At 36.8% G+C, this 72,089-nt stretch overlaps 2 protein-coding genes and 1 non-coding gene across 3 annotated transcripts; 2 read left to right on the top strand and 1 right to left on the bottom strand.

Moving 5' to 3' along the window:
- The first annotated feature begins 21,045 nt into the window (after positions 1 to 21,045).
- On the top strand, positions 21,046 to 21,152 carry LOC143617141 (small nucleolar RNA R71). Its single transcript, XR_013150776.1, has one exon. It is a non-coding gene; the product is annotated as a small nucleolar RNA R71 (small nucleolar RNA).
- Positions 21,153 to 39,562: 18,410 nt separating this feature from the next.
- Positions 39,563 to 46,419, top strand: LOC143617137 (putative sugar phosphate/phosphate translocator At3g17430). The gene is made up of 11 exons (XM_077089790.1): positions 39,563 to 39,732; positions 40,985 to 41,232; positions 41,336 to 41,443; positions 41,548 to 41,579; positions 41,666 to 41,716; positions 41,814 to 41,875; positions 41,956 to 42,217; positions 42,290 to 42,555; positions 42,608 to 42,723; positions 42,802 to 43,041; positions 46,361 to 46,419. Exons 2-10 carry the CDS (start codon positions 41,143 to 41,145, stop codon positions 42,985 to 42,987), a joined length of 1,173 nt encoding a protein of 390 aa, XP_076945905.1. The 5' UTR covers positions 39,563 to 39,732; positions 40,985 to 41,142; the 3' UTR covers positions 42,988 to 43,041; positions 46,361 to 46,419.
- An 87-nt stretch (positions 46,420 to 46,506) lies between these two features.
- On the bottom strand, positions 46,507 to 49,927 carry LOC143617138 (putative plant SNARE 13). Its single transcript, XM_077089791.1, has 9 exons — positions 49,746 to 49,927; positions 48,125 to 48,217; positions 47,867 to 47,960; positions 47,760 to 47,797; positions 47,553 to 47,650; positions 47,287 to 47,364; positions 47,142 to 47,200; positions 46,891 to 47,058; positions 46,507 to 46,808 (listed from the first exon to the last, which is right to left on the bottom strand). Exons 1-9 carry the CDS (start codon positions 49,817 to 49,819, stop codon positions 46,704 to 46,706), a joined length of 807 nt encoding a protein of 268 aa, XP_076945906.1. The 5' UTR covers positions 49,820 to 49,927; the 3' UTR covers positions 46,507 to 46,703.
- Between the last annotated feature and the right edge of the window lie 22,162 nt (positions 49,928 to 72,089).

The following is a 72,089-nucleotide window of genomic DNA, read 5'->3' as shown; positions in this document are numbered from 1 at the left end:
ACTATCATTATCATTAATAATATTATTATAAGCTTTATTATCAATTCATTCTTCTAAAAACCGAATCCTTGTTTTAAAACCCGTATCATTTCTATTTAATATTGGTTTAGTTATTTAAAAGCCAAATAAAATAATATTATTTTTATTTTAATTATCAAGTAAGTACGAGTCCCTAATCGTTAACAAACTAACCGGTAACCCGATTAACAATCGAACCTTCTCGTTCAATGTTTCAAATGTAATTTCAACTAACGTTCAAGTTCATTAATATATTTTATTTATTCGTTTTCAATTAGCTCTCAAGTCGGATTCGTTCGCTTTGTTCGCAAGCTTTCTACATTTCGATCGCTTATTATTTCTCGATTCGTCAATCGAGGTGAGTACATTTCATCCCCCGTTTTCACTTTTATATTTTGGGGGTAACATGCATACTTATTCAAACCAAGAATGATTTACTATACACTTTTCTCAAACCACAAACTTTAGGGTGTATGATACTTAGAATACTTGTTTTTTGTGTGTTATATGCCTCATATGCTTTACGTGCACGAGTGTTTATTTTTATGTTGTTGTTGAGTCTCATTAAGTATGATCATACGCTCCCCTAACTACTTAGCCTTGTGCTAGTAGAATAGGGCCTCATTATCCGAGTATGTCGGTTGTTACCGATTAGAATGGATCCTCATTACATATGTTTTCTATACCACGATTGATGCTTTTATTTATAGTCTCATATACGTTTGTGGATTTCGCTCATATTATATATACTCAAACTATGAAATTGCTCACCAACATACGTGTTGACAAATATTATTTCATGCATTGTTACAGGTTTGACTTTTTTTGACTCAATGACTTGATAAAAAACGTTACCAAGACTATTAGGATATTAGCAAAACGAACAATATATATGTTTACTTATATCAAATTTGTTTGTATGAACAAGATGTGTTGTTTATTGATTTTATGAAATAAAATGAGTTGATTAAATATTGTCGCTTTAATAGTGTCTTGTGTTTTGGGCAATCGGTTGCACCCCGACATGTACGCCTTTGGAAGGGGTGTGACATAACTCGATATTTGGAGTCCCTAATAAGTTATGTATATGTATTTTGCCTCACATAATAAGTTATAACTCATAAGTGTGTTTCTTTCATTTTATAACACAATAAATTGTTACGTGGACCTTTAAACATGTAACTAGCATAAGTACTATATCTAATTAATTATTGTAGCAAATGTTTCTTCCCATATCTTAAAAATACAATATAATACAACCCAAAAGACCCCTAAACCGTTCACCCCCCCCCCCCCCCCCTCTTCCCCTTCTCCAAGCTTTACAAAAACAAACGTTCCTAAGTTAGCCTCCTCCAAATCTTGTTATTTATATGAGACTATCATCCATTCTTTTTATTTTGTACCATTATTATTCTTTTTTGAAATTCAATGATGAAATTATCTTCTCCTCTCTCCCTCTCTTATCTCCATCTTCTACATTTTTCTTATTGATACTATTTTGTCAAAAATTAACGTAATCAAATGTAACACCACGTAGATACCCGTTATAGAACTTAGCTAAGACTGCTAACTCATAAAGTCTAGAGACTTAGAATGAAAATTTTGAAAATTTTATCTCATCACGATACGCGACGGGATACACATAAACCCATCGCGTAACGCGATGGACTTGCACTCAAATCAAGATTTGGGCGGCTACGCGATACGCGATGGCCAAATCTATAGGACCATCGCGACACGCGATAACCTCGTTAAGCAACCGAGTTCACGTGTCCAACCACGTGTCAACACGTGGCACGTTTTGACAGAGCACGTGTCATTACATGGCATTCTCGCAGATATTGCGGCGTCGCGATACGCGACGGCTGGCAGCCAACTCCATCGTGTATCGCGATGGAGTACAAAACTTGCCTATAAATAGGAGGTTACGGGATTGAACCCATTTCATCCCAAAAACACTTCCAATCTCACACACTTAACCTAGGGAATCGTGCCTGATTGCTACGACGAGCCGACAATCCATTTTCTCAAAGTTCGTGCAAGTTTTGAAGTTATAAACAAGTTATCAATTGTATAAGTGAGTTTAGATGAAGATCCTACCCATCAAGTCGTCACTCTTTTCTTATTTATCATCCTGAGTGCTCACGTTAAGGTAGGGATTATGTTTAAGATATTTAAGTTTAACTTGAAAGTATTTTATAAACATTCACAACAAGGAGGATATCACTAGAAGTGAGTTTCTTGCCTAAGGAAAAGTAATTCGTATAAGTCCCAATCAACCGTGGGACCCGTTTACTTATTTGGAAAAACTCACCAACGTGTTAGAAGCTATTAAGCCAAAGCATGCTATATCATACGTCACATAAAACCAAGTGTTTTCATTCAAAAGTAAAGTTAAAAACTTTATCAAGGTTAAGCTTAAGGGCAATAGCTTAATCAAGAAACATCATTTGAAGTATTTATACGAACCTATTTATGTATAGGTTAATATCATTCTCATTGATGTAAGGATGAAATAACGTGCTTTAAGTGTTTTATATTATGTGTTTTACTTGTTTATATGTATCAAACACAAGTACTTTGATTGGTTTTATGTTTACAGGTGATCGGAGCTGAAATGTGCTTAAATGAGCAAATTTGGAACATTCATGATGGAGTGGAAATGAAAGTAATGATATATATGATATGATAGAGAATTGAAATACGAAGACGTGGCCGCAAACGGGGAGGAAAACGGAGTTGAAATGAAGATTTTATGAAGAAAATGGTGTTTTGGTGTTGTAGCCGCCGTAAGGCAGTGACCAGAGGCCGTAGGCTACGCCCAGGCCGTAAGCTACGGTGGCCAGGCCGTAGGCTACGACCGGGTCTGATGGAATATATTAATATTTTACAAATTTACTCTACCGACTCTAATTATATCAATTTTGTTTTTAATTTTTTTATAAATGGGTTAAATGCGTCCTTTTTGGGTCGACTCGAATTTATGTGTGTGCGGGTTAGGGATGAAATCCTTGGCACTAGTTATAATATGGTGGGGGTTCGGGTTGCACATTTCAACCCACTAACCCGACATGATTGACACCCCCTAGGTTAAACCCTTTTATTCTTCTATATACAAAACAAGAGTTATGTCCAAATAGGAAGTTTGGTTTTTGTATAAAGGGTAGGAAGGATTCTAATCCATTCATCTTTGATTTGGAGTTTTGAGATTATTTGAGTGAAAAAATGAGGGGAATGACATAAAAGTAATCAGGCCATCTCTAGGGATAGTAAAATGAAGCTAGGACTTTAAGCCCCCACTTTCTAAGGCCTCCAATTTTCAAAACAAAATTACTTATACATTTGTAATTTGGGATTTAGATTCATGTGTGTGATTTGAGCGACTGTGATTTGAGCGACGTTTGAACTGAATTAGGTTTAGGAAGGTGTCAGAAGTTGCATTACTTATGTATTTGCAAAAAATGATGACTACATTTTGATTTATTTGGAGTGAAAGAAAGATAATTATTTTTACAACAATGGCTCGTTTTTAAACATCTTTTTAGGCCACTAAAGTGGTTGAGCCGGACTTGAAAGTAATAATATACATGGTGCCGTTGCTAAGAATGTGCGAGCCTTCATGGATGCCGTGTGAGAAAAAAATGGGCCCTTATAATAATAGTGACATTTTTAACCTAAAAATTCATATAATCTAGCATTTATTAGCAAATAATCCTAATTTCCTATATACCTAATCAAATAATTTCAACTTTAAGTTTTTCATGGCATAAATTCATAATATAAACTATAAACTGAAATTTTTATATGGGCAATGAAGTCGTGAGTTGATTATTTGAAATAAACCCCTATAACATGAAAGTGTTACATGAGCAACTTCACGTTTAAAATATGAGTTTTGAACTACAGTTTACTCCTTTTAATTGCAACAAGTTTGATGCCTCGCGTGTTGCAGGGGCTCAACTATGATTTTCAAATGAACCTTAACGCCTCTACTTTATCACCGGAAAACCAAAATAATCAAAACGCTCTCCTTGTAGTTGATTTAAGCCAACACGTTGCACTGGAAACTCGATTGTGATCGGTTTGGTTCGTTACGGTACCATCATAATAATATTTGGTGACAAAATTTGAAAAAAGAATAGTGTTGCAATAAAAAATGTAAAAGAATGCAAGAAAAGAAATTGCAAAACCATAAACTATGGTCACATTTAAAAAAAGGCTAAAAGTTTGAGAAATGACTTTTAAAAATAAAAAGTGTAACAACTCACATGCTTTAAGAGCTTGCACGTCAAGCCAAAAAAATTGTATATCTGCTTAACAGTGAATATGTGAGTAGGGAATCTTTTAGTTTTTAATATATATAAAATGATCTTTTAAATTAGTCTAAAACGCATATGATTTACAATTTTATGCCCCTCGATTTTAATGGCCCTTGTGCATGTGTACACTCTGTAAGCAATCGAATCCGGCATTGATCCTATATTTGTTGGTTTTCTTTCTAGATGTAAAGCACATGTGAATTTCATTACCATTTTAAAATTTTCATTACGTTTTTATACGACATTTTTATATAAAAAGAAAGATTTACCATAATAACAAATAGTTTTTTTTATCTTTAACATGAGTATAGTAAGTATTACTATGTAAAACAAAAAAAAATTGTTTGTTCTTTTATACATAAGCTTGGTTATTGTGTTTTCCAATTGAGTTTTCTACATATTATATTATAGGTTTTGGTCATTTTTTTTTCAATTGGGATTTCAGTGCATTATCTTATAGGTTCTGGTTACTGTTTTTATAGTCTCTTGTCCATTGCGTTTTTTCATAGTGTGATTTAGTGTGTTGTGTTGTCTATTGTGTTTTACAAATATGGTTTTCGAAAAATTTTCTTTCCAAAAGTATAACAACAGTACACTCATTAAAGTTTTTAAAAAATGTACGATTTTATAGTGTAATTTAAAAAAATGACGAATAAAAAGTTATAAACGTTTAAAACTAATTGAGAATTAACATGTTTCTTCTCTCATTGTCCTCATTTTGGTCATCCCTTGAACATACGGCATTGACTTTTTAGAGAGGAGGGTATGATGCATGGCTTCCTAACCACATGACAACACTACCGTCATCCCATGTGGGTAGGGTGTATGGCTTAATTTCATGACAAATGTTTGTCACATAAAACTTATTCATTTTTGGCATTTAATGTACTTAGATAACTAAAAAACAAACAAAAAGTTCTAGGGTATTTGTGGGGATGTGTTGCCAATAATTTTATGGTTTGTGAGTAAATGAGGGTAGAAGTAAGGTGACATGACAGAATTGGACGATGTATGTGTAGTACCCATAAATGCCCCTCCCTTTAAACTTTCTGGAAAAATAACTTCCTATTGAATATTGTTATAAAAATAAGAAAGAGATTAGTGTAATTTTAAAATTTCACAACCCCACTTATGATAATTGTAAATAACACAAGGAACAATATAGTTATTTGGTTTTGTATATATATATATATGATATGGTTTGGATCAAATATAAATGAAATTAACGTGCTAAATGTGATGATTAAGTAGAGTAGTTATATATACAAGTAGAATAATTATGTAATTACATCTCACGTTTAGCACGTTAATTTCATTTGTACGTTATCTTATATATTTTTTTAACTTTTCGTTTAATAATTTTATTTTAGGTTCAGGTTTTACTATTATTCCTACCATGGTTGCGGTTCTTGGTTTAAACCTATATAAAGTTATATTAAAATTAAATGAACAGTTCGAGCAGATTTGAATCCAATTCAATTTTGACTAACCAAACCATTTGGTCCTGACCCCTGCATTAGTTATTTACATTCAAGGACTGATAATAAAAGAATAGAGATACTGTTTTAGTGAATGCATGTATAGTCGGCTTACTGAGCTTGATAATTGTAGTAGGTCAGGATATGCTAGAAAACGTGCCTCGAACGGTCTCTTTTTTTTAACTCACATGGTGGTTTAGTTTTCGATAAAGGCTTCAGAATAAAATACAAATACTTTTTAAAATAAAAACAGTAATAACCAATTTACTGTTATTATTTTGTTAGTTTTTTTTCGTATTTGATGATTTCTGATTATATGACTTGATAAGTATTTGTTGATTTATATTTTGTTGCTATTAGTAGTTTTTTTCCTTTAATTGTTATACGTATTTGCTGTTTTTATTTTGTTGTTATTATGATTCTTTTGTTGTTATTATTAGGTTTTTTCCTTTATTATTATTATAAAATATTGTTTATGTAGATTGGTATTGTAATTGATACTTTTTTCATGCGTTCTCATTTTTTGATAGATTTAAATTATTTCCTACATTCTTATATTAATATTATTTTCTACATGAACACTCCCCTTACACATTTAGTTATCAATGTTCACTCAAACATGACTGTGTTTGTTCCTTGAGTGGACGATAATATTAGTATTAAAATGTAATAAAATGACTAAAACACCTTTACTGTTCAGAAAATAAGCAAACTTGAAATTGTTGAATATCCCCTTCCTTTACCGCTCATATCATCGTATCACTCGGTTAACATATCTCTAACTGAGCCGACATAAACTGAGTCGGAAACAAACGTAACTTGCCACTCTATGATGCACAAAGGGGGGCCTATTAAAGGTGGGTACTGTGTTCTTAATGGTTGTGTGGGGAGAAAAGAGCATAGATTATGAATGTAGTTTTTTTAAGCTAGACAGTATATATCTCCAAAAATTTAGTGGAGCTACTGTAATAGTTTCAGCTACGGCAAAATCAGAATTTTACTGTATCACCATGGCGGCTATAGTTTGCTGAATGACGGATCCCATTACCAGACTCGACCCACACTTTAATAATAATGCACACTTTAAGATAAATATCTAATAACGGTAATCACATGAATTCTAGAAGCATTATCTCTATCATCATGGATACTTGTAAGGTCTGCCTACATCACACCTTCCTCAAATCCAACCAATAGTTTTTTCTATTTGTGGGATTTTGATGCTAGACTGTCGCTATCTAGTAAAAAACAATTAAATCAAATTCCTAATCACCTAATCAAGCTAGGTTAAGCAGAATGTTGAACACAAGGAGTATGTGGTCAATGTAATCATGTAACTAATTTCTAATATTATGAAGTAATGGATTGGTAGTGCTGATCACACAAGCAAATGAGATTAAGTTTCAATATGATTATCACTTTAACAAATTCAAGCAATTAATAAAAGCAAATCACACCCGGGGTTCAACAATGCACACAAATAGTAATCTCATGCAACCTAACAGATTAACAATCACTGATTAACACAGACTGACTAATGAGCTAAACCTTAGGCACCAGCAATCGCTAACACACGACACTGGTTATCAAACAATCCCTACCAGTGTGACTCAATTAAGGGAAATTGCATGCTTCATAGAATTCAACTAGTCAAAACAGTCATATGAACAATTATTATAGCAACCGACAAACTAATCGTTTTGATCAACGTAAACCTAAACCTAAACCGATTGAATGCACAACAATACTAAATATCAATACTCATAGATTAAGCAAATGATAATTACAAAGTATTTGTTCTTTAATACATGAGAAAACTAAAAATGATACAAACTCTACATCCCGGGCATGACTCGAAGGATTTAGCCGAGCATCGACATCATGGAATATTCAATTATGATGATATGGAACATGGATATGATCTCGGTATGATTCGGATTGATGGAATCGTCCTCTCTTCGCTCTGGAAACTGCCTGGTATCGGTTATTGAATGATAAGGCTGTCATAAGTAAATAACATTAAAACCCTAACTTTCCCGTCTTCGTAACCCATCGCTATACGCGATGGGTTCTTCTGGGGTCCATCGCGATCGACCATAGTCAACAATTAAAATTTAATCCCATCGCGATACGCGATGGGTCTTCAGGCCTGCCCATCGCGTATCGCTATGGGCCTTCATCATCAGCAAATAATTAATATTTTCTTCTTTTCGCGTGTTGGACGTCCCGGGTCTTCATCCCGTGCCTCAACAGGTCCAAATTAAGTTCTTTAACGTCTATGACCTGAAATACATAAACACGTATGAAGTATTGAATTTCCCACAATAAACAGTTAAAACTAATAAATAAATAAACTTAACTATATGCAAATTAACCAACCATCATATCCCCACACTTATCTTTTGATTGCCCTCAAGCAAAATCTAAAAGTAAACATTAACCTCCATCATAGGTGTGCAAATTATCGCCATTAATACTAGTAAGGTTTAAGGTCATACCCAGTTTCCCAGATTGACACTTTCTAGATTGACATCCCACAAATAAGGTTAAATGATACTATAAAAACAATAGAGCCGCCCAGACGAGTGTACTTTGTTTCGGGTTATGGCATACATGTTCATACCCCTGACACTATCAACACTCCTCTCGGTTTAATATCTGGACTAGGAAAAGATGTGCTAGTATATGTTTATGCCCTCAAATACCAAGTATGAGTCACAACTTAATAAGCTTGCAGGCCAGTCTTATCTCCACCCATTACCCACCGGTTGCATAAAGACTCGGACTAAGGTTTTGCGGAGGCTTAGGTTTGGGTGCGGATTGGGAATATTTAGTGACTAAGGTGGATGAAACCCAGTTTTACAAATACACAAACAACTAATCAAAAATAAACAAACTGCTAATTACATAACTGAATATAACCAGACTTCTTTTTGGCTTTTTTGCTGAATTTTCCATTTTTATTACTAAACTAATAAACAATACACTAAAACAAATATCAGCTCTGACATTCACATATTTACAAATCTTTTAACTATATACAACTCGATAATGAACTGGATTTCATCACATGGGGTTAAAATAAAATAAAGGCTAAGGCTGAGATGGTGTGTAATGTTCGGTTTAGCAAATGAAAAGGAATAAGGTCCAAACGGACTCCTAGGGGGATAATGTTGGGCAAAGAATTTTATTTAGTGGGGGAAAAATGTATGTACGGGTTTTCTAAAGTCCTAATCTCCATACAGGTGGTGCTATTAAGATCTCAATAAGCATATGACAAGCAAGTTCTAATTCTCTAAAACATAATGGTTTCCCTCAATAAATGATAAGACATGTTTTATATTTATTATATAATATGTGTATTAAGTATAGGAGGCTATCTCACAATATGTCTGGAATTATGGGTTGTCGATATGAAACATGTATACTCGTCCCCTTGACTCGTTATCCCCGCCTAAAGGACCCCATTTTCAACATCTGTTTTTTGAAAACATTTGTGAGTAAAACTATCGAGAAGCTGAAAAACCAAACATGACCAGAAACCTATAACTTGGCATTAATGACAATAATTAACAGTTAATAACTTTGGTGTCCGAACACTCTTTGAGGTACTATCGGGCTAAAATTTTCAAATTTCCCCCATCCCCACACTTGAGATTTACATTGTCCTCAATGTTAAAATATTTAAACAATTAATGAACATTTGAGGGACAGAGTTGAAATTGACAGTTTAACAATTTAAAAACCCGGGGCTCTAATGTCATTGTTCTACTATCAATTATACAATTACACTTCTAACACTCAAAATTAGAATAACATAATAGATTATGAGACTGAAATCACCTGATATGAATGACAATGCAATGCAAAAATGCGGCTTGTAAACTCTTGTAAGCATTTGTCTCATCCAAATACCAACCGAACAACCGAATCTGCAAAATCTTGAGAGGTGTAGAAGCAAGCTTCTCACAAGTGTAAGACATAGGTCTTTTAATAGTTATGTTAAAATGATTTTTCTGTTAATTTTATCAACACAATTAACGAGCCGAATTAACAAATATCATAATAAATTTTGTTAAACTAATTAAAAATGTTAAAAGACCTAACTCACTTTCGTAGGAATCACGATTGCATTTAGCGCATGCAACAAGCCCTTTTAACTCCCGGCAGCCCGGGTGGACGAGTGAGGTCTTGTGAGGGTTTGTAGTGAACTACACCCACAAAGTTCCAAATACAGCACAATATACAATAAATCAAATACAACAGACATCAAACCAAATATATATAAACAAATTACCCATCCGGTTACCCATATAATTTTTCCCAATATAATATTAATATATACAGACCATGATAATCAAAACAAAATAAAGGGAAAATAAAACCAAAAAATGTAACCAGTAGTCTGCTAAAATCCGACTAATCGTCCATCTGAGAATCGCCACTGACATCGGGCTGCTCCACATGCTCTGCAGGCTCTATGAGTGTAGGAGGAAGTGATACCTACAAGTGAGTAAATAATAACCTGAAATAATCATCTTGACGAGCCAGATGGACCCGTGTCTCCTCTTGCAACGCCAGTTGCTGCTGATATATCATCTCCAATATGACTGGATGCTGCGGCTGCGGTGGTGGCTGTCGAAGTGGATCCTGATGTTGTGGCCGCATCATACGCGGGATCAGCACATGCCGCCAATGTGTCGGGTCTTCCCTCTGTAATGCTATGGAAGCAGCTGATCCTGGAGGTGGTGGCACCTGTGGTCACTGCCTAACCAGGACTAGCATGGGTGGATCATGTAGCTCGTAAATCCCGGCCCTCCGGGCATCCTCTAACCCAAAAACCTCAGTAACTGGTCCAGGAGTAAAGAACTCGACTAGATATCTCTCGAAGGCCCCAACACTCTCTACAATGCTAGTAATATACGACCCCAATGATAACTACGCTGATGCACCCTGTAAACTCCAGCCTCTGGCAAACGACATGTGCAGCAGCATCGCAATGTTGGCCTCCCTGCCAGTAATGATCAATAGGAGGCACAACAGATCTAAGTTGCTACACTTATCGTGGCCTGAATGACGACCGATGTTAGCGTAAGCAACGATCCTGTGTATATAGCGATGGACGGGGTCCCTAATGGATGACGCCACCACTGAGCTCAAGTGGACCCCGTCTGTAATCTGCTCCCAAAACTGAGCAAACTGAGCCTCAGTCAACCAAAACTCTCTGTCTCGTTAGGCCCGCAGAGTATAACCTCAAAAGCTCTATAAAAACTCGGGACTCTAAACCTCCTCCCGAGTATAATACCCCGTGGCCACAACAAAATTGGGGACCGACATCTCATACACGTGTCGTCCAAGTGAGAACGACACGACATGTGGCTCGGTGAAGTTAGTGGCCGTGTATCGGAAAGTCGAATAGAACTCACGTGTGAGCTCGACGTATGGAATCGAGTCACACGCGAGCACCTGGACCCACCGAGCAGAATTCAGATCCTGCAATCTACCCTCTACTCCTAAGGTACCCAACAATGCCCAATCGAAAGTCATATGCCTAATAAGCTGCATACCTCTAATCCTGGTCAGCCTAGTGTACTCATCAGTCAAAATACTGAACCCGAGCACCATATGATTCGGGCGTCGTCCGTCTCCGACAATCTCCTCTCGCTAAATGTCCAGAGTAATCGAAAACTCTGGACCATCATAATGTATCTCTCGCAGAGGTCTTTGGGGCTACTCTATGAAGCGATGTGGCTCCGGATCACCCTAAGGAGCAGCAACGAGGCCACGGCGGCCCGCCCCCTTTGGTCGGGGCCTCGATCTCTTGCGCCTGAGGGCGCCCAATGATCCTGGAATCTCAGACATATCTGTAAAAGTCAAACATTCAGTTTAGATATGTCAACAATAAACCGTGGTGACGACTGTATAGCATTTCTATCGCGATCGTCCCACATTATAAAATAATATTAAATAATACTAAAATAATAAAATAAATAAAGACGAAAAATTCGGGGACACCCTGTACACTATTTATAGAACCAGATTGCCCCGCCCGAATGGAGATTGAGTACGGGCGGTCCATCAATAATCGTTTCAATCTCAAACTAACAACGCATCCCCACGACTCGATTAACGAAAACAACAATGGAATCGATATATACAAACAATTGATTGAATGTCTCGAACTACGTGAAAACAAACAATTCCAATGTCGTCAAAACAAATAATTAGGTGACGTGTCGGGTTAGTAGCATAAACTATTAAGAAAATATTATTATTTAAAGTTCAAAAATATCGTTTAATTTTGAAACGTCACTATGATTAAAATAGTAATAAAATAATGATTTGTAAAATTTTGAACTTAAAACCCGATTCGTTACCCCTCTGTTTAGCATAACCGACAACATCGTATTTAACAAACTAATCACCCAAACTACCCAAATAAACCGGAAATCTAGTGCAACGAACTAATAATCTAACCCATAACCCGGACACAATAAAACAATTCTAATCCCCCAAAACAAAACCGGACATACAATATATACAATAGCTCACAGTAACATAATCTCGATCGCCCAAACCCGCATACCGTTAAGAATTCAGCCCGTCATAATAAAATAATTGTAGATACGTACCTCGATGTTGGGTAAATGAAAAAAATAATACGAAAATGTAATGGTGTTGACTTGATGAACGACGATGTGACTGGTGGTGATGGCAGTGGGCGAGATTGTGGTGACTAATGGTGATGTGAGATGGTCAATGGTGATTGAAGATGGTGTTCGAAGATGTTTGTTGTGATGATTGACGGTGATGGAGTGGTGGATTGGTGGTGCGGCGGCAGTGGATGGTGGTGATGGTGAGTGGTGACTGTCTGGTGCTGGTGATGTTGGACGTGGACAACAATGGTGACTGGCAATGATGGTGGTGTTTGGTGATGATGGTGGTGGTATGGTGACTGGGTCGGCGAAGGTGGTTATGGTAGTGGACGCCGGTGGTCGGACTTGGGGTAGTGATGTAATGAAGAAGAAGAAGAAAAAGAACAGTCAATGTTATATATATTTTTTCGGAGTATCCATGGCCCATCGCGATACGCGATGGGTTAAAAACACATGGGTTGCGTATCGCGACCCAATTTGATTACAATTAGAGTTTAAACCAATCGCGATACGCGATGGGTATGAAAGGACATCATCGCGTATCACGATGATGTCATAATGACAGGGATGCCAAACTCCATAGCGATACGCGATGGAGCTGTGGAAAAGGTCATCGCGTATCGAGATAGGCTTTTTCACATAAAGTTTCGCCCGAAATTGGGTCCGGACATTTTCCGACCCGAACACTTTTTGGCATCCCGACATCACCCTGAACACGTTTCCAAACTCAAAACCCGGAAAGACGGGTAATTGACCAAACTCTTACCGAACTTCATGAAATTGCAAGTCCACCAACAATCTTCCTCACACTTGATGTTTGCTGCACAAAACTCAAGACAACACTCAATAAATGACTCAATAAACTGAAAACAAATTTGAAAGACACTTAAAAACCCTGGGTTGCCTCCCGTAAGCGCTAAATTTTGTGTCTGCAGCTTGGCAATGCCTTGACCACTCAATTGTCTTCATAAGCCGGTGAGGTCACTATGAAACTCACCGATTCCCTGTCCATGTTGTGAATGTCCTTAACTTCCATATATGGCTTCAATCTATAGCCATTCACCACTTGTCTCAAATGGTCATCAAAATCTTCAATCTCAATTGACCATGATTTCCAACTCCAACTACCAAGTATGGGCGTCTACTTATTTTTTCAACTTACCCGGAAAAAGCTTCATTCTTGTGTTGTATAACCAAACCTTTTGTCCAACTTCAAAGTTCTTCAACCGAATATTAGCACCGTGGACCTTCTTCATCTTTGGCTTGTAAGCGGATGCACAATCATACGCCTCATCCCTTAACTCTTCAAATTCACACAAAGCCAACTTTCTTGGCTTACATGCAACATCATAATTCATATTAACCTGTTTAGTATCCTAATATGCTCTTTGTGCAATCTCTACCGGTAAATAACAATCCTTTCCATACACAAGTCTATAAGGAGTGGTTCCAATCAGCGTTTTGTAAGCGGTCCGGTATCTAAGGATGACACAACTAAGGTTCGCTCAAGAAAGCTAGATCACCTCTCGGTCTCACCAACAAACTCTAACTTACAGTTAATTGATTTTAAGAACAAACTGGGAAACGAATTGCTAAGGTGTTCTAATGTCGACTCTCCTCTCGGTCTCACCGACACACGACCCAAATGGAAACGAATACTACGCAACCAAGGATAGAGGAACAATTTGGTTTAACTTAAACTAGATCAACTAATTGCTCACAAACCCAAACCCGACAAGAACCAAACCCGATCTCGCGCGATCATAATATTAACAAGTAAAAGCTATGAGACGAACTTACTTCCTATCACCTCTCGGTCTCTAAGAAGGTGCCTACCCGCTGAATCTAACCAACTAACACACCCATTTAAACCCTACGGTTGTACTTCCCGCAAACAATCTATATACACAAAGTAAAGAGTCAAACAAGCAGTAATCAATATAAACTAATTCAATTAATCAAAGAAAACGGTATATGACTATAATTAATCAAATCACAACAACTAAACACAACCTAATTCAATATTAAACCAAACTTTCATTAAGAAATCAAGTCATGATAATCAAACAATCCATATTACTTACTAAAACCTAACAATATTCATCAAACCTAGGTAGAACTAATGAGTTTAGCCTAACATGATTTTTGGACAGAAGGTATACATTAGTTTAAACACCATACTAATCATCATAAACATCATATTAATCATTCAACAACCTATCAAGATCAATAACAACTCAATCTTCAATTCAATTGCAAAAGAAATCAAGTTTAAAGATCAAATCAACAAGTATTGAACATTGAACAAGAACATAAAGTTTTTAGATTGTTTACTACCAATTGTGGCTGAAATAAACGATAAGGAATGATGCTAGCTACTGTCTCGATTCACCTTTTGCTTCTTTCTTCCTTCCTTAGCTCCAAAAACCTTCAAAAAATAATTTTCTTCTTGTTGTTTGTTGTCCGATCGGGATTAGAGGGGGTGTTAGGTTTATTACTTTTTTTGTTGTTTCACCCTTGCTTGCTGCTCACGTGAGGTTTAACACCAGCCACACAATCCTAATTTAAAGCTTTGTCTCCTAAAACCAAACACCAACAATGCCGACCACACAATCAAACAACAACTTGTTATTTTCTTTTGAGTGCTCTTGGCCGATCGGAGGTAAGGGTTAAAGTCCTTAGGGTTTTTTTATATTTTATTTATCTTAATATAATAACATGTAAGGCTTGGATCTTGTGGGCTTGGGTCGGGCCTTGAGTTTTAGTCTTCAAACATGATCATAAAGGCCTCCAATGTCTTGAAAAACAAGAACCTTTTCTCCTTTAAAACTCATAACCTACAACAATTATTAAGCTTTGTAAGATCATGTAAAAACAAGCCATAACTATTATTTATTAAACGATTAAGCACTTAAAATATGATAAAAAGGTGCGGAAAATAAGTGTGTTTTACAACACATCAAACATCCCCACACTTAAGACTTTTTCGTCCCTGAAAAAGAAATCTACACAGGATCATAACCAAGTGAAAAAAAATAAACTCCCAGATTATTTATCATTATTAAAGCACAAGAAACAACTCGACATATTGACCGTGATTGCCGGTATTTTTGTCCACTTAAACCAGCCACTAACCTATCAAGCCCCCAATTGCATTAAGCTTTTAAGTCAAAAAAAAAATCAAGGCTACACGTACCCCATCTCAGACAAAGAGAGTTAGAAAAACTAGAGTCGAAGCAAACTGGTTCGACAAATCACCATAAGCCAAGGACTCGTTTATGGTACTAATTAGATGCACTCGGTGAAATTTGATGGATGAATGGTCCTGTAGAGGTCGTACGAGCTATTCCTAAATATTATTGGACTTTGTCCTATAAATTCCTAATTTGATGTTTATTGACTAAGAACCTTCGATCCCCAATAGTGTATCCTCAGAGTCACTATCCCCTTGGTAACACGTTAACTCTAAGTCACATCAAGTATGTGCATCTTGGCCTCTTTTACTAACTTTGCGAATGCTTCTTTGGCATTTTACAATACATAAATTTCTCACAATCATTTGCTTTTCAGAACAACTTTTCAGAGTACACATAACTTTCATAACGTACTTCTCTTTTTTTCTTTTTTTCTCTTTTTCCTTCTTTTTTTTTTCTTTTTTTTTCTTTTTTTATATCACCTAAAGTATATAACTATTTCTAAGCTCGTAAAAAGATGGACATGTGGTGGTGTGCTGGTTTGAGCGCATCTAAGTCTTACCATCTCAAAGTTTTTAGATTATGGTCAACCTCCCTAAGCATCGAAATTCGGCTTCACCATTTTCAAATTATTATATATAAAAAATCTGTTAAAAGGAACTATCAAAGCTAGTTGGGCCTACCGACACATCCCAAATCAGATATGCAAACCATTTCTTCTTTTATTATTGTACTATATATTTCAAAAGTTCCGAGAGTTCGTTAACACAACGGTAATAATATCATTTCCTACTTAACGTAGAAGAAAATCAATTTCAAGGGACATTTTTTTTCTTTAAAACTTTTTTTTTCAAATTTTTTTTCTACAACGAAGTAAAATAAATTCCCATCCCCACACTTAAAACGAAATCGTCCTCTATGAGAACAAGGAAAATAAATAAAATAAAATAAAAATAAAACTTAAAATATTCAAAATTCAAACAGAGAACGGGTTACTCCCTTGGTTTATATGCAGAACCTTCACCAGCTGTGTATGAATCGAACGACCGTATAGCATTTCATTCGCGACCGCAACCTCGGGAGAACCAGTTCCAAAACACCATCAGAGCTACTATGCGCATAATAATACCTGCAATAGATCAAACTCGCTCGCATGTAGCGGCGTACAAAACAGAAAATAAGAAATAAACAAATTTTTGTGTTTTTGTATTTTAAAATTTTTTTATTTTCTGTAATTGTTTTTATTTATTTATAATAATAAAATAAATAAAACATATAATAATTAAAATCATAATACACACACTAAAACTCGGGCCATCTCCCGAGTGTTGCATCCAACATGTCTACGCCTCGGTGAATGAGTTAAGGTAAAACACCTCGACTGTCTGATCATCTACCGGCTCGCCTATGTAATGCTTCAACATGTGACCGTTTACCTTAAACTTCCCACTTTCGTCTTCAATCTCAATTGTGCCATACGAGAATACCTCAGTAATGGTGAACACGCCTGACCATCAGGATTTCAGCTTCCCCGGAAATAAATGTAATCGAGAATTATATAGAAAAACCCGATCCCCACACTTGAATTGTTTATCACCTCTCAACTTCCTATCATGCAGCTCTTTGGTCTTCAGCTTATAATTGTACGAGTGTGCATAGGCATGATCGCGAAGTTCCTCTAACTCATGTATCTGATGGAAACGGTGAACCCCAGCAGTCGAAAGATTAAGGTTAACTGTTTGAAGTGCCCAAGAAGCACGATGCTCTAACTCAACATGCAGATGACAAGCTTTCCCATAAATCATCCGAAACGGTGTGGAACCGGTCGGAGTTTTGTACTTGTATGGAAAGCCCACAAATCATCATCTAATTTGTCGGACTAATCCTGTCAGTTTAGCCCAAGCGTCTTCTCAAGAATGCGTTTAATGCCCCGGTTACTCACCTCCACTTGTCCACTAGTCTGTGGGTGGTAGGCAGTCGCAAGCCGATGGGTGACCCATAGCGTTGCAATGCCTTCTCCATCTGCGTGTCGCAGAAGTGAGTACCTCGATCACTGATCAAGGCTTTCGGTATACCAAAACAAGAGAAAAGATTTTTCAGAAATCTCACTACAACTCGGGCGTCGTTAGTGGGCAAGGCTCTGGCCTTGACCCACTTGGAGACGTAATCAACTGCCACAAGTATGTACTTGTTGCCTCTAGACGACGGGAACGGGCCCATAAAATCAATACCCCAAATGTCAAAAACCTCGCAAACCTGAATAGCGTTTTGGGGCATCTCATTTCGGGATGAGATGTTACCGACACGCTGACATCGGTCACAAATTTTTACGAACGCATGAGCATCTTTGAAAAGCGAAGGCCAATAAAATCCTGAATCAAAGACCTTCTTAGCAGTAAGAACAGCACCATGGTGACCTCCTGTCGGTCCCTCATGACAGTGGCTCAAAATCCACCACCTTTCTTCAACATCCACACATCTCCTCACAAGTTGATCATCACCTATACGAAAAAGAACGGGTCGTCCCAGATGTAGAACTTTACGTCAGCAAAGAATTTTTTCTTTTGCTGGTGAGACATCCTCCTAGGGAGGGACCCATCGACGAGGTAGTTTGGGATATCGGAAAACCACGGGTAGCCGTCATCCTGGGCTCTAAGAAACATAAGATTCTCTATCGGGAAATGGTCATTGATGATGACCCCAGTATCTCCAACCTCGACTCTCTCAAGACGTGACAAGTGATCGGCCGCTACATTCTCGGCCCCCTTTTTATCACGGATTTTGATATCAAACTCCTGAAGCAGCAAGATCCATCAGATGAGACGAGGCTTAGCATCTTGCTTGCTAAAAAGATTACGAATGGCAACATGATCCGTGTAGACGAATGTTTTGGACAAAACAAGATAGGATCTAAACTTATCAAATGCAAACACCACAGCTAACAACTCTTTCTCGGTGGTGGTGTAATTATCCTGAGCACTGTTTAGGGTCCGACTTACATAGTAGATCGGGTGGAAGTGCTTCTCCTTTCGCTGTCCAAGCACTGCTCCAACGGCATAGTCGCTCGCGTCGTACATCAATTCGAATGGCATAGACCAGTCGGGAGCAATCATGATCGGGGCGTTAACGAGTTTGTCTTTTAGAAGATCAAACGCCTCGATACACTGTTCAGAGAAGACAAATGGATCGTCTTTCTCTAGTAGCTTGGTCATCGGTCTCGCAATTTTCGAGAAATCTTTAATGAATCTGCGATAGAAACCTGCATGACCTAAGAAGCTACAAAAGGATCTCACAGAAGTGGGCGGGGGGATTAGAAATGGTTTCAATTTTAGCTCGATCGACCTTGATCCCCGCACTCGAGATCCTATGTCATAAAACAATGCCCTCGCGTACCATGAAGTAACATTTCTCCCAGTTGAGGACTAGGTTGGTATCGACGCAACAAGCCATCATCCTATCAAGGTTGGAGAGACAATGATCGAAAGAATTCCCGAAGACAGAAAAATCGTCCATGAAGACCTCCATGGAATCCTCGATCATGTCATGAAAGATCGCCACCATACATTGCTGGAAGGTAGCTGGAGCGTTACAGAGTCCAAAAGGCATGCGTTTATAAGGGGTGGTGACACGGTGTCATCCATCAATGGTTGAGTGATCAGGGCAACCATCTCGACCTATGAAATCTCCCTATCGAGGATCTGTGGGTCCAAGGTAGGTCCTCCACAGATGTCAGTGAAAAACTCCCGCACAAGCGATACGATGGTGTCAACGAAATACAGGGAGTCGTCCGCCGACTTGGGGTGCTTAAGTGACTGTCTTATGTCAAAGGTGACGTTATCATCCCCAACTTTCAGAATCAATTTGCCCTCATGGACGTCGATCAACGCCTGTGCGGTGGCAAGGAATGGTCGGCCTAAAATGAGTCCACCGGGAAGATGAAATTGTCGATACGAACAAGCATGTTCTCGACCACCCCTCGCGGATATTTCATGGAATGATCAGCAAGTTGGATACTCATTTGGGTTGGCCACAGTTCGCCAAGACCCAACTTACTGAACACAGAATACGGCATGAGATTGATGGTGGCCCCAAGATCGGCCAAAGCATGTCGAACCGTATTGTCGCCTAAGATGTAGGGAATTGTAAAACTCCCAGGATCGGCCATATTTTCAGGCAACTTGCTCTGCAACACTGCAGAGCACCCAACACTCAACGGAATAGAAGAGACCTCAGCAAGCTTCTCCTTATTGGAAAGAATGTCCTTGAGGAATTTGGCATATTTTGGCATCTGAGTAAGCGCCTCAAGGAAAGGAATATTCAGGTGAAGCTGTTTGAGAAGTTCAAGGAACTTGGAGTTTTGCTCCTCATCTCCATCCGATCGGAGTCTCCTAGGATAAGGCAATTTGGGTTTGTAGACTCTTAGAGGTGGGTTAGATGATGACGAAGGTTTATCGGTTGGCTTCGTGCTCGCTGGAATAGTATACTGGTGTGCCTCGGGTGGAGGAGGCTCCATCTGGATCTCGTCCACCTGCTCCTCTTCATAGACCGCAGGGGTGACAACTCTCGAAGGATCAGCATCTCTTTCTCTTCTTGCACCGCTCCTAATAGTCACTGCTTTGGAGAACCCTCTCAAATTTTTCTCAGTATTACTTGGTAGTCAACCTGGTGCTCTTTCGGATAACTGGCTGGTAATCTCTCCGACGTGACGCTCAATATTAGCTAGAGACGTGGCTTGGTTCTTCAACATAGCATCGTGTTCCGAAAATTTCGCCTCATTTGTCACTCGGTTTCTCTCATCTCGCTTCAGCAGCTCAGCCATCATCTCCTCCAGTGAGGCATTCTTCTCCTCTCTCCCCACTTTTTCCGAATTCTCCTGACCTGAACTCCCCTGCCCGAATAGATTCTCTCGACGTTGGTTTTGGTATTGGGCTTGGTAGCCACTGGCTTGTCCCCCTCGATAGATATTTTGATTTCTCCAGCAAGTGTTCCCGCCAAAGGCGGGGTTTTGATATCTCAACGAATTGTTGACGAAGTCAACCTCTTCCTGATTTCTATCCGGGTTAGCAGGACAGTCAATGGTGTCGTGACCCCCTTGGCAAACCTCACACTTCGCGACGCTTTTAACAGTAAGATCTCTAACGAGTTTGTTCAACGCGTCAATCTGCGCCTGCATGCTAGTGTTCGAATCGACATGAAGTACTCCTCTCGATGACGTGGAAGAATTTCTGCCCTCATAGCTCGCTGCAAGATCATCAAAAAGGACGACACACTCATCAGGATCTTTGTTCTTAAGGAGTTCCCGTTAGCAGTTTGGTTCAACATCTCTCTCACATGTTGTGTGGCTCCATTTTAGAATTTCTCAATGAGCATCCACTTATCTAAACCATGATGAGGACAAGTAATAAGGAGGTCCTTGAATCTTTCCCAAACTTCCTCGAAAGACTCGCCGGACCTCATGCGGAAGGAACAAATCTCCTCACGGAGTCCAACGGATTTAGATGGCGGAAAGAATTTGGTCATGAATTTCTCTTGAAGGCCCACACAAGTGGTGATGGATCCTGCAGGTAGTGACTTAAGCTATTTGTTGGCTTTGCCAGCAAGTGAGAAGGGAAAAAGATGGAGATAGATGGCTTCATCGTTCATGTTGCCGATATTGAAAGTTTCGCAGATTTGAACAAACATGTCGATGTGGTTTGAAGGATCTTCGCTCTCTAGCCCTTCGAATTGGAGTGCGGTTTTGATGAGTTGCATGACGTGGGCAGGAATGGACCAGTTTCCAGCGGCGGCACCATTCGATAAAAGGTAATGCTAGAATGAGGATTCGGAGTCGGCCTACCAAGTCAGCTACTACTCTCCTAGGCGGTTGGTCACCCATGTTCCAATCCCTAGAAGATGCGGAAGAAACAGAAGAAGAAGAAAAAGAAGAAGAAGAAGAAGAATCAGAACATGTTGGTGAAACAGAACGCTCTCTCTCGGGCACGACTTTATCGGTATTGTCAAACGTTTCAAGCTTCGACGGTCCTTGTGAACGGGTATGACGCATACGACTAAAAAAAAGAAAACTGAAATTAACTAGGCTAAAATTAAACTAAAAACAAATAAAAACAAATAAGCAAGTAAAAAAGAAAACAGGTAAGTCCCCAAACTCGGTCGTTCTCTAATCGCCTCAAACCGTGTCCTCGGCAACGGCGCCAAAAAACTTGATGTGCGTAAATATACATACATATATATATATAACATGATTCGCAACTAAGATTTAAAAAACAAACAACCAATCCTAGTTCACACAAACGGCAAGTGTACCGGTCGCGCATAACAAAGAAAAGGAAAGTCTGGATATCGACTCGAAGACACGTGAGAACGGCTCAGATTATAAACCCTAATCCAAGTCCTACCTAAGAATAATAATTTTTTATTGATTTTAAATAAATTAAACTACTTGACTTAACTTAATTTAACTAAATGAATTAACTACACTTAACGAGACTGACTGAAACACTTAACGGAACTTAACGACTGCGACTGACAATGGAGAAAACGTCTACCTAGGTAAGATCATATTGAAGGTCTAACAAGCTAATGGATTGAATGATCTCACGACACCGGTATCTAAGGATGGCACAACTAAGGTTCGCTCAAGAAAGCTAGATCATCTCTCGGTCTCACCAACAAACTTACACTTAATTGATTTTAAGAACAAACCGGGAAACGAATTGCTAAGGTGTTCTAATGTCGACTCTCCTCTCGGTCTCACCGACACACGAACCTAATGGAAACGAATACTACGCAACCAAGTATAGAGGAACAATTTGGTTTAACTTAAACTAGATCAATCGCTCACAAACCCAAAACTGACAAGAACTGAACCCGCTCTCGCGCGATCCTAATCCTAACAAGTAAAAGCTATGAGACGACCATACTTCCTATCACCTCTCGGTCTCTAAGAAGGTGCCTACCCGCTGAATCTAACCAACTAACACACCCATTTAAACCATACGGTTGTACTTCTCGCAAACAATCTCTAAACACAAAGTAAAGAGTCAAACAAGCAGTAATCAATCAAAACTAATCCAATCAATCAAAGCAAAGGGTATATGAGTATGATTAATCAAATCACAGCCACTAAACACAACCTAATTCAATATTAAACTAAACTTTCATTAAGAAATCAAGTCATGATGATCAAACAATCCATATTACTTACTAAAACCTAACAATATTCATCAAACCTAGGTAGAACTAATGAGTTTAGCCTAACGTGATTTTTGGACAGCATGTATACATTAGTTTAAACACCATATTAATCATCATAAACATCATATTAATCATTCAACAATCTATCAAGATCAATAACAACTCAATCTTCAATTCAATTGCAAAAGAAATCAAGTTGAAAGATCAAATCAACAAGTATTGAACATTGAACAAGAACATAAAGTTTTTAGATTGTTTACTACCAATTGTGGCTGAAATAAATGATAAGGAATGATGCTAGTTGTTGTCTCGATTCACCTTTTGCTTCCTTCTTCCTTCCTTAGCACCAAAAACCTTCACAAAATAATTTTCTTCTTGTTGTTTGTTGTCCGATCGGGATTAGAGGGGGTGTTAGGTTTATTATTATTTTTGTTGTTTCACCCTTGCTAGCTGCTCACGTGAGGTTAACACCATCCACACAATCCTAATTTAAAGCTTTGTCTCCTAAAACCAAACACCAACAATGCCGACCACCCAATCAAACAACTTGTTATTTTCTTTTGAGTGCGCTTGGCCGATCGGAGGTAAGGGTTAAAGTCCTTAGGATTTTTTTATATTTTATTTATCTTAATATAATAACATGTAAGGCTTGGATCTTGTGGTCTTGGGTCAGGCCTTGAGTTTTAGTCTTCAAACATGATCATAAAGGCCTCCAATGTCTTGAAAAACCAGAACCTTTTCTCCTTTAAAACTCATAACCTACAACAATTATTAAGCTTTGTAAGATCATGTAAAAACAAGCCATAACTATTATTTATTAAACGATTAAGCACTTAAAATATGATAAAAAGGTGCGGAAAATAAGTGTGTTTTACAACACATCAATCCCCCATCACTTATAATGGTTCGGGGGACTCCAAGTGTTGAAAATATATTACTTTGCACAAAATTGCAAACGAACGTGTGATCATTTATCCTAGTGGCTATCGCCTCAACCCATTTCGACACATAGTTGACGGCCACTAGGATGTATAAATTACCGTGTGAATTCGGGAATGGTCCCATGAAATCAATCCCCCAAACATCAAAAATATCAACTACAAGGATCGGGTTCAAAGGCATCTCATCCCTCTTAGAAATGCTCCCGAGTTGTTGACACTTTAATAGTGTGTCGCGAACTCGTGAGCATCCTTAAACAATGATGGCCAAAAGAAGCCACCCGTGAGGATTTTTCTTGCAGTTTTCTGGCCACTAAAGTGACCCCCACACACGGACGAATGTGCGTGTTCCAACACGGATCTTATATCCTCCTCGGGTATACATCGTCTGATCATTTGATCTGCACCAATCTTAAACAAGTCTAGATCATCCCAAATGTACTGTTTAGCTTGTGACATTAAGTGCTTCTTCTTCCTCCTTGGCCAATGCTCCGGTATATCACCTGAAACTTTAAGGTTAACAATATCATCAAACCAGGGATTTTATGAGACTGCCAAAATGTGTTCATCCGGGAATGACTCATTAATGGGCATGTCTTTGTCTCCATCTTCCACCATAATTCGGGACAAATGATCTACAACAACATTCTCACTTATTTTCTTGTCCCGAATCTCTAGATCAAATTCTTGCAGTAGTAAAACCCATATAATGTGCCTCGATTTTGCATCCTTTTTGTCCATAAGGTACCTGACTGCAGAGTGGTCAGAATAAATAATTACTTTACTACCCCAAATATAAGACCGAAATTTATCTAGAGCATATACTACTGCTAGTAACTCGTTCTCGTTTGTTGTGTAATTCAATTGAGCATCCGAGAGAGTTTTACTTGCATAGTATATGTCAATGGGTTTCTTGTCAACCCGTTAACCCAAAACAGCCCCGATTGCATAATCACGTGCATCACACATTATTTCAAAAGGTAAATTCCAATCGGGTGATTGCAAGATCGGGGCTTCAACTAATTTCAACTTCAAAATGTCAAAGGATGTAGCACATTCTTCATTAAAGTCAAACGGAGCATCCTTTAACAATAAATTACATAATGGTTTAGTGATATCACTAAAACCTTTAATAAATCGTCTATAAAACCCGGCATGCCCCAAAAATGATCTAATGCCCTTGAGATTCTTGGGATGAGGTAGAGTGGAAATAACTTGAACTTTAGCTCGGTCCACCTCAATCCCACGACTCGACACGACATGGCCCAAAACAATCCTCTCTTGGACCATAAAATGACTCTTCTCCCAACTAAGAACCAAGTTCGTTTCAACACATCTTTTCAATACTCTTTCGAGTTGATTTAAACATTCCTAGAAATATGTGCCAAAAAGAGAAAAATCATCCATGAAAATTTCTAAAGAATCCCCCAACATATCGGAAAAAATACTCATCATGCACCTTTGAAAGGTGGCGGGGGGGGGGGGGGGTTACATAGCCCGAATGGCATTCTCCTAAATGTGAATGTGCCATACGGGCACGTAAACGTAGTCTTCTCATGATCTTCAGGATGAATAGCTATATGGTTATACCCGGAATACCCGTCTAAAAAGCAAACAAATTGTGACCAGATATCTTTTCAACAATTTGATCGATAAATGGAAGTGGAAAGTGATCTTTCGATGTTCGCGCGTTCAGTTTTCGATAATCAATACATATACGCCACCCGGTTACCGGCCGGGTGGTGACGTCGTTACCTGAGTCGTCCTTGACGACTTGAATGTACGCTTTTTAGGACCCTGTCTGTGTCAGGCTTACCCACGTGCTGTCCGAGATGGCAAAAATAATCCCAGCGTCTAGCCACTTCAGCACTTCTTTCTTCACCACTTCCCGCATGTTCGGGTTCAACCTCCGATGAGCATCGTGTGTGGGTTTGACATCCAGATCTGTTAAGATTTTATGCATCACAATTGAAGGACTGATTCCCTTCAAATCCGCTATTGTACACCCGATTGCTTCCTTGTTTGCAATCAGCACCTCCATCAAAGCACATTCCAGTTCAACAGATAAAGTAGAAGCTATAATAACAGGTAAAGTTCCATTCTTACCAAGGAAAGCATATTTTAAATGCTTTGGGAGTTCCTTCAACTTGACTTTTGGTGCCTCCTGCAGTGACGGTTTCTGCCCGGTTTCTATTTTCTCGGGAAGTGATTCCACCTGAACTGACCATGGTGGACGGTCTCCTCGCACAGCTCCAACCTCCAGTTGTCTCTCCTCCTCTTCCAGCAACTTGTATGTTTCCACCTGTAACCTGTAAAAAAAACACGTCTCTGTTGTGCCATCCATGCTGACGACAGATTCGTATAGCGGGATGCACTCGTCAATGACATCAGCCATGAAGCACTCTTTATCGACCGGAGAATTATTTCCATGTGTGAAAACATTAATTCTCAACTTACGGTTTCCAAATGCCATGTAAACAGTACCGTTTCTACAATTAATGTTGGCATTTGAAGTGGCCAAAAATGGCCTACCGAGGATAACCGTGGGCTGTTTGGTCATTTCTACCGAATTATAATCGATGACCAAAAAGTCAATTGGAAAGTAAAAATCTTCCACCTTGACGATAACGTCAGTCAGTATCCCCCCGAGGAAGTTTCGGAGTTTGGTCAGCTAAAACAACCGTGGTGGCGGCTGCCCGAAGCCGACCGAAGTCATACTGATCGTATACTACGTGAATATTGGCTTTTGGCCACACATGCTCTGGGCGGTTTGCCACACCTCGGTCTAAATGTGTGGCTAAAGGTCGCTTTTGTAACACATTTGTTATTCGTGTGACTAAAAACGCACCTGTTAGAACTAAAAACACACATGTTAGAACCTTTAGCCACATATATTAGATTTGTGTGATAAAAAAACACACATGCTGGAACCTTTAGCCACTCTTATTCAATTTGTGTGACAAAAAACGCAGATGTTAGCCACATTTTCACAATAAATGTGATATTTATTAGCCACACTTAATAAACTGTGGCCAAATATTATCTATGCCTACAGTAATTTGTTAATGTTGTGGCTAAAGCTAATATATATGGCCACACTTACGGGTATATGTGACCATAGAGTATTGTTTGTTAGCCACTTATAAGTTTTATGTGTAGCTAAAAGTTAACGGTGACATTAAGACAAAGCGTGTGATTATTAGTAGTTAATGGTCACACTTTAATTGTTTCATATGTGGCTAAAAATTAATAAATATGGTCACATTAAAGGTTTATGTGACCATATAACATTGTTTGTTAGCCACTTATAATATTTGATGTGTGGCTAAAAGCTAATAGTGACAACAAAACAACAAATCTGACTATTATTAGTTAATGGCCACACTTTATGCTTCATGTGGCCATCATCTTCACCTCCTCCCAATTGCAAACCTAATTCATAAACATCGATTGAAGCTCAATACTCTTCTTCATCACTTTGCTTCTTTCTCCAAACTTCATCAACCATCATGCGATCAAATCTAACGGGGGTTTTAAACATGATTAATTAGAACCACAGAGATGTGATAAACATGTTAGGGTTTGAGTTTTGTTGAGAACAGTTGGCCGACAGATTTGTTCTCGTTTATTGATTGGTCTGTAACTCGATGTTAAACAATTATTGTTGATCGATTCTTGATTTTCGAATATCTTATTCTGAGTCTAGTTTCCAGAAAGGTAAATTTTGTAATTTTTGGATGAGTGTTGAATACCTTTTATGATTTTACAAAAACATATGTCAAAGCTGATACGGGGAGTTATATTCTGGTCCATTTTTCGGACATCATAACTCCCTAATGGCCAACCCAAACGGGTTGGTTCCACTTCTGGAACTTAGTATTATGAGTTTAAAAGATAACCCAATTGGTCTTACACAATTTGGTTTAATGAGTTGATAGAACCATTAAATTAGTTTTTGTTGCGCAATCTACTGAACTGTTAGTACCTATCTGTAATGGTTGAATTATTTTGAGTTTTTTATGCTTGAGAAAAATATAATAAAAATTGTTTGAGAAACCCGATTCATATGTCATACTGTGGTAAATTTTGTAGAATTTATCCTTAATCTTTTCTTTGTGAATAAAATTAGTTTGTACATGCCAGAATTTGTCTCGTGAACTGAATGATCATAAGTTAAGTTGTATGATGAATATTTGGTTGCTTAGCTATGATATGATGTGTGGATACATGTTAGAACTTTCGCAACTGTTGACATTACTTATTTTCGCCAACGATTCGTCGGGTCAAGTTTGTGGTTGTGTGTGAGTTCATATGTGGGTCTTAGAGTCATGTGTTGTTGAGCATACTCTAATAACTTAAAACACTTGTACTAGGTAACAGTTAGCGAGTCAAATGCATTCATTTGGTTTTGAGAAAACTCTGTTACACGCGACACCAGGCTTTGGATTGAAAACACGGACATACTTGCATACTGGTTTTGAAAACACTAAACATTTGCCTATACTTGTTTTCTGGATTGAAAACACAAAACGTTTTGAAGTATTGGTTATGTAACCTGCTGAAACGGGTAAAAACGAGCTGAACTGCTGATTTTTTACTGCTGAATTGCTGCAAAACTGGTCAAAACGCGTTGAAACGATCTGTTAAGTGCTAAAATGAGCTGTTAAGTGCTTAAACGAGCTGAAAAATTGCTGAAACGAGTTGTTTAACATGATGTTTGCTGTAAAAATGAGCTGTTACGTGCTGAAACGAACTGAAAACTTGCTGAAACGAGCTGTTTAACATGTTGTTTACTGTTAAAACGAGCTGTTAAGTGCTGAAACGGACTGAAAAATCGCTGAAACGAGCTGTTAAGTGCTGAAACGAGCTGTTAAGTGCTGAAACGGACTGAAAAATCGTTGAAACGAGCTGTTTAACATGATGTTTGCTGTAAAAATGAGCTGTTACGTGCTGAAACAAACTGAAAACTTGCTGAAACGAGCTGTTTAACATGCTGTTTGCTGTTAAAACGAGCTGTTAAGTGCTGAAACGAACTGAAATATCGCTGAAACGAGCTGTTTAGCATGTTGTTTGTTGTAAAAATGAATTGTTAAGTGGTGAAACGAACTGGACTAGAACATGAACTTTAATGATAAAACTAAAACTTTTCCCCCGATGTCCTTGTTCAAAAAAAAGACCCAAAACCCATTTTGACCCGTTCCGACTTTGACCCATTTTGACCCGGGCCCGTTATGACCCGAACCTTTTGACCCTGACCCGTTCCGACCCGAACCATAACAACCTTTTTTTTAGTTGATCCGTTCCAACCCTGACACGTTTCGAACCTAACCCGTTTCGACCCAACCCAACCCATTTGCCACCCCTATGTTTAATGTATATCGACGGGTTAGGCGAGTTGTACCTCTAAATACACAATTTAAAATTATATGCATAATGGGCCATTAGAGATTTCAAGGCCTAATATGGCCCATTAGGACATGTATGACTTGTTTTTATCTATTATGGTCTAATATGACTCCCTATAACACGATATAACCCTTAAATATCTAATGTTACATATCACATGCCATAATAGGCCACTAAGAGATTCCAAGCCCTAATATGGCCCATTAGAGCGACTATAACATGAAAAAGGCTATAATGGGCCACTAACACCAACAAGGCCCAATAAGAACTATTGATGAAAGTATCACATGTTATCGGCCATTAACATATAACTATGACTAATGACATTCCTATACAACCTTCTTAGAGCAACTATGATGTGATAAAGGCTATAATGGGCCACAAACACCATTTAAGGTCCAATAAGGCCCATTGATGAAAGTATGACATATTATTGGGCGTTAACCAAACTATGACTCACTAAACTCATATTCAACCCTTTTAGAGCAACTATGATATGATAGAGACTACAATGGGTCACTAACAACAATCAAGGCCCAAGACGGCCCATTAATGCAAAGTATGACATGCTACTGGCGTTAACACCAACTATGAGTCACTACACTCCTATACAACCTGTTAAATTAACTATGCCATGATATAGATATATTGGGCCATTAACAACAATCAAGGCCCAATATGTTCCATTAACAAAAGTATAACATGTTATAGGGCGTTGACACATGACTATTGCTCACTACACTCATATACAACCTCCTTGTAGCGACTATGACATGATAGGTGATATAATGGGTCACTAATACCAATCAACGCCATTTGATGAGACCAACTATGACTCACTACACTCCTATACAACCTGTTAACGTAACTATGACATGATAGAGACCATGCTGGCCATTAACAACAATCAAGGTCCAATAAGGCCCTTTGATGAAAGTATGACATATTATTGGGCGTAACCAAACTATGACTCACTAAACTCATATTCAACCCTTTTAGAGCAACTATGATATGATAGAGACTACAATGGGTCACTAACAACAATCAAAGCCCAAGACGGCCCATTAATGCAAAGTATGACGGCCAACTATGACTCACTACACTCCTATACAACCTGTTAACGTAACTATGACATGAAAGAGACTATATTGGCCATTAACAACAATCAAGGCCCAATATGGCCCATTAATAAAAGTATGACATGTTATCGGGCGTTGACACATGTCTATGGCTCACTACACTCATATACAACCCTCTTGTAGCAACGGGGACATGATAGATGCTATAATGACCACTAATACCAATCAAGACCCATTGATGAATGTATAACATGTTGGGCCATTGACCCAAATCAAGGCCAAATAAGGCCTATTGACGAAAGTATGGTGTGTTTCAGGCGTTAACACCTAACCATGACTAATGACACTCCTATACAACTCTTTTAGAGAAACTGTGACATGATAGATGTTATAATGGGACACTAACACCGATCAAGAACTAGTATGACCCACTAATGAAAGTATGGTTTATTGGGCGTTAACACTGATTAGCACACTCTTATACAACTCTTTTAGAGCAACTATAAATATCACTTGTATTTAGTTTATGTTTTTTTATATTTATTATACAATTTCTTATATTATTTAAGGTTTAAATAGTTGTTATATATATATATATATATATATATATATATATATATATATATATATATGTACTAACAACTCTTTATTTTAATTATTAAAAATAAATTAAATTCAACCCCCTCTTTTCTTCAAAGAATTTTAAATTACCCTCTCATTCTTAAATTTAACTTGATCACATATTTAACCTACCTTTTTTTCTTTCTCTTCATTCATTCTTATTATACTTCTTCTTCATAATCCTCAATCATCAATTCTCTAACTCACTCAATTCTTAATCAAATCCTTTGATTCCGGGCTCTAATGTAACTATTTTTGCGAGAGGAATTCACGTGTGGTGTCGGTTTCCATCAATTCTATCTCGATTTTTACCATATTCGTGTTGAGTGTGAAGAACCCTAAGAACCAAGTTTGGGGATTTTCAATTTTAAGTGTTATTTCTTGTAATTGAAGCTTAGTACATCTTCTTTCTTCGCTAAAAAGGTATGTATTTCGCTTGTTTGATGACAACTGTTTGCTGATAGATTCGTTTTCATTTATTTATTGGTATGTAACATGATGTTAAACGATGATTACTAAACGATTTTTGATCCTGGGATATAACACTATGAGTCTAGTTTCCAGAAAGGTAAAGTTTATAATTTTTGGACACGTTTTGAATAGTTTTTATGATTTTACAAAAACACTGGTCAAAGCTGATTTGGGGAGTTATATTTGGCCTTCCTTTCCGACACCATAACTCCATAATGACAAAACCAAATGGGATGTTTCCAGTTCTAAAAGTTAGTATTATGAGTTTTGAAGACAACCCAATTGGTCTTGCACAATTTAGATTAATGAGTTGATATAACCATTAAACAAGTGTTTGTTGTGCAATCTGCTGAACTGTTGGTACATATCTGTAATGGTTGAATTATTGTGAGTTTTGTATGTATGAGAAAAATATAATAAAATTTTTTTGAGAAACCTAATTCATGTATTCAACTGTGGTAAATTTTATAGAATTTATATTTAATCTTTTCTTAGTGAATAAAATCAGTTTGTACATGCTATAATCTGTCTCGTGAACTAAGTGATCATAAGTTAAGTTGTATGATGAATGTTTGGTTGATTTTCCATGATACGATGTGTGAATACATGTTAGGACTTTTTAGTACAGTTGACATTGATTATTATCACCAACGAGTCGTCGATTAAAGTTTTTGTTTGTGTATACATTATGTCTAATGTGACTGTATGTGATAGTCGTCGTGCTTTGAGGTTTCGCCTCACATTAACCCTTTACTAGTGATGATACTAATATTTTAACAATTTTAGGTTCAAAAAGTTAGAGCCGAAATGGAAAAAGATGAAAGGAAGTCAAGAAACGAGTTGGAAGAACGAGTGAAACGAATGGAATAAATGGAAAAAGAACTTAAGGAAATGGAAGAAAGGAGACAAAAACAATTTGATGAGTTTATGAGAAAGTTTGAGGTCGATAGTAATTAGTATTAGTTTCAAATATTTTGAATTCATAACTTATTAGTGAAGGTTTGTTAATGTAAACTTGCATTGAATTTATGTTATTGGGTTTTCTAAACTTATGAAATAGCCACATTTATCTATGTGTGACCAAAAGTATGATAATAGCCACACTTTATATTACAAAAGCATTATGTGTGACAAACGGTAAGACAATGGCCACACCAAAAACTACAAAAGAGTGTTTGAGTGGCAAGTTCACATTTTTAGCCACATTGACAATAACCTCCAGTGTCTATATGATATGATTGGCCACACAATACATCACTATGTGTGAAGAAAAGTTTGACAATAGCCACATTTTAAATTAGGAAAAACATTATGTGTGACAAACGGTAAGACAATGGCCACACCACAAACTACAAAAGAGTGTTTGACTGGCAAGTTCACATTTTTAGCCACATTGACAATAACCTCCGGTGTCTATATGATATGATTAGTCACCCAATACCTCACTATGTGTGACGAAAATTTTGACAATAGCCACACTTTAAATTACGAAAAGCATTATGTGTGACAAACGGTAAGACAATAGCCACACTATAATCTACAAAGGAGTGTTTGAGTGGCAAGTAAACATATTTAGCCACTTTTAATGTAACATCCAGTGTCTATATCATATAACTAGCCACTCTATTATTAAATTTAAGTGGCCATTTCTTTGCTATATCCACACGGTATAGGTCACAATGCAAGCTTAACACAACCCTATTGGCCACATTATTGTATATTTCATGTGGCTGAAATAATAATTCATGTGGCTATATACGTGCAATGGTCACTCATAGGAAATAGTCATGTGACAATTTTCTACCATTTAGCCACACTTATTGGAGAGGATTCTTGATGGCCAGCAACTAATGCATGTACCCTTTGGCCACACTTATTACCACATAAGGCCACTAAAAACTGTGTGTGGCCATATCATACCCACGGTGTCGCGACCTTTGGCCACATATGACCTGAACAAAATGTGTGTGGCTAAAGGCCTACGGCCGCACTTTTTTCGTGTGGCCGAAGGTCAATTTTCATGTAGTGGTATAGACTTCTCGGGAGAATACTGATGCTTGCTCCAAGGTCTAGAAGCGCCTGTGTCATTTTAAAATCGCCCACTAGAATGGGTATAATGAGCGTTCTCGGATCTTGTAGCTTGATTGGAAGAGCACCCGAAAGGATTGCACTCACATTATCTGTAAAATCAAATTGTTTGGGAATCTAATTACTCCTCTTTTTCGTGTGGCCGAAGGTCAATTTTCATGTAGTGGTATAGACTTCTCGGGAGAATACTGATGCTTGCTCCAAGGTCTAGAAGCGCCTGTGTCATTTTAAAATCGCCCACTAGAATGGGTATAATGAGCGTTCCCGGATCTTGTAGCTTGATTGGAAGAGCACCCGAAAGGATTGCACTCACATTATCGGTAAAATCAACTTGTTTGGGAATCTAATTACTCCTCTTTTGTGTGCACAATTCTTTCAAGTACTTCGCGTAGGCAGGAATATGTTTTATGGCATCTAGAAGGGGAATATTAATTTTAACTTGTTTAAACGTTTCCCACATTTCTTCTTGTTGTGGGACCCTTTTGGATGCCATCTTCGCCTTAGATGGCGCCAATAAAGCATCGGGATAGGGAACGGTTTTCACTTTATCCTTGCCCTTAGAGTTGTTGGTGTCATATCTCTGGACCGGTTTATTAATATTATTTTCACTTTTATTAGATTCATTTAATTTAACAGGTTCTGGCTCGTCGTCACTGTCGATATTTTCATCAATTTCTTCCACACCCCCTCAACCAATGGTGGCGGAACCCCAACTTTATTATCATACGTATTTTCCATTTTTCTTAAAATACTTATCTGGTTAATGTGTTTTTTCGAACTCGAGCTGTAGTGGTTCAGGTTGACCGTAGTATCACTCGGGAGTTGACCCGCGCTCTTCTGAAAATGTGCCATATCCTCTGCGAGCTAACCAATCTGCTTTGACATTGCCTCCGCTAACTTATCCTGTAACTCAAACTATTTCTTCGTTTCAGCCTGATTATCTGTCACAATCTTAAGCAAAGCATCCAACTTTGAGTGCACTGACTCATCTGCATTTCCCGAGGACCCTTTCTGATGTTCCTGACTACCCGATGAATTACCACCCCGGTTACCATCTCTATTATACCCCCCCACCCCCACCCCCGGTTTTGATTATACGAACCCTGCTGCTGATAACCGCCTTGGCGGTAAATCTCATGCGATCTGTTCTGGTTCGATCCCTAAAAGTTCGGGTTTAACTGAGTAGACGCGTTCCCATATCGAAAGTTCGAGTGATTCATCAAGCCCGGGTGATAAGTGTTTGAATTAAACCCTTGGCCCTTGGAATCCCCGTAGGCATAGTTAACCTCCTCGGACTCGTCCTCCTCGTCATCATAAAACTCGGGCAATTTTCTGACTTATGCCCGAGTTCACCACATTCATCGCATACCGGGAATTTTACTGCAACTTTACCAACCTCTTTCTTTTTACCCTTTCTGTACCTGGCCAGTTCCCGTTCCAATTCAGCAATTCTTTCGGATTCACTCGTGACTGACTTTACTGATCTGGAAGAAGTCTGGTGTCTTCGTCTTTCTGCTGCTACTTCTGCTTTAGAATCTTCACACATAAAATCCAGAAAATCCCAGTCATCTTCCTTGGGTTGGTTCAATAGTTGACCATTACACGAGGCTTTCAAGTGTTTTCTATCCTCGTATATCAACCCCTCCATAATACACTTCACCAATTCCCGCAATTCAATTTGGTGGTGTGAGCATTTTCTGATCATCTCTTTGAATCTGGTGAATGCATCGTGAAACAGTTCGCCCGATAATTTTGAAAAGTGGCGAATTTCCATTCGGGCCTCGTTTATCTTCGATTGTGAGTAATATTCATTAAGAAACACATGATGCATCTCGGCGCAATTAGCAATATTGTGCATCGGTAGGAAGTTAAACACGTGTTTTGCTTTGTCTTTTAATGAAAACTGGAATAACCGCAACCAAACCTCGTCTTGGTCAAACGTACCGTCACCAATCGACCCGCAAATAGCCAAAAAATCGAACAAATGAGAATACGGGTCCTCGTAAGCCATCCCGTGGAAACGTGGCACGATATTAATGTAAGATGGCCGGGACTTAAAGGTCTGTTGTCCCGGCACTCTCACCTGTGGGACAATCGGGGATGCTCCATCTGAAATATCAGGTCTGAACCGACTGTTAACACCCTGAACTGGGGCTACAAAATTCCTCCTTCGCCCCCCCCCCCCCCCGGGGTTCAGCAAACCACCTATGTTAATCTGAATACCCCGAACTCTGTCGACCCTTTCTGCCTTGTTAAACCTGTTTCGCCCATTACCGTTTCTTCCCCCATTTATGTTAACGGCCTCACCCTGTATCTAATTCACTGGCGCATCCACCTCCTCTTATTCCCAATCATTAATTCCCTCGTTTATCGGCTCAAACCCCTCATTCTGTCTAACTCGCCAATTTGCCTCGTTATTACCTTCAAAACCTTGACCCGCATCAGTCTCTTCCCCTTATTCTTCATCTTCTGTATGGATAATGACATGATCCTCATCATTATTAATCTGAACTCTACGTCTGGGGTATTATGTGGGGCTGATGGTTCGGCCTGATCAAAGTTTTGTTTTCGATTTCTAGAAAAACGAGCTGAGCTGTTCAGGTTGTTTTGCTGGTTAGAATTTATTGGAGGAAGTGGGTTATTTTCGGGTTGGAAGCTTGGGTTAAAAAAGTTATTTCTGGGAGTGGGTTCGGGTTTTGGTTCTAGTTTTCATTCTGATTCTGGTTTTGGTTTTGGGTTTCGGTGTTGTCCTTCCATATCTTATGTTCTATTCTGAGCTCGAGTATGCCGAGCTAGTCTCTCAATTTCGGGCTCGAAGATAAGTGGTGACTGTCCTCCCTAGTGGCGAGTGTGCATAAACCTGTTACCTGCACAAACAACACACCTCACGTAAAATGGAAAAATAAAATTTAAACTAAAAATTAAAACTAAACTTAAAACTAAAATAAATACAAAAATCAAATAACACGAAAAACACTAAGCGCACTAACTCCCCGGCAACGGCGCCATTTTGATGCTAGACTGTCGCTATCTAGTAAAAAACAATTGAATCAAGTTCCTAATTACCTAAGCAAGCTAGGGTAAGTAGGGTGTCGAACACAAGGAGTATGTAGTCAATGTAATCGTGTAACTAGTTTATAATATTATGAAGTAATGGATTGGTAGTGCTGATCACACAAGCAAATGAGATTAAGTTTCAATATGATTATCACTTTAACAAATTCAAGCAATTAATAAAAGCAAATCACACCCGGGTTCAATAATGCACACAAACAGTAATCTCATGCAACCTAACAGATTAACTATCACTGATTAGCAACCGACAAACTAATCGTTCTGATCAACGTAAACCTTAACTGATTGAATGCACATCAATACTAAACATCAATACTCATAGATTAAGCAAATGATAGTTACAAAGTATTTGTTCTTTAATACATGAGAAAACTGAAAATGATACAAACTCTACATCCCGGTTATGACTCGAAGGATTTAGCCGAGCATCGACATCATGGAATCTACAATTATGATGATATGGAAAATGGATATGATCTCGGTATGATTCGGATTGATGGAATCGTCCTCTCTTCGCTCTGGAAACTGCTTGGTATCGGTTATTGAATGATAGGGCTGTCATAAGATAAATAACATTAAAACCCTAACTTTCCCGTCTTCGTAACCCATCTCTATACGCGATGGGGTCTTCTAGGGTCTATCGCGTATCACGATGGACCATAGTCAACAATTATAATTTAATACCGTCGCGATACATGATGGGTCTTCAGGCCTGCCCATCGCGTATCATGATGGGCCTTCATCATCAGCAAACAAATAATATTTTCTTCTTTTCGCGTGCTGGACATCCCGGGTCTTCATCCCGTGCCTCAACAGGTCCAAATTAACTTCTTTAACGTCTATGACTTGAAATACAATAAACACATGTGAAGTATCGAAGTTCCCACAATAAACAGTCAAAACTAATAAATAAACGAACTTAACTATATGCAAATTAACCAACCATCAGATTTACTATGTAGAGTTGAGTTATTCTACAAAGGTTAACAAAAATGAGAAATGTGAGAAATCATAATGACTTGACATGTGTCAAGTGGGGAACAAAGAAAAAATGGTATAAAAGTAACATTATACATTTTCTCTCTCCATATGCAAGTCACATGTTAATTCTCCCATAATTTTAAAGCATCTATAACCTTTTCATATGATATTAAAAATAAAAAAATTCACCATAATAAACAAGCGTTTTCTATCTTTAATATGAGTATAATTTTGTTATATAAAATTAAAACAAAAATTACGTCATTTTGTCTTTTTGCTTACCGTTGTGTCTTTTTTCGTCATTGTGTCTTTTTGTTTGTTATTGTGTTTTTTATGTTTTTTCCGTCATTGTGTCTTTCAACTTATCATTGTGTTTTTTAAGTACTAATAACACCGTTTTGTAATAATAATATGTAAATATAATGAAAAATACCAAAAAATTATCTAATACATAAAACACAATGATGAATATATATTACACAATAACCTGAAACGTAAGACACAATGATGAATACATATAACACAATAACTTGAAATGTAATAAACAATGATGAATACATATAACACAATGACCTGAAACGTAAGACACAATGGCGAATACACATAACCTGAAACGTAAAACACAATGGAAACTACATATTACACAATGACTTGAACGTGATACACAATGAACATAATACTAATTTTCTAAAATTAAGTGAATGGCACATGTCGATTCCGAACAAAAGACAATGAACGTATTACAGAATGACTAAAACGAAATGATAAGCAGAAAGACAATTGTTGAGCACAAAGTCACAATGACGAACAAAAAGACACAATGATGTAATCTTTGTTTTAATTTTTATCTTTATTATGAGTATCAATTGAAAAACACAATGACCAAAATCTATAACACAATGCATAGAGAAACCCAATTAAAAAACACAATGAACAACCAAATAACATTATATAAAAAACCCACTATTTTTTTATTTTTATAAAAAACACAATGAACAACCAAAAACGTTTGTTATTATGGTGATTTTTTTAAAATGTCGTATGAAAAATTTATAGACGTTTTAAAGTGATGAGGGAATTGACATGTGTCTTATATATGGAGAGAAAAAATCATCATAAGTGGGTTATTACCTTAATGTCCTTCACATCAATTTTTATTCTTAAATTAATCTCCACTATCCAAATTTAAGATCAACGAATTAGATTCATTCTGACATTTCTCTATTTTGTTGTACTTTATATTTTAACTTGTTGAACGAAATATTATAGAATAGTAACTAAGTTTCAAGCTTGTTCCACTTAAGTCACCCAAACTTTCTTTTATCTCAATTAGGTTACTCAACTTTCAATTTTGTCTCTATTAAGTCACTCAACTTCTAATACATCTCAATTAAGTCACCCAACTTTCAATAAGTGTTCTGATAGTATCTTTTTTACCTTCATATTATATGTTCATAAATAACCAAAACATCATTAAAACCAACGGTTTTTTTAATTTTATCTTTTATCAATAAAATATATTACTTATGATAATATAGTAGTTGCCCCTCTCTCGTTTTAAAACACATATTGAAAGCTGAGTGACCTAACCGAGACAAAGTAAAAGTTGAGTGACTTAATTGAGATATACAAAGTATGATTGACCTAATTTGAACAAAATTTAATTTAAACTTTGTTACTATTCTATAACAATATTCCTAAATACTAAATAATAAAGTATAGAGTCTAATAATTAAAGAAAATATACGACATCACTCGAGTATCATATTTTACGTATGAGATAGCCACAAGACTGACTGTAGTGGAGCGTTTCCAATCCCGCTAATCATCCCAAAATTCGCAAAGTGCCCCTACACATGTAATATTTTATTTAACGCATTGGCGTTTTTCATCTACGTGACAGTTTGTGTCAGGACGTTTTTCGAAACCACAACGGATGGCGTAAGGTACAACAAGAGATGCGTAAAGTACAACAGGGTTAAGAGTTGGAATGGATAGGTGGGGAAAGCATGAATATTAATTTGGTCATTACATTAGTAGAAAGAAAGAAAGAAACTTGTCTTCGTGTGTTTGTGTGTTTCTCTTTCTACAATCTACATCTCATCACTCTCTCTGTATTAATAATAATATTTATATTATTCATCAGTTGTTTCAGTAGGCGATCTGCTACATACAAACAAACAAACAAACACTCAATCGATCTTCAATTCAAAGGTATAACAACAACTACTTCCTACTCTTTCTTTCTTACACTAATTACATCACCAGATCTGCATCTGAATCCGATTCGATTCAACTTTGATTACCAATTACCACCACAATGCTTGTGTTTTTAGCTCAATGTACACGTCCAGTATTATATTATATTAGGTTTTCTAATAATTTCAAAGGTTTATTAGTATTTGTATTGCTGTAATTGTTATTATGGAAGGCTAGGGTAAAATATAACTTCTGTATTAAGGGATTGTAGATCTAAGTATGCCTGCAATGTTTGAATTAGGAAGACTACTGTATAAGGACTTTAAATAACTCTAATTAGGGCAAGATTTCAAATTTCTTTATAACTTCAAATTATTGGGCCTTATTGAACTTTCAATAGTATAGCAGCAAGTCAAAACACATATTATTTGCCTGCATTCATTTAAGTGTGTTGGCAGGGCGGATCTAAGGGGTGCTCGGGATACCCCTCAACTTTCACGCCAAACTGTAAAATTAGTGCAAAACGTTTTTTTTTCTTTTTTCTTTCTACGTTTTATGTATTTGGATGCCCCTGGGCAAATATTAGGATACCCCGCTCTGAACTTTTCTTCTAGATCTGCCACTGATTTATTATTGGTATACCAAATCGATGTTGGACAAGTAAGTGGTTGTCATTGGTCGGAGTAAATATATAGTATTTGTTGAGCTCATAGATATTAAAACAGTAAGTCGGTAACTAAGGCGGAGCATACACTAATTGTGTTACTAAAACTGTAAGCCGTTTTACGGGTCATTAAAATGAATGTTTATACTATGACAGAGTTTCTAAACCTCTGGATCACTTCCATGGGGAACATCTATCAAGAAATGAGGCCAGGTGGCAATGTGCTTCCACAAGTTATATTTATGTTGCATACTCACTTTCAGTTATCCAAATTGTATATATTGCTTCTTAAGTAGACTGCAGTGATGCTAAATGTAGAACATGATAAACTGATACTCTAGGCAGACTTAGAAGTATAAAAGTCAGGAGTAATTCTCTGTAGTGAGCTTCCTGTAACTATTTATGCTTACATTTATAGACTTGACTTAATATATTGCCCTGCATAAAGCTTTGAAATCTATCTTGAATCATGGCTGACTTAATTTCATTATCTGCTATATCACAAAGTAATGTTTGTGATATGTATAAACAAGTCTACCTATGCAAGGTCTGTTTACATTGTTTTCTTCTGAATCTATGTGTCTTTGGCTGTATTGTTTGCAGGAGGCTATCGCTTATGGTTTCGTATGGTTCAGAAGGTGAAGTTCCCTCTCCGGTTTAGATAACTGGATTAACTATCTTGTCAGGAGAAACCGAATATTTATCATAAGTTTGGAGAGAGAGTCTGATTGTATAATTGTGATCTGGAACTGATAGCTGCCATGAAAGTGATTAACAAGTCACTTTTTTTGACTTACTTGTACTTATTCATCTACATTTTGCTGTCATCTGGAGTTATTTTGTACAACAAGGTAATAACTAGTATGCACCTTTTGTCTAAATTGTTAATGTCAGTCGTTACTCATAAATCGTATAATGGCCCATCATACCTACAATCTTTTTATTTATTTGCAGTGGGTTCTCTCTCCAAAGTACTTCAATTTTCCCTTCCCTATCACACTTACTATGATACACATGGGATTTTCGGGAGCTGTTGCTTTCCTTCTTGTTCGTGTTTTCAAGGTATCGTTTTTTAGCAACTTTTGTATAATTTCACCTAATTCATAATTCAACTCTATGTAATTATATAAGTTTATGACTTGTCTTATCTCCCTATGGTGCTGCAGGTCGTTGCTCCTGTTAAAATGACATTTGAAATGTAAGGCATTTAACTTCAAAAAATAATTATTTTACTTATATTCTTCTTATCCCGCCACTAAATTTCTTCATTTATGCCATTTCAAAATACGCGACTTGTGTAATTCCCATCAGTGCCTTCTTTGCATCAAGTCTGTGGTATGAACTATGAACCATCAACCATTTGCATTACATTTGATTCATTTAAAATCATTTTTTGAATATGTGGGTCGTTATTTAATGTTTACTCTTGAAGGTTTGGCAACACTGCCTACTTGCATATATCAGTGGCCTTCATTCAGATGCTAAAAGCCCTAAGTAAGTAAAACTGGCCTTGTTTCAAACATATTGTTAACTCTTAAGACAATAACTAACTAGTGAAAAGTACTATGATACAGTGCCGGTAGCAACACTTATCATGGCTGTCCTATGTGGTACCGACAAACTGAGGTGGGATGTATTCTTAAATATGTTGCTAGTCAGCGTTGGGGTCGTTATCTCATCGTACGGTGAAATCCATTTTAACGTGGTTGTCACACTTTATCAGTGCACGGGCATCTTTGCGGAAGCTTTAAGGCTTGTACTAACTCAAGTCCTTCTGCAAAAGAAGGGTTTAACCCTAAATCCAATCACAAGCTTATATTACATAGCTCCATGCAGGTATATTCTATTTCATATATAATCTGTTTTCTGTTATAACTTTTTAACGTGTCTGCTACTTTTTTTTTTCAGTTTTGCGTTTCTGTTTGTGCCTTGGTATTTCTTGGAGAAGGCGGGAATGGAAGTTTCACAAATTCAGTTTAATTTCTGGATTTTTTTCTCAAATGCAGTTTGTGCTCTAGCGTTAAACTTCTCAATTTTTCTAGTCATTGGTAGAACTGGTGCGGTTACCATTCGGGTTGCGGGTGTGTTGAAAGATTGGATACTCATAGCTCTTTCAACTGTAATATTTCCCGAATCCGCCATCACCGGGCTGAATATTATCGGCTATGCCATAGGTATTGACTATGTTTTGACTTTTTTGATGTTTGAGACATCGATACTGATTAGAGTTGTTTTTTTTGTATGCTGCACTTTGTGGTGTAGTAATGTACAACTACATAAAGGTGAAAGATGTTAAAGCGTCTCAACTTCCTACCGATAGCCTCCCAGAACGGATGAATAAGGTTAGTTTTGCTAAAACATTGAGCTCGTTTTTAAATGTCTTTGATTAACCGAATGTGTAATATGAACATGATTGTTAGGATTGGAGAACCGAGAAGAAATCATCTAATTTGTATGCACCCGATAACATTGATGATAATGATACCAGTACTGGGAAGGTTAGCTCAATGTCGGATATGAATGTGGTAGACGAAGAGGTACCGCTTATGGCGTCTTCAAGGCTTTCTCATATCGGGCGGTCACAACTTAGCAGCAGAGACGCATAATCATTCATCTTATACCAGATAGTTGAAAAATAGTATTGTTTTCCATACATGTAGGTAGGCATGTTCAAAACGGTTTAGGACTAGGAACCGGAACCGGTTCCTATATTCAAAACCCTCAATTAAACCGGTTCCAGGCTCGAACTGGTTAGGGAACCGAACCGGTTCTCCCACCCTCGGACCCCTAACCTATCTAACCGGTTCTTACCGGTTCCTAACCCGGTTCCTGTACCGTAACCGGTTCCAACCGGTTACAGTGTAAAATTTTTTTTTTTTTCGTTTTTCGTTTGCGATTTGGATTCTAAACTACGATTCGTATTTGTATAACATGAAAAATAAAAAAAACAATTAACATAAAAATAAACAATTAATTGATGAAGAAAAGACAACTACTGAAGATGTTTGCCACTGAAGACAACTACTGAAGGTTGCCACTGATGAGGAATACTCATCAGTGGGAACATTCATCAGTTGCAGAGTTTGTTGTCACTGATGCAAAATATGAATCAGTGACACATCAGTTGCAGAGTTTCATCAGTTGGAACATCATCAGTTAAATATGTAACCATTGTACAATGTAAACTTGTTCATTGGATTTGCAATACAAGTGCATTTAGTTTTTTTTTTTCGTTTTTCGTTTGCGATTTGGATTCTAAACTACGATTCGTTTTTGTATAGCATGAAAAATAAACAAAACAATTAACATAAAATTCATTTTATTTACTTTAAGAAGTTCAAAAAAAAAGGTTACATGTTTTAAAATCTTCAAAAACAAACTAACAAAACATTAAACTTATAAATATAAAGTTGTGACATATTATTTCTAGAAAAGCCTTCTTGTTCGTCGTAATTATTGAGCGGCGACTTCTTCCTCGGAATTACTTGTAGAAATGCCTTCTTGTTCGTCGTGCACTCGAACATCAAGTGGTGTTTCATCTTCGAGAGTGGTTACGTGTTGAATACGATCGATTGAGTCCAAGTGATCCTTTAAGCAAATGCACATCTCCACCGACTCCGAATTTAGTCTTGTTCTTCTCACCGATATTACCCTGCCACTAAGAGAAAAAGCGGATTCCGAAGCTACCGTAGAAGCTTGGACGGTTAGTAAATCACGGGCCATGGTGGCAAGAATCGGAAACTCGGTTTCCTTTACCTTCCACCAAGCCAAAACATCAAAAGTGCCATATTCCTCTTCGGATAAACCGGTAGAGTAATCATTTGCACTATACCTTCATAGTTCGCTTGAAGGGGTGTTACCCCTTTGTTTTTTAGCCGTTACGTTGCGAACGGTGTTCATAAGGCTAATCATGGGATCTCGTACTCTAGTAGCACTTGAACTTGATGAAGACCCCCCGGCATAGCATAGGCATGTGTATGTTTGACCCATATTTATTTAAATAAAAGTCATACATAAATTTAAAATTTAAGTTAAAATCATTTTTTGTCTTTGTTGAAAAGTTTGGGTCAACTTCATGCATATCTAAGGCTGAAAAAATTTCGTCTATCACACATTCAACCCCCGTAACATTTAACATTGGGTTTAAAGCGGCGGCGCAAGTAAAAACCGGTGGCAATTCAAGAAAGTATTTTTTTAATTTAAACTTCATTGGTAATATGATGTTTGAAAACATTGGACTTTTATTTTCAAATTCTTTAAGATTGTTAACGATTAAAAATAACTCCGAAAGAACCAAGGGACTTGTCGGATAATACGTTCCCGATAGTTTCGTAGTTGATGTTTTAAAAACTTCAAGAAAAGTCGATAAGTCATTGATAATTTCCCATTTCTCATTTGAAAAGGGGATTGCCAAATCATTCTCGGCAAGACTAGAATGAAACATTTGTAAAGTTTCTCTTTGTTTCAAAGCACTTTGAAACATTATGCAAGTGGAATTCCATCGATGAGGTACATCCCAATTAGCTCCCAAAGCTTTTCTTCCCGTATCTTTACAAAATTTTCTATATTCCATTTGTCTTTTTTTTACTTTTCTTAAAAACTTCATGTATCATTAGTCTAAAATCGTTTATAACCGATGTAACCTCATCCGAAGCAAGTCCGTCTTGCACGATTAAATTAATGATATGTGCAACACACCTTGAGTGAAAAAATACACCATTGCAAATCGGCGTATATTTTAATTTTAATTTATCAACCGCCGATGTATTATTCGACGCGTTATCAAATGCCATTGAAAATATTTTATTTTCTAGTTTATAAGTTTTTATAACATAATCTAAAATTTCAAACAAATTATCTCCCGTATGTGGATACTCAAAGAGTTCGAAAGCAATGGTGCGTTTCATCATTTCCCACGATGACGGGTCTACTCAATGAGCGGTGACACAAAGATAAGATTCGGGTAGACCATGTGCAGCCGACCAAACATCACTAGTTAAGTTTATTCCCGTATTTATATTTTCAAAATATGCAATTAGTACCTCTTTGGCCTTCTTCCACAATTTTAAACAATAACGTTTAAGAGTATGACGACTTACGTGAGTGTATTGTGGTTGAAGCGTATCTCGAATCATGGCGGTTAAGCGAGGGTTGTCGAAGTGGCTAAACGGCAAAGCTTCTTGAATCACAAACTTCGCCATACGATCTTGAACTCGATCAATTTGGTATGTAAATATTTCGCCTTCACTATCCATTTGCGTTTGTTGCGAATCGACGTTCTTTTTCAACGCCTTGCAATACGGTTTTTCGATGTGTTTCTTCAAATTTGAATTCGAAAGTGGGTTTAAATAAATCCCACAAAACTTGCACCTAGCCTTCAATGAATGGTCACTCAATTCAACCAAATCCCAATTGCACCAAATCTCTTGATTACGATTATGAGGTACAATACGAACGAAACTTGGTTCGGCGTTGGAACCTTGACCAACCGATGATTGTGAGGCAGCCATAACAACAAATATGAATATAGAAGAAGAGAAAACAAGAGATTAGAGAACTCAAAACGTTGTAATAGCGTTTTTTTGTATTTTTTTGCGTTCGGGTTTGCGTTTTGAGTGTTGTGATGAACCCATGACACCAAATACCTATTTATACTAGTAGTGGGGTGCTTGGGGGAGCCAAAAAACGGCTATTTTTGACTCCAACGGTCAAAAAACGACCAAAAAAACGATTTCCAACGACTATATTCGATCCAACGGCTAGAACCGGTTAGGAACCGGTTCCGGATGGTTCGGTTCCAGAACCGGTTCCGGTTCCTACCCGCCCCCACTCAGAAATGCAAGAACCGGTCACGGATCATCGGGTTGAATCAGATAGGGTCCGGTTCCTACAAAAAACGGGTAGGAACCGGTTCGGGTCCGGTTCAGATCCACCGGTTCGTTTCCAGGAACCGGTTTCGTTGAACATCTCTACATGTAGGGCATGTTCATGTACCTTAGGTTTAAAATTTTGTGGAAGAAAACAATTTGTTTCATTCCACTATTGGTTTCTATTTTTATGGTATTGTTTGTTTTTTGGTTTGCTCTAGAAACACCATAATAAGCATGCATTCAACAGAAATCATAATGTTTTGAAGCGTTCTACGCGATACAATGTTTGATAATGGAAATAAAACCAAACGAATCAACCAATTTACATAAAAGAGAAACTTATGAAGTAGGATATGCACATCTCATAAAAAGAAAGAATACATTCGGCAAACATAACATATCATATGATTCATCATAATTCAAACAATTTCATCTTCTTCTCCAACGGGTCTTCAAAAATGATCTCTGGATGTCACGTACAATAACCTTCTTGCAGCTGGAGCTGGAGGAGCTAACCCCGGTATGTCTCTAATGTCTTTGTTGTGGGGATTCACAATCTAATCATCAAACACGTGTTAAGAGCTGCATTTTAATAGTTAAAAAATACACGTGTCCGGTTTTATATGGATTACAACGTACCTTCACAACGATAATACCAATAACGCCAATAACGATAAGAAAAAGAAAAGCCATGATGCATTTATCTGTCGCCACCTGGCGTCCTATTTCCTTCACGAGCTGAGATGCCTTTTTGATAGAGAATTGAATGGTGTCCAGTTCGTTGACAATACGACCCATTTGGTCGGTCTGAAGAATAAATAAATATTTAAATTAGCATAAATAACCATATAACAAAAAAGTGAGATTAACTGGATTTCGCATTTACTTACTTGGCCTTTCAGCTTAGCAGCAGTTTGGATTCCCATTTCAACGGTTTGATGAACCACCTATACATATATATGTTATAAGTAAAAGTGATAACGACGTCAACCAATTATTTAAATTAAAAATATAAACATATGGTCATGTCACACCTGTTAGACCGCTCAATGGCCTGATCAGTCTCGTCCATTGTCTGATTGCCAGCTTGAATAAGCTCCTGATTTGTCATTTCTACACAAACAACCATCCAAATCACTATCGAACAAACTAATACCCAATAAATGCTTATTTTTTTTACAACGGGTCGTTTTGATTTTGTGGCACGTGTAACAGAAAAAAATCTTGTTATATTACTAAAGCTAAAGTTCTTAAATGAAGATGGCATCATAAAATTTTTAAGGGTCATAGTCTGATCTCACCAGATGCAACCCGAGTATTGTCATCAGCCATAGGTTCACTAGCACCAGCCCCCATGTCAAAAAGTTCAACCCTTTTATTTCCAAGAGTGCTTTGATATCTGGATTTTGAAAGAAAACCATAAATATTATAAAAAAAGGTAAATATATGGAAGGAGCATTTCGGGTGATAAAATTGTAAATAATATCCAAATCGCAAAACGGACTTGCGTCTTTCTTAACGCCACATATGAATTCAGCTCCTTGATCTGCAGACACACCAAAGAACAATAAGTGAATAACAATAAAAAAAATATATAACAATCTAACAAATTTACCATTGATTGTTTCTCATCATTGAGTTTCTTGCTGACATCTGGAGGATTTCTGCCTTCTTCATCTTTGATTTCACGGTCAAACTCTTTAATCAACCTAATTAAAAACAAATTCATCAGGATGTCAGATTATCATGATCATGATCATGATCATGATCATTATCATTATCATAAACGACATATGAAAATGGATACTTGAAGTTTTAAAAAAGAACTATATTCTTGCATATGAACTATATAAAGAAGAAACCTGTTTATTACCTTTTGCATTCTCGCATCCTTCCAGTAAGTTCCTCCAACTGTTTACTTTGTCTGGTGGTGTCTTTAACTTTGTCCAGCTTCTGAAACCCATTTCTAAACCGCAAAAAGAAATTTAATAACCATCAGAACGCCGCATTTCCTTTATTCTAATAATATATTCAAGCAAAGACAAGCATAGTATTGTGTAAAGTTTAAAGTAAAAAAGGATTAATTCTCTATCATATAAATGCTCTCTTTAAAACAAAATTAAGATTCACAGCTTGACCACATAAACAACCTCAAAGTCAAGAAAATAAAGTTCTATTGCATGAAGTTCATGTATACTAAGATTCATCTTACGTAACAGAACATACAAGTGGTCATAACATAATAATTTAAGGTATTCGTAAAGGCTAAAATAAGCTATCTAGAGCTTGCTTGTAATGTTTAATAGAATGATTTAGCTAGTAGAATGTTAATGGAAAACAGGATAATGGAGGCGTGTTCAAACTTCTACTACACGTAACTTTTAAATGTGACGAGGTTATGGAGCCTATGAACGTCCCATTCTAAAAAACCCGCTTTTACCAAACTGTAGGATCCAAATCCCTAGTTCTGGGACCTAGTTGTAATCGTTCCAAAACTTACAGCATCTTCCGGTTCTAATTTAATTTTGTTTTTATCATAAATTGTATGGAACCAAAATATCCATCAACCGCGCTTTGTTTTAAGAAGTGCGATTTGGTTATTATAGGTCATCTTTTGAGTTATAAATTTTAAGCTGAACCTGCCAAAAATAGAAACACCTTATATGTTCTAGCAGTTTCTATAAATCACACTAATGACCATACATGGATTAAAAGTAATTTCGGTTTTTTCGAAAAGAGAAGAAAAGAACTAAATGGTAAAGTTGAACGATATGAAAAGATTTCAAAGAAAAAAAAGGGTAAACAAAGAATTTATTACTTAATAATGACCAAACCACTCGACCTAAACTAACGTATTCCACATACTACAGTTATTAATGTAAAATCGGCAAATTTCTATCTCTTTTTTTTCGGCCTAAAAACGTGAAATCCTTTCTTTCCAAACTAAGAACACAATCGAAATTTACTATCCTTTCTTTTCTTCTCTTCAAACTGAAGAACAGTTGGTTATGAACACTTAATAAACCTCATAAAAGTTTAGCATCCATCGCCACTATGCTTATGAATTAAACATTTGAACATGTTAATCAAAGATGAACGTGTTCATGAATCCTTTCAGCAAACTAAGAGTGGAAAAAGATACCGTATAGAAATTGTAACTCTTCAAAACCAATGATTATCTTATATATATATATATATATATATATATATATATATATATATATATATAGTTGAAACAAAGTGTTGTACTCATGTTCTTCACTTATACCTAGCTTCTTTTTTAAAAGAAAAAGTTTTAAACCGGTAGACAACAGGTCCAGTAACAAAAGAGGATATCATCATCGAAGCAGGTCTAACTTAAAGTTATGTTTGTAAGCTTTGTTCAGTTAAGGTGAAAACAATCTCCTAATTTGACAGCTTGAAATTGAAACTGAGTTGAAGATGCTAATTCATGAATCAATCAAAGAAATATAAATAAATAAAAAAAAACATACGCTAGGGCACGGAAATTGTCACGGATTTCTCCATGGATCTGTTCCATCTGAGCGTTCATCTGTAAATCCGCCATTCCAAATTTAATGCCTCAACTTCAATTTCAATAACCTAACATTGCTGTTGTTGTTGTAATCCACTTCACCTACCGAATAACAATTGAAGCTTTCTTCTTTTTCGTTAATTTAATATACAATTGAAGAAAAACGTAATGAATAATTGCAGGTATGTGTGTGTTTCTAGGGTTTCAAATTTGGGGAAAGAAAGATGAGAGAGTGTATGTGTATAGCCTGGAATTGCTGTAAAGTAGTAGACGCAATACATTGAAATCATAAGGGGGTTTTGACAGATCATTTGTTTTTTTTTTAATTATTATTCATCATTTGACTCCCTTTTCTTTTTTACATCAATACTCCTTTTATATTTCAAATTTTTCATTTTTTGTTCAAATTCAAACATCTTCTTTTACAACAACAAATTTCTTTGTAATTGTGGTATATCAGACTTAAACTCAACACCTTTTATTCTTAAATATATGGTGTTTAAAGGCTTTACCTTTACAAATGGATCACTAACCCATTCGTTCAAATAAAAACATATAGTAACTTATTGTATTCTTTCTATTATTGTAATCATGTTATTCGGGTTAAATCAGAGTTTGTCTTTGTCACACCCCGACCAAAGGCGGCGGAACATGCCGGGGTGCAACGGATGCTCAAGAACACAAGACACTATTTAAAATGACAATATTTAATCAACTCGTTTAAATTCATAAAATCATAAAAAGTCACATAACTTGTTCATGCAATGACCGAATTCAAATCATAGCAAATAAAATATTGTTCATTTTGCTAATAACCTAAAAGTCTTGATTACGTTATTTTTCAAGTCTCGAGTCAACCTAAAGTCAAACATGTAACATTGCATAAAATAGAATTTGTCAACACAAAGGTTGGTGAGCAATTTCATAGTTTTGAAAATAAGTATATAATAGGAAATTCCACAACTTGTATACAAAATAATAAATATAGCAACAATTTAGATAATGAAATCGTTAATAACACTACGTGAATATCGACTTTTAGCCACACATGTGGTCTGGGCGATTTGCCACACTTCGGCTTAAATGTGTGACTAAAAGGTCTTTGACCATGTTTGAAAACCTTCCAGAATGTTTTGGCCACACATATTATTCTTCATGTGATCATTCTATACCTACTCAGGTACTTTTCGCCACACTTTGAAAAAAATTGTGACAAAAACTAGCCATATTATAAAAACGTGTGGCGAAATGTGACCTACAGTCATAGTTTGTTTGATATTTGATATATGTGACCAAAAACGCATGCATTAGCCACAAACTGTGACATTTAACTAGCCACATGTTTTAATAGTGTGGCCAAATGTGACGAACGGCTACTTTATTGATAAGAGATGTGTCTAAAAGGTAAAAGATATAGCCACTTATATTACGTTGTGTGACCTAATGTCACATTTGTTAGCCACATTTTTAATAATGTGGCGAAATATGACGAACAACCATTGTATTTATTATTAATGTGGCTAAAACGCTTAAAATATATGGTCACTTATACGAGGTTGTGTGACCAAAGAGTAGTTTACTTTTATTTTTCCTAAGTTTTTTATTGTCACATATACACTTATTATGTGTGGCTATAAGTGATAAATAGTCACACTTAAATATTTTTAAGTGTGTCCAAATGTAATTAATGGCCATGTATACGAGGTTGTGTGACCAAAGAGTATCTTAGTTTTATTTTTTCTAAGTTTTTTATTGTCACAGATACACTTATTATGTGTGGCTATAAGTGATAAATGGTCACACTTAAATATTTTTAAGTGTGTCCAAATGTAATTAATGGCCACTTATACAAGGTTGTGTGACCAAAGAGTATCTTAGTTTTATTTTTTCTAAGTTTTTTATTGTCATAGATACACTTATTATGTGTGGCTATAAGTGATAAATGGTCACACTAAAATATTTTTAAGTGTGGCCAAACGTAATTAATGGCTACACGTTGATTTGACTAGTGGCTACGTCATCATTGTCTTTACAGTTTCTTATGCCGCCAATTTCAAATTGTCAGGGAGATGTATTGCCGGGTTCCGATGGTGTTTAAATACCAGTCACAATCCACAATCACAATCACAATCACAATCACAATCACAATCCAGCAAATCACAATCACAATCCACAATCACCTTCTTTCGATTAATTTCCGAAAAATGGCTTCAACATGGATCAAACGTGAACCGGGTACTCATGCCCCCATCTATTACGACCCCACCTTTTTCACCATTCTTTTCCACTTTTCTTCCGGCGCCGTCCGGAAGAATCAGAGGGTGAGGTTTGTGGACTATGTCCACCCTCAAACCTTCACATACCAACAACTTAACCGAATGGTTAGGCTGCTTGGGTACACCACTGCTGACTATTTCAGCATTGAAATGGTAGTCCCGGGAATCGAGGTGGCGCACATTGAGTTGAACTCCGTGGAGGACTTCAAGGCTGTGTCCCTTTATGGGGCATTCCATACTCAGGTGAACCTTCGCCTCCAAAGGCTTAAGGACTCCACCTACACCTCAGACGGCATGTGGGAGGGGATCATGCCCTCTCATACTCTAGAAGAGAATCCGGATGTAGATTCAGATACGGAATCTGATGGTAGGACTCCATAAGCTGAGAATCCAATGGATGTAGATTCAAATATGGAATCTGATGCTAGGAATTAGTTTTTTGTAATTTGGTTTTCTATATTAATGTAATGTAATTATTATATTTTGGTATTAACTGTAAATGTTATTATTATATTTTGGTTTAAGCGTATGTAAAACGTATTTAAAATAGATGTTAGTGTGAGTGAATAACAAAATAGACCTAAAATTTAATTTTTGGTAGTTGAGTCAGTAATTTAATGTAGTTAAGTTGATTTGTAGCCTATCTAGTAAGATATAGTTTATTTAAAGCGTACTACTAGCGTGATATATATTTCCAAGATATATTAGCTTGTGAGCGTTTCCAAAGCGTGTGGAAACCATTTTGACAGGTAGTATGCAGTTATACACTCAACAACCAACTATAAAACAACAGAGACTTTAATGACTGCAATAAAACTGGTGACTGAAATTTATTAGGCTTTTATATATGTTATGTGAATTCCAAACTTGGCCAAGCAGAAAAAATCTAAGGTTTCCACATATCTTAAACTTCCCAAAGATCTTAAATTTTGATAAAATCCCTTCCAAAACTCAATGCCATCACCAAATCTTAAATTAGGTTACTGGTGATGGCATTATATATATATATATTTGTGTGTGTGTGTGTGTTGATGATGATGGTGACACCGATGTTTAATGACATGTAACCCGTATGATCAAAGACGACCATGATAACGTATACAATGGTCATACTTATGGTAGCCTGTACGACTGATGATGTCGTTTTATGACGACAACAATTCATAAGATGGTGCCGACAGTGATCGCTAATATTGGGCGTTTTCTTTACGATAACCCATACGATGCTGACTACATCCCGTACATGGCAATAGGTTGATGATGATGCCGATGATGCTGTTGACGATGATGATGACACTGATAACGAGATATATGTTACACGTATGATCAACGCCGACTACGATAGCCTATAAAATGACCACATTGATTACCCGCACGTCTGATGATGATGTCGTTTCATGGTGATGGTGATCGATGATTATGATGATGATAACCACTATAATACATGATAATGATGATAAATTTATGATGTTGATCATCATCATAACACATATGGTGATGATAACCTAGAAGGTGATAATGATACAAAACTACATACTTATTCATTATGATAATGATAACACTAGAATGTTGTGAGCTTCTCTATTACGAAGTTGTAAATCTTATCTAGAAAATCTTACTAATGGTTCAATAATGGATAAAATTTCATTTTTATTTAAAAAATACGATTTATTAAACGAACTCAACTTTTAAGGAAATTTATACCGGAATGTTAGTAAAAAAAACTAAAAGTAAGACTATGTTTTTATACTATTTTTTTAAAAAGTTAAATATAATAAGTTATAAAACAAAAACCAAAATATATATACAATTAAATGTGTAGAAGAAAATAAAAAAATAAAATAAAAATTCAAAACCATTCTCAATGATAAAACCACTTTACTTCAAAACCCTAAATCGACTTCTAACTTCGCTTTACTGTAAGAATATTTGTAATTCGTATTTACTGTAATTCGTAGACATCGCTTATCCTGGTAAGAACATAAAAATGTCACGTCTCAATAATGTAGTTAAGTTCCTGGTAGATATCGACAACGATTCCATGAGTAGGATGGTATGTTAATGTTATCTGGTTAATTTTTTTTATGAAACATTTTACAGTTTTGCAACATATACATTCTAAGAACACTTTTTGTGTTACTTATAGCTCATTCCTAAAGCTTTTCAACCAATGTTTGCTGACATGAAATCGAATACCGGCTGTTGTTTGATTTATGATCAAAGTGGTAGAACGTTTTCTGTAGTTATAATCAAAGTACTTGATGACTTTTTATTTTGGAACCCGTTGGACTGAATTAATCAGAGAATGTTGTATAGAAGCTGGAACATATGTTGTTTTGAGGTTATGTCAACATCTATGTTGAACATGTTTACTTTCAAAGAAACGTAAATGATCAATCCGGTACAATGTTATGCATTCCAGTCAGAAACCGACACGTTCATTAGTTGGTAAGTTTTCATTTCTGTTTTTAATGATTGTTTCCAAATTTAAATGTCTATTAATTAACATATTTAACAGGATTTCCCTGAGTGGTACGTGATTCAAGAATTTGATGAAAATTGCATGAATTTTCTTTTCGAGCTTATTGCTCCAGATAGAGTGTTGTTTAACGTTTCATAACATTGAGATGGAATAGGTTATAGGCTATAGGATGGACGGAATGAGGTTTTTAAACAAACCAACTTGAAAGGTGGTTCGTTTGTTGTGTTTGAAGTCATATCAGATTTTACATTTCATATTAATGTATTTCATGAAGATGGCATAGAATTTATCCTTCCTGGTCCAAATCAGCTGTTTCTCAACTATCAATTAAGCAATCAAGGTAGTTTCTCCCAAAACCCAATTCATCTTGATGAGCAAAATGATGACTCTAAAATCGTCTTCCACATGAACGTCACCAAGAAATTGGTAAATTGAATTTTTAAATTTCTTTTTTATTTACAAGTATACTTGTTTAAATTTTAACTTTATAATATATTTGAAATTTGCTTTTCACAGCGTCTTCCGGGTCACATTGCTACCAAGATTGATGCCTATGATGGAATGCTAATCACTTTGGTCAATCCCGAAGGTCGTAAAAAAATGAAACTTCATGGTGAATTGTCGGAACTGAAATTCAGATATTGTTTACCAAAATGGAAAATTTTCAAGGAGGAAAATGAATTACAGATTGGTGATAAGTGCATATTTGAATATGACATCAATGAAGGTACTTTGTTAGTTTCAAAAGTTGATTAGTGCAAGAATGCGCGTTGTGTTTGGTGATTTTTGGAACATTTGTGATTTGATGACTTTGGGAAACATTTGTGATTTGGTGACATTTGTGATTTTTGGAACATTTGTTATTTTCATGTTTAGATGGTTGTGTTGATACATATTTTAGTTTATTGTTTTGAATGTTGGTTGGTTAACTTTTAAATGCTTTACTTTTATAGTTTCTTGTAACATATTGTTTTGAATGTTGGTTGGTTACATATTTTCGTTTATTGTTTTAATGGTGCCTTTTGTATGAAAACTTTTAATGAATGGTAATTATGGAGTATCTTAAAACAAATCATAAAAACAAAAAAAACACTTTGTTAAAAACGCTTGTGATACGCTTATTAAATCGTAAACAACACCTGGTTAAATCTAAAAATAAAACAAAAAACACTTTGTTAAAAAACACTATTACGCTTGTAACACGCTAATGTACAAAAACATATATAAATATCCTAATACGCTAGTAACACGCTTATCCCCTTTAATTTATATTAAAAACTATGCCAATAATCTATTGGTTCTTAATCTATTGTTAAAAACGCTTGTGATACGCTTATTAAAATATGATATATTTGTTCAAACGAGTCTATTACGCTTGTAACACGCTAATGTACAAAAACATATATAAATATCATAGTACGCTAGTAACACGCTTATCCCCTTTAATTTATATTAAAAACTATCTTCAATCAAAGTGTCTATTTTCAGCCACAGGTTCTCTGCCAATAATCTATTGGTTCTTAATTGAAAGGGAGGCAAAACTCAAAAAGCTCCAAAATATTGGCTCCAAATATTCAAAAACTCCAAATTACATTTAACACTCCAAAAATCAAATTACACTCCAAATTATTAAAAAACTTTTCCACTCCATAAATTAATCAGACGACACAATCGAAGAAGAACAATCGAAGATGAATATTATAGATGAAATAATCGAACAAGAACATGTATACTCCGATGGGAAGCCAACGACGACAACGACGCTCAATCAGATGACACTGAAGGCTACTCCAGCGAAGAAGCCAACGACGACGACGGTCACGGAGACGATGATATAGCGACGATGGCTATCGAACCCATCAACAGTTTTGCTACTACGAAAAAACCTATAAGTGGGTTGACGAGGTTACCTAAGCTACGTACCGATTATGCAAACTCTGGAGGTGTCAGACTGGCAGTGGAGTTTGATAATCTGGGTAGGTTCACTGGCCAAACCAGATCAAAGTTTGCAAGTTTTTTAGGGGATGTTGTAAGGGAAATAGTTGGCTTGAGACATTTAAGTTGGAGGGAGGTCACAAAGAAGCTTAGAGATAAACTGTGGGAACAAATAACGGTTCTTAATTTTTATTTGTGCATTTTATATTTTGAGAAGTAATTTACCTTTACTGTATTATATTATGCAGAAATATTTTGAGATTGAGGCGTGTCACAGGCCTTCTGTGATGAATCGGCTCGGACACCTTCTTCGGGATTTCCGAAGAAAAATGTATGCCAAATACATTATCCCGAACATCGGTAAACCTCTGAAGCTGAAGGCGATACCCAAGGGACACATAACGATGATCAGGCAAGAAGACTAGGATCGCTTCGTTGAGTACACACAATCAGAGCAGTTTCAGGTATAAATCATCTACTTTGCAAACGTAGATTGATCGAGTATATATGGTTTATGTTTTTTTAAATATAATGAAATGATTATAGTGTGTGGTTGAAGAAAAAATCGGCTTCATCAAAGGGAGCTCGAGCAAAGAATGTTTTTGATCATCACATGGGACGAGGGGGTTATACCTACCTTCGAGAGAAACTGGTAATCACTGTCATCTGCTTTCTCTCTAGTTCAATGATTTGTTGGTTATGTGTCTAATGCATGACCGTCAGCTGCTTTCTCTTGAATATTATACAAGGTCAAAAAAAGGAAATTGAACCGGATGAGATCCTCGACCGTGCATTAATGTGGATGAAAGCAAGGGAGGACAAAGATGGTGCATACAAGAATGCTGTTGTCGAAGGCGTGGCAACCAAATTAGTATGTTTTAGTATTAAACTTTTTAAATCATGTTAAAGTCAATTCATTGCCTTATATTGGTGTCAAACAAACTTGAGTATGTCTAACTTGTCTCAACACTTGATGTGGTTACATAAGCGTGTTACTAGCGTATTAGAATATTTATATATGTTTTTGTACATAAGCGTGTTACAAGCAAAATAGACTAGTTTGAACAAATATATAACATATTAACCTAATCGTTTACAAAGTGTTTATTTACTTACAGTAGTTCATGAAATCTGACGTTTTATGCTTGTAAGGAATCGGTAGTCTGACATTTGTTTTCTTGCAGGTTCAGCATGAGGAGCATATCGTCTCCGGAGCCCTGACACTTGAACCGTGCACAGATGCCGTCACCTTAGTGCTTGGCAAAGAGAAAGGTGGGTTTTTAAAAGGGATTGGGTACGGATTGACAACAGGTAAATATTGGGGTGTGAGTCGGGTAAAAGGCTCGTTTAAGCAACGGATTGCCCAACTTGAGTATGAGGCGGTGCAGAGAGATGAAGTGGTGAACAGGTTGACGACTCTACTTGAATCCACGAATGCTATGCTTGCAAGCCGTGAGAAGGAACAGTTAGTATTTGAGGCCAGATTCAGACATCTTGAAGGATTGTTGCCGCAAATGTCGGCAAGTCAAGTAACGTATGCTACATATTAATTAATGCATTCGACATACATAATTGGCACTGTTTTTGTCACAATTCGTAGGTAAATCCCGTTCCCAATCAGGTTGGTTCTAACCAAAGTACTAGTGCTATGGCGCAAAATAAAATGCCAGCACCAGTAAGCATCTGACAGTTTCTTTGTTTATTACAACTTTCCATGTGATTTTTCATTTTCCATAACCTAATAAATTGATTTGCAGGCCAGTTCTGTGGGAAACATCCTTACCTCAGGTGAGGCTGTGCAAAAAGAGTCCGCTCCTCAGGTAAGAATTCGACAGTTTGATTCATTTTTTTTAATAATTAACTTTCCATGTGAGTGTGCTGACTTTGCATAAGTTAATTGTAGGCCATGTCTGTGGATAAAATAGTCGTCGAAACGGTACTCGCTCCCCATATCGCGACATCAGTAAGTATTTGACAATTTCAGTACTTTTTATAATTCGTTTCCAATGTGAGTTTGCTCATTTTCTATTACCGAATTGCAGGCCAAGTCCGTGGAAAAAAATGTTGACCAAACGGTAGTCGATCCCCATAGTGCGACATCAGTAAGTATTTGGCAATTTCACTTTTTATATTTTATAACCTAATAAGTCTAACAATTCCAATTTCTTTTATATTATCAGTGAAGCCTGTAGAGAACAATGTTGACGAAACATTAACACAACTACACCACACTCCAGATAGTAACGGCTCGAAAAAACCATCAGTAAGTATTTGGCAATTTCAGTTTTCCCTTTAATTGTTGATTGATATCCATCCATAAGCTGATTCATTGAATGGTTTTTAGGTAAAACGGAGAAGCCGTAAAATAAAAGTTGATGTATCTATGGATTAAGCTTCCCCACCTGCTGAAATAAAGGTATGTACTGTGTGAAACATTGTTAATTTCCCACCAACATGGCATATCCATGGGTATGTACTTATATATTGACTTCAACTAAGCCGTCTTAATTTCACATGCTTGTTTATAGGTGTATGAGTGTCGTTTGTGTGTGCATGACAAGCGTAACAAGGTGGCACGTGGTACAGTTCATTGGTCACCGGTTCCACAACAATTGCATGGAAAAGCAATCCTGGAGGGTTGCTATAAAGTTAGTATTGAATAAGCCATAAAGGAACAAGCAATTATTCCTTGTGAGGCAGGTGAAATTGTGACTGTTGGCGACGCACGTGGTACTTTTGTTTCTTGGCCAGAACACCTAATCTTATGTGACCAGGAGGTTTGTTCCCTTTTAACTTAACCGAACAAATATCTATGTTCATTTTCAATTAGTTTAAAAAATGAACACTTGTGTTCGTTTATGTACGTTTGTTTATAATCTAAATTAACGTAATTGAACAAAGATAAACGAACATAAACGAACTTCCCGACGAAAGGTTCACGAACAGTTAAACGAACGTTCGGTTCGTTTGCAGGCCTACTATTTTGTTCTATTCAATTACAAAATATGACATTAATTATACATATTTGTTTTTCATATTCTGTTGTTCCAGCTACCACCACTCCCATCCTCAAAAGAACCAGACAGAGCTGGCAAGAAGGCAAAGGCAAACTACACAACGATAGACAGGGTGACCAAACAGAAGACAAGGAGCAGTGCCAAGAGGACCAACGCCTTAGCTAGTATATAGGTAGTTATTTTTGTATTTTGTAAGATATTTTGCATATACATTTTCTTAAGTGAATATTATTGTTAATATAATTTGTTTCTAATTTTGTTTTGTCATGCTTGCTTATAGCTGTTTTATATTACTGCACAAAAAATAAAAATAATTATATATTGCCTAATTACACACAATTTGGCCACATAGAACACATTAAATAGGTGTGGCCAAAAGTAAGACAATAGCCACATCTGAAATTACAAAAATTAGAGTCTATAAATGACCATTAGCCACAACAAAAACTTTTTTATGTAACGAAAGAGTACCAAAACATTGGCCACACTTTCATCAGTTGGTTTTTGTTTGTGTGGCGGAACGAGATCAAACGTCATTGGAAAAATCACTATGTGTGACGAAAAGTATGATAATAGCTACACTTTATATTACAAAAGCATTATGTGTGACAAACGGTAAGACAATGGCCACACCACAAACTACAAAAGAGTGTTTGAGTGGCAACTTCACATTTTTAGCCACATTGACAATAACCTCCAGTGTCTATATGATATGTTTGGCCACACAATACATCACTATGTGTGACAAAAAGTTTGACAATAGCCACAATTATGAATAGCATTATGTGTGACAAACGGTAATACAATGGCCACACCACAAACTACAAAAGATTTTTTGACAAGCAAGTTCAAATTTTTAGCCACATTGACAATAACCTCCAGTGTCTATAAGATATGATTAGCCACACTGTACCACACTATGTGTGACGAAAAGTTTGACAATAGCCACACTTTAAATTATGAATAGCATTATGTGTGACAAACGGTAAGACAATGGCCACACCACAAACTACAAAAGAGTTTTTGACTAGGAAGTTCACATTTTTAGCCACATTGACAATAACCTCCAGTGTCTATATGATATGATTAGCCACACAGTACCTCACTATGTGTGACGAAAAGTTTGACAATAGCCACTCTTTAAATTACGAATATTATTATGTGTGACAAATGGTAAGACAATGGCCACACCACAAACTACAAAAGAGTTTTTGACTAGCAAGTTCACATTTTTAGCCACATTAACAATAACCTCCAGTGTCTATATTATATGATTAGCCACTCAGTACCTCACTATGTGTGACGAAAATTTTGACAATAGCCACACTTTCAATTACGAAAAGCATTATGTGTGACAAACGGTAAGACAATAGCCACTCTATAATCTACAAAGGAGTGTTTGAGTGGCAAGTAAACATATTTAGCCACTTTTAATGTAATATCCAGTGTCTATATCATATAATTAGCCACTCTATTATTAAATTTAAGTGGTCATTTCTTTGCTATATCCACACAGTATAGGTCACAATGCAAGCTTAACACAACCCTATTGGCCACATTATTGTAAAATTCATGTGGCTGAAATATTAATTCATGTGGCTATATACGTGAAATGGTCACTCATAGTAAATAGTCATGTGGCCATTTTCTACCGTTTAGCCACACTTATTGGAGAGGCTTATTGATGGCCAGCAACTAATGCCTGTACCATTTAGCCACACTTATTACCACATAAGGCCACTAAAAACTGTGTGTGGCCATATCATACCCACGGTGTCGCGACCTTTGGCCACATATGACCTTAACCAATTGTGTATGGCTAAAGGCCTACGACCACACTTTTTTCGTGTGACCGAAGGTCAATTTTCACGTAGTGTAAGAATACATTAACGACACCTTGCTATAAGGCGATGCCAAATAGACTCGGATTTATATGAAATTGTTAATAAGAATACATTAATGACACCTTTCTATAAGAGGATGCCAAATATACTCGGGTTTATGAATCAACCAACCAAAAGTGGTAAACACATTAGCAATTAAGCATGTAAGCATATAACACCAAATCGAGCATTTATTTAAGTAAAGTATACAATAAAGTTTGTGGTATAAGACTTAAGTATAAAACATGTAGTTTGAATAGGTATGCAATATCACCCCCAAAACGAAAGATGTAAAACGGGGAATGAAAAGTACTCACGTTAAAGTAATAAACTTGATTGCTAAAATGATGAGTAACCGGGAGGGCGGGGTATAACGAGCAAAGCCTAGATCAAAGGAAGTCTTGCATTAGAAAGGTTGTCTAGGAAATCATTAAATAAAATAAATGATAAGAATTGCAAACAATTTAAAGTCTAAGGTTTAAAATGTAAATACTTAAGAAATTTTAATAATAGTCTTTTAAAATATAAGTTTGTTCAAAACCGGGTTAAAGTATCTAGCCCTTAGTTTTACCCAACCTATGTTAAGTAATAAGGTGGGTAATAATGCAAGAATGCAAGTCCCTTTATAATATAGATACTAAAACGGGTTTTAACGAGTGTTAGGGTCTTGATAATTGGTCAAAACCAAAGTCAACTTTCCAAAAATAATGAATGTTATGAGATAACTCAATAAAATTTAAGAAGACTTAACCAAGTATGTATTCTATTGTTTTAGAACTAATAACATCCGTTAAGCGAGTGTTTGGTTTTGTCGGTCCAACTTTGTTATATGATCAAGTGGGATTCAACATTCTAGGTACTTTAAGAAAATAATTAAAACCAGTTTATAAATGATTTTTAAAAAAATATACAAGTCTTGATAGCTAGAAACACACTTGTGTGTCTTAAGCTAGTGAAATCGGTTTAGTTCGGTTTGGTTTGGTTTCCAACTCGGAATAAGTCCATAGCAATATCTTCCCATTTTAAAACGGGAATCGGTGGTTGCTCGAGTAGGCCAAAAGGTCTTTGACGTTCGGCTTTGACTTTTGAGCAAGTAAGACATTTAGATATATACAAGGCTACGTCCTTTTTCATACCCGGCCACCAAAAGGTAGCACGAAGATCAAAATACATTTTATCCGCACCGGGATGAACGGAATACCGCGACTTGTGAGCTTCGTTGAGCATACAAATACGAAGGTCATCGCGATCGAGAATCCACAAACGATTGAGAAAATACAAAAGACCATCGGGTTTAGTTTCGAGTTGAAGTTTGGCTCCACATGACATTTCATCATACATGTTACCTTCTTCAACGGGGGTACGCTAAGCTTGAAAGATACGGATTTGAGGATCGGTTTGGACAACAACGCTTAAAAGCATACGGATTTAACATTAACCTTTCGAATTAGGGAGTCGGCGACAACATTCGCTTTACCGGGATGGTAGCGAATCTCGAAATCGTAATCACTAAGTAATTCAGCCCATCGTCGTTGTCTCATGCTGAGATATTTTTGGTCAAATATATGTTGAAGGCTTTTATGATCGGTAAACACAACACATTTTGTACCGTAAAGGTAATGTCTCTAAATTTTGAGAGCAAAAACGACGACACTCACGAGTCGTATATTTCTTCTCGTTGACCTTAAGTTGTCTTGATGCGTAAGCGATGACTTGACCTCGTTGCATGAGAACACAACCGAGACCTTGATGAGATGCATCGCAAAATACAACAAAATCGTCGTTTCCATCGAGAAGGGTTAGAACAGGAGCATTGCAAAGCATGCCCTTGAGAGTAAGAAAGGCTTCTTCTTGTTTTGATCCCCAATCAAATTTTTTTCCTTTATGAGTGAGGGAGGTGAGGGGTAAAGAGATTTTGGAAAAGTTTCGAATGAATCACCGATAATATCCTGCCAAACCGAGTAAGGATCGAATTTCCGTGGGAGTCGTTGGAGTTTTCCAATCCTTAACGGCCTCAATTTTAGCGGTATCAACATGAATACCTTTGTCGTCTACGATATGTCCCAAAAATTGAACTTCCTCTAGCCAAAATTCACACTTGGAGGATTTGGAATAGAGTCGTTCGTTTCTAAGGAGCTCGAGAATAGAACGCAAGTGATGCTCATGTTCGGATTTGGTCTTGGAAAAGATAAGGATGTCATCAATAAAGATATTAACGGATTTATCAATAAATGGTTTGCAAACGCGGTTCATGAGATCCATAAACACCGCGGTTGCATTGGTTAATCCGAAGGGTATGACCAAAAAATCGAAATGTCCATGGAGTACAGAAAGCGGTTTTTGAGATGTCTTCTTTGCGAACACGCAACTAATGATAACCCAATCGAAGATCAATTTTTGAGTAACAAGTTGCGCCTTGAAGTTGTTCGAAAAGATCGTCAATTCATGGAAAAGGATAACGATTCTTAATTGTGAGTTTGTTAAGTTCTCGATAATCAATGCACATGCGAAACGAACCATCTTTCTTTTTCACGAAGAGGACGGGAGCGCCCCAAGGAGAAGAGCTTGGACGAATGAAACCTTTTTCGGAAAGTTCTTCGAGTTGGTTTGACAATTCTTGCATTACCGACGGTAAAATTTGACGTGAGGTCGAAGGCTCACTCAAAAATAAACCGATTACAACTAGTTAGATAGCGGTAAGCGGGTATCGAACACAGGGAGTTTGTGGAAAATGTATTACTAAGTAGCTTTATAATTAAACTAAATTAAACTAAATGCAAAAGTAAATTCAAATAGTTGGTTGTTTGGTTTTAATTAATGAAAATAACTGAAATAATTAAACAAGTTTTAAACAATAGAGAAACAATGCTCTCTCCCGATTTCAGGTTTCCAATGTTGATAAAGTTAATGTTTACTTGTGAGATGAACTACACAATTATAGTTCGTAGAAATGTGTTTGGATGTGATAAGAGAGGACTAAGTACTTGGATTACAAAAACGCAAGGTTGTCACTCAAAAATCAGTTTAGTATTGTTAACCCTAATTCTCTTCTACTAAATCTCGATTTCCTATGTCACCAAGAACGGATAGTCAAGAACACGAATTTATACCTTACTAACAATTACAAAACAAACACACAATCACCATAGCAAAATAATCATATGATCAAAATACTATCTCATCAATAACATAAACGATTAACCAATATCCAATTAGAAAACCTTACAATTCGGGAGAGAACATAAAGAGTACTAGCCACACATCGTTTGATTAATCATCACCTCAATTAAGATAATCGAACGAATCGTAAACCCAAACAAATGATTATTATCACCAAAGTCTTGTTCTTGGACCCAAAAATCTCCCCTAGGTCGTTCCAAAGTGTTAGATAGATGAAAAGACACCCAAAAACGAAATAAAAACAAGTATTTTCGGCATTTACAGCTCCGCACCGTGGCCCACGGTGGTCTCCATGGTCTCCAGAACTCCACGGTACGATGTAAACTGTCGTTTTTGATCAGTTGGACCATGGCCCACGGTCCAGATCGTGGCTCACGGTGGAGCTCTTTCACATTTTCTTGTTTTCTTCATACCTTTCTCGTTTCAACTCCGTTTTCTTCACCGTTTTCGCCCACGTTCTCATAATTACATCCTCTATCTTCTCCTACCTGCAATTATATGAGTAACCATAGTCAACTAATTCCACAAAATAAAACGATTGAACGCATGATTATTAACGGTCTTAAATCACTTAAGGGTTGTCCAATGGACCACCCGTCAAGTTTTCCAATCCTTAACGGCCTCAATTTTAGCGGTATCAACATGAATACCTTTGTCGTCTACGATATGTCCCAAAAATTGAACTTCCTCTAGCCAAAATTCACACTTAGAGGATTTGGCATAGAGTCGTTCGTTTCTAAGGAGCTCGAGAATAGAACGCAAGTGATGCTCATGTTCGGATTTGGTCTTGGAAAAGATAAGGATGTCATCAATAAAGACAATAACGGATTTATCAATAAATTGTTTGCAAACGTGGTTCATGAGATCCATAAACACCGCGGTTGCATTAGTTAATCCGAAGGGTATGACCAAAAAATCGAAATGTCCATCGAGTACAGAAAGCGGTTTTTGAGATGTCTTCTTTGCGAACACGCAACTAATGATAACCCGATCGAAGATCAATTTTTGAGTAACAAGTTGCGCCTTGAAGTTGGTCGAAGAGATCGTCAATTCATGGAAAAGGATAACGATTCTTAATTGTGAGTTTGTTAAGTTCTCGATAATCGATGCACATGCGAAACGAACCATCTTTCTTTTTCACGAAGAGGACGGGAGCGCCCCAAGGAGAAGAGCTTGGATGAATGAAACCTTTTTCGGAAAGTTCTTCAAGTTGGTTTGACAATTCTTGCATTTCCGACGGGGCTAAACGATAAGGAGCCTTAACCACGGGCATTGCGCCGGGCACAAGATTGATTCGAAATTCAACCGGACGAACGGTAGAAAGACCGGTGACATCATCGGGAAAGACGTCGAGGAAATCACAAACAATGGAGATATCTTCGGTTTTTCTTTCCTTTTTGTCTTTACCACAGCAAGAGCTAGGAACGGAACATACTTTTGGCGTAAGTATTTTTGCGATTGAGAGCACGACATGAGATTTAGCCTCCTAGAAGTTGTTTTGTCGAAGGCTTTGAGAACTTTACCGTTGACGAGTGGAATTCGAATGAATTTATCAAAGCAAACGACTTCGGCACGGTGCAAAGATAACCAATCCATGCCTACTATGACATCGAAAGTTCCCATTTGCATCGGGATGATATCGATGGATAATTTATGATTAGAGAGAATGAGAGTAAAACCACGGACGACAGAGTTGATGGTGATGGAATTTCCATTGGCGACTTCAACGGAAAACGGTTGAGAAAACTTGGTTCGAGACATGGCAAGTTTAGACTCAAATTTCAACGAAATAAAACTTCTATTGGCACCCGTATCAAATAAAGTAGAAGCCAAATGTTGGTTCACTAAAAACATACCGTTCACAACATCATTTTCCACTTGAGCTTGATTAGCAGTTATCATAAAAGCTCATCCTTGGTTACCGGAGTTTCCTTGAGGTACTTGAGGGGGAGGAGAAGGTGGTGCTTGGATGGCTTGCATGGGTTGTATGAGTGGTGCATTTAGTTGGGGAGTTGAGGTTGGTAGGTTTGAACTTGGTAGTCTTGGGTTTGATAGTAGGGTACGGCTAAGGTTTGGGCTTGGTTAGCATAAGCAAGGTGAGGACAATTGTTGCGGAAATGATTGGGATCACCACAGTTAAAGCAAGCTCGGGGTTGTGGAGGAGGGTTTTGTGGGTATGGTGCAAAACGGTTTTGGAAATTTTGGGAACTGGTTCTTGGTTGATTGGGTTGGACACGTTGTGTGAATCGACATGTGGTGTTTAGATGACCAAAACGGTTGCAAAGAGTGTAATGGTGACAAGGAAAGTGAGACGAGTGATGAAGTTGACAATTGTTGCATAGTGGGAAAGTAACGGTATAGGGTTTACGATTTTGTGGGGGAGCTTGGGGTTGTGGTTGGGTAACGGCATAGTTTCGGTGATTGGTTTTGGGTTTCTTTTTGTTGTTATGGCAGGAAGAGTTTGAGTGGTTGATGGCTTAAGGTAGTGGGTCAACTTTGGCTTATGGTGTGGGTTCAGTTTTGCTTGAATCACTTTTCTTCTTGAAGGTTAGGGTACCCGCTTTGACATGGTTTTCGGATAACACACCAGCTAGAGTAATAGCATCCTTAAGGTCCACGGGTTTTCTACTCATTACTGAGTCCCGGATTTGCATAGGTAAACCCCCGATGTATTTGTCAAGTTCCCGTTCTGACGGGGTAACTAAAATGAGGAACGAGGATGCTCAAATCGTGAAAACGGAGCGAGTAGGCGGCGTTATCACCACTTTCTTGCTTCAAGTTCTAGAATTCCTCTTCGAGCTTTTGGAGCTCGTGTTTGGGACAGAACTTTTTCATCATGAGTTCTTTGAGTTCGGACCATGGAAGCGCCATAGCCGTTTCTATCCCTTGGAGGTGCATAACACTACCCCACCATGTAAGAGCAGTTCCCTTAAACATGCTCGAAGCGGAATTTGTCTTTTTCGCATCGGGGCACTCGCTGTGTCGAAACACACTCTCCATATTTTCAAACCATTGCAACAAGGTAGTCGCACAGTTTGTACCAATGAACTTGGTTGGGTTAGCACTAGTAAATTGTTTATCGGAGTAGGATGTGGGTTTTGGTTCAACGGGTGCGACAACGGGTTGAGTAGCTTGTATTTGGGTTAAAAGTTCGGGAATCACCGCGGTCATTTGTTTGACGACGAAAGCAGCCATGCGTCGGTTGGAGTTCTTGCGCGGTCTTAGTGGAGGCATTCTATAAATTATAAAGAAATGAAATAAGTTTGAGGTAAATAGAAATGAATATGAGGGTGTATAAAAAAATTTAATTTTAAGTTTGATTGTGAATTCCTGGAGTTAGTGAGGAGGAGATGTTAGTATTAAAAAATATAAAACTTTGTATATAAATAACAACTCGTAAACAAAACGTAAATGATTTTGAGAGGTTGTAGCTTCAAAATTTTGATATTTGTAGAGTTGGGAAATTGTACATGAACCACCATGATTTGATATTCCGACACTACATTTTTTTTATAAATACCATATTGGAGTCTAAACATGTGCACGTACCACCGCGTTTTTTTTTTTCATGTTTTCGACTCAAATAACGATAATAACATATAATAAAAATGTAGATAAAACGAGATGTTAAAAACACTTGTCCACGAACCACCGTGGCTCTCGTGTTTTCAACACCAAAAATTTGGATGGTGACCGAAACGCTCGCATTCGACAACTTAAAGTATTGACATGTATAACACGGTTCGTTGGCCTAGAAAACGAACACTACAATTCAACCATTCCAGGTAAGTAAATCACCTTCGATTATTGGAATCTTTTTGTCAAATGGTCGTTTCATAGTGTTTTGCTCTATAAGATGGCTACAAACCCGATATAAATGCAACCTTTAAGGGATCTTAAATAACAGGATCCAAGTTAAGCTTATAATCCATAAAACACCATATAAAAACTAATGTGTTTGTGTTTAAAGGAATGATACCTTGGAATACTATGAGAGTGTGTGCATGTGTATATTTTTTGAAGATAAAATGAAGTAAATAATCAATTAAATATATAAGTGTAATGAACAATCGAGTAGGGTAACACGTATAAGGACCCTAAAGCAAAACTATACTAGGTTGTTACATCTAACCACCTATCCTATAGTCATGGCTCTGATACCAATCAGTCACACCCCGACCAAAGGCGGCGGAACATGCCAGGGTGCAACGGATTGCTCAAGAACACAAGACACTATTTAAAGTGACAATATTTAATCAACTCATTTAAATTCATAAAATCATAAAGAGTCACATAACTTGTTCATACAATAACCGAATTCAAATCATAGCTAATAATATATTGTTCATTTTGCTAGTAACCTAATAGTCTTGATTACGTTATTCTTCAAGTCTCGAGTCAACCTAAAGTCAAGCCTGTAACATTGCATAAAATAGAATTTGTCAACACAAAGGTTGATGAGCAATTTAATAGTTTTAAACAATAAGTATATAATAGGAACTTCCACAACTTGTATACAAAACAATAAATATAGCAACAATTTAAATAATGAAATCATTAATAAGAATACATTAACGACACCTTTCTATAAGGGGATGCCCAATAGACTCGGATTTATATGAAATCGTGAATAAGAATACATTAACGACAACCCTCCTATAAGGGGATGCCAAATATACTCGGATTTATGAATCAACCAACCAAAAGCGTTAAACACATTAGCAAATATACTCGGATTTATGAATCAACCAACCAAAAGCGGTAAACATATAACACCAAATCGAGCATTTATTTAAGTAGAGTATACAATGGAGTTTGTGGTTTAAGACTCAAGTATAAAACATTTAGTTTGAATAAGTATGCAATATCACCCCCAAATCGAAAGATGTAAAACGGGGAATGAAAAGTACTCACGTTCAAGTAATAAACTTGATTGGTAAAATGACAAGTAACCGGAAGGATGAGGTTTAACGAGCAAAGCCTAGATGAAAGGAAGTCTTGCATTAGAAAGGTTGCCTAGGAAATCTTTAAATAAAATAAATGACAAGAAAACAATTTAAAGTCTAAGGTTTAAAATGTAAATATTTAAGAAATTTTAATAATAGTCTTTTAAAATATAAGTTTGCTCGAAACCGGGTTAAAGTATCTAGTCCTTAATTTTACTCAACCTATGTTAAGTAATAAGGTGGGTAAAAATGCAAGAATGCAAGTCCCTTTAAAATATAGATACTAAAACGGGTTTTAACGAGTGTTCGGGTTGTTGGTTCGGGTCTTGATAATTGGTCAAACCTAAAGTCAACTTTCCAAAATAACGAATGTTATGAGATAACTCAATAAAATTTAATAAGACTTAACCAAGTATGTATTCTATTGCTTTAGAACTAATAACGTCCGTTAAGCGAGTGTTTGGTTTTGTCGGTCCAACTTTGTTATAAGATTAAGTTGGATTCAACATTCCAAGTACTTTAAGAAAATAACTAAAATCAGTTTATAAATGAGTTTTAAAGAAATATACAAGTCTTGATAGCTAGAAACACACTTGTGTTTAAGCGAGTGAAATCGGTTTAGTTCGGTTTGGTTCGGTTTCCAACTCGGAATAAGATCAAGAATGGTTACAACATGCCCAAACATCAAAGAACTTGTATAATAATTTATAAATGATGATACTTAAGTTTTACAACTAAAAAGTCAACAATAAAGTCTTTAAACGAAAGTTCGGTTTTGGGTTCGGATCTTGTTTCGGGTCAAGACCGGGGTTAGATTCTACAAACCCATAACCATGGAACTTATAAAAATGATTTTAGAAACTTAAATCTAACATAAAGCATGTTTATACAATTATTTAACAAAACTAATAAACAATGTTCGGTTTACGGTTTAGAGCTATTTACGGTTAAACTAAGGCTAGTCTCTACAAACCCATAACCATGGAACTTCATAAATATGATATACAAACTAAAATGAGCAGAAGTTAAGCATGGTTAGTAAGCATAAACAAGTTATATAATTATATATATATCAAGGACCACGTGAGTCCTCCATGAAGCCTTGCTTTACGAGGCCCGACACTCCACCGACCGAGACTGGAGAAGTGACCACCAAAGGTAACAAGGGGTGTATATTATATATATGTTATGCCATAAGTTATAAGTAATAATATGTTAGTTAGAATCAAGTATTATGGTCAGTTTGACTTTTGAAAGTCAAACTTCCAAGAACAATGAAAAACAACCTTAAGAATCTTGAATTTTAGAGAGAAGATGAAGTATGAGTAGGGAAATATGAAGAAGAGGGTCTTGTATATATAGGATAAGATTGAAAGGGTTATGCATGAGGTCTAATGTATAAAAAAATCGGATTGGATAATAGAGTGTAAAGCACCAACAACAAACAAAACATGCAGGTCTGCCTCCGCGCTACGCGACCAGCCTCCCTGCCCTGAACGCGCGGCGCGGCGTGGTGTGGGGTGGGGTGGGTTGGTCCAGCTCGTCTTGCGTGGTTTGTTTGCGCCCCGAAAGTTCGTTTTCGATGTAATTTGAGCGTTTTAAAGGCGTTTACGAATCCGTAAAAGGGGTTTTTCAAATTGAACAAGCGGGATTGATTTAGTAACATAAAATCCAATATTTTTTATATTTGAAATGTTCGAGATATAAATCGGGTCGGTTTACAACATAAAAACAAATACAAGATAACCCGAAATTGACGAATGTCACAGTGTTGGATCAAAATTATGCATACTAACAACAAGTAACAATTAGGGAGGTGTGGGCACCTTCTGGTACATGGGAACATTCCACCCCACCCTCTCATTTCCATTTTCATATATCAGTTGCAGGTGATACAATCTAGAATATGGATATGAGTGAGTGAGATGTTTGTACGTGTAAAGTAAAGAGAGGACAAGACGTTGACCGGTAATGTTCAGCCAATGGTAGCGGATTCCACCAGGTTCAAGGTAAAATGAGTGGCTTGCGCCCCTTCCATAAAATCATACCCCCCACCCCCCAAATCGACATTGAACGTCTTGTATTAGGTTTCAAAAATATTAGACGGTCCATCAAATGTCAAATTTGGTCGGGTTTTAATTAGAGTTTTGAGAAAATAAATTCCCCAAAAATTAAAGATTAAACGGTCCGTCTAATGCTTCTGTCAGTTATGGTTCTTGCTAAAACTTGTTTAACTCCTTGATTTTGGTTCTAAATTCGTTTTCCAATCATCCAAAGCACATAATAAAATTATTTAGTTCATAAGTCCTCTTTACATTATGAGCATGTTTACAAAATATGAGTTTTGGTATCGATTTTCATATAAGAAGGTCAAACTAGTAAGTAATCACAAGAGAACGTGTAGATGGTACCTAAACTTGCAAATGAAACATAGAAACAACAATCAAGCTTCCTCAAATCTACCAAACAACTTGCAATCAAAGACTTAATGTTCAAAAAACCTAATTTAATCTTCAAACATAAACTAGTATTTCGACCGGGGGGAGTTGTGAAACCATATCCAAATACAAACACAAAAGCAAAT

Source organism: Bidens hawaiensis, unplaced genomic scaffold, assembly GCF_021521415.1.
Source record: "Bidens hawaiensis isolate Kalapana, Puna unplaced genomic scaffold, B.hawaiensis_p1.1 tig00052405_1, whole genome shotgun sequence".
Taxonomy (NCBI): Eukaryota; Viridiplantae; Streptophyta; class Magnoliopsida; order Asterales; family Asteraceae; genus Bidens; species Bidens hawaiensis.
The sequence above is the reverse complement of the archived record's forward strand: the minus strand, read 5'-3'. Positions and strand labels throughout refer to the sequence as shown.

Bases quoted from the DNA above. Each gene is read 5' to 3' on its own strand.
- LOC143617137 (XM_077089790.1), top strand. From the start codon at position 41,143: ATGAAAGTGATTAACAAGTCACTTTTTTTGACTTACTTGTACTTATTC. The intron at 41,444-41,547 runs GTATCGTTTTTT...ATGGTGCTGCAG, and splicing joins TTCTTGTTCGTGTTTTCAAG to GTCGTTGCTCCTGTTAAAAT. The intron at 41,876-41,955 runs GTAAGTAAAACT...ACTATGATACAG, and splicing joins TCAGATGCTAAAAGCCCTAA to TGCCGGTAGCAACACTTATC.
- LOC143617138 (XM_077089791.1), bottom strand. From the start codon at position 49,819: ATGGCGGATTTACAGATGAACGCTCAGATGGAACAGATCCATGGAGAA. The intron at 48,218-49,745 runs GTATGTTTTTTT...TTTGCGGTTTAG, and splicing joins GACAATTTCCGTGCCCTAGC to AAATGGGTTTCAGAAGCTGG. The intron at 47,365-47,552 runs GTGAGATCAGAC...TTGTTTGTGTAG, and splicing joins CAATACTCGGGTTGCATCTG to AAATGACAAATCAGGAGCTT.